Below are 60948 nucleotides of genomic sequence, written 5' to 3'. Positions count from 1 at the left end.
GAGATGGCTGGGGCCAAGCAGCCAGGTTTTGGGCTTTCTGGGGCCCCCTCCTGAATCAAGGCAGTCGTTCCCATGTGTACCAAATCAATCATTATCCAACCTGATGCCAAGGGTGTGAGCACCAAGCCCATCATGGCACCCAAGCCTGGTGTCATAAAGGGGGCCCCACAGCTGCCCAGTCAGCCCTTGTGCCTAGTGAGATGGTATCACAGCTTATCCCTTGGGGATCCCTACACTTCCACCTCCCATCCTTGCTATCCCTGAGTGTCATATTCCCTTTTCTGGAGGGTGGTATTTGTATTCCCTTCTCGTTCCACCCACCAGTGGCTGCTGTCTTCCCTCTGCTGCTCACTTCTGTGTTGGGGACCAAGGTGGAGAATGCAGTGCAGGTGATACTTCACTAAGGTTTTGCTACCAGTAAGGGAGAGACCCAAAAGCTCCTGCCTGAAGCCCATGGGGCTGCTGATGGGGCCCAACTGGAGAGCAGCCAGGGGTCTGTGGGCTTGGCTGAGTCTACGGAGCACTCAGCCCCTACCACACTATGGAACAAGCTGCACTGGTTCTTGTAGGGGTTCTAGGCATCTGGTTTTCAACAGGAGCACCCACTCAAAAAGGGCCCCGGCGGCTCTGGTCAGCACTGCACCCCAAACCACTTCCTGCACTCCAAACCCCTGGAGCCCCCTCCTGCACCCCAGACCCTTCAGCCCCATCCCAGAGCCCTCACCCCCTGCTATACTCCAACCCCCTGCCAGAGCCCCCTCCTGCACCATGAACCTGTCATTTGTGGCCCCACCCCAGAGCCTAGAGGAAGCCCTGAGCCGCCACCACCTCCTCCCCCCACAGGACTGTGTGTGACCCGCCACTGATTTTTGTGTGTGTGTTAATGGCCCTTGATAGAAAAAAGGTTCCCCACCCCTGGTTTAAGGACTAGTAAGTAAGAAATACTATTTTTTCCCACACTATTTAGCTAAAAGTTCCTGACACTGCTAGGGAAAGCTAGTCCAGCAGTTCTGAAAACTCAATATTTTTAGTCTAATCAGACCAGTTTTCAATATCTTAAGACTACACCCAATTAATCAGAAGACTTTAGTTACTAGAATGGTTAGAGATGCCACAGCATATGCTGTAAACTAGCAATTGAAAGATTTTTTTAAAACTATACAGTTAGTTAATAGATTAAAAAATATGCATTAGGACACAGCTGTGTAGATCCTTCTTCCACCAGGTAAAGATTAGCATTATCAAACTTAAGTATTATGAAGACATAAAAATTTAGAGTATTTACACAAAACTAGAGCACTTTGCAATGCATAATGTAAAACTGATTCTGTAGAATGCAGTATATAATTGGAGCCTAGTACAAGAGCACAGTTATCACTTCTATTACAGTAGAGGGTGCAGAGAGTCTTCTAAAGAACCTATATGGTCCCCCATTACCACAGTATCTGAGCATCTCACAACTTTAATGAAATTATCCTTACAACACCCCTGGGAGGTAAGGAAGTACTATTATCCCCATTTTATAGATGAAGAACTGAGGCATACCTCCTAAAGGGTTGCCATGGCCTGGGGTCAGTCTGAGTCAAGTTCTCAGTCCCTATAAAAATCTTCCAAATAGCCAGTGTCTCACAGCCTCTGACAACCAAACTTCTACAACTTGCTTTCTCATGCCAGAGGTATTCTAAACAAAAAGTGGGGGTATGAAAGGCAAGTATCTGGTGCTTTAAAACCAGGCTGTTCAGGGTAGGTGAGACCTGTTAGCAGTGGCGGGCAACTCACCAAGGAGAAGGAAAACTCGGAATAAATTTTCTCAAGACGAGAAAAAATTGTTCAGAGTACTGAGCAGCAGAAGTACTCTTACGGTGCTCTGGAGAGACAAGGGGAAACCACATATACATCCACCAGATGGTTAGGAAATGCACCTTAAGAACTGGGTCTGGGCTGTAAGTTTTACTATGCAAGTGGTAGTGGAAGGAGAAATGGTGCAGGAGTGTGGTTCACAACAAATGGTAACACTGTTCAGGAAATCATCAAGGTGTAAGACCATTTAACGACTATCTGAATAGAAGCAAAGGAGTGCGGGTTGTTTGGGGTGCTGGTATATGTCCCACAACAACATTGTCCTGAGGAAGAGATTAGGCAGGGCCTACAGAAACTGGAAGATATGGCCAGACCATAGGAATTATTGCTATACGGGCTCAAGTTGATCAGGCTATGACCAGATACTGGGACAATATGCACTGGGATTGCAGAATGCAGATGATGCTGCACTACTTGATGGGTATTTAGGTAAGCAGTGGGCAAATGTCAACACTTGGTTCAAGAGAAGACAAAGTCATCTTTGCACATACTGAAGCAGCAGAATAAGCATGCAAATAGATTTCTTGCTAACCTAAATGAGCCAGAGGAGGAGGTTAAGGATTGTAAACTTATCCTGAGCAAAATGGTCACACCCCAACACAAGCCACTTGTAACAGTTGCAACTGACAAATGGTCCTGGCATGAGCTGTGTACAAGCGAGACATACATCAGGATATGGAGATTGTATGGGGTGACTGCAGATAAGGTTAGGGAAACAGCTGGAAGGTTTGAGACAAAAGGTACACAAATTGGAACAGTGGAAGAGGAGTAGTGTATCTTTAAGAACATTTTGATCTGAGAAGCTGAGACGGTATGTAGACACACTAAGCTGGGTAGACCACAGTCTCATGAAGAATGGTAGTTTAACAAGAAGGTGCAGAAAGAAATAAAAGCCAGAAAAGTGATGTAAAATAACTCTTTGAAAGAAGACATTGCCACCTATAGAGCCTCCAAGCGAGCAGCAAAGCAAGCAGTCAAAGGCAAGAAACCTAACTTTAGGCAAGCTCTATGAGATGAACAACCGCTCTCAACTTTCCAAAAAGAAAGTATATTCAATTGTGTGAATAAGAAACAAAAGGAAGAAAAAGAGGGAACATACCATTCGTAAAGGATATAGGGGGCAGACTACTTGTGATGGAAGACATGTAAGTGACGGTGAGAATACTGCAAGGATATACTTAACCAGAACCCTTTATATGCTACACTACCATCATGTGAACCAATTATTACGGATGTTGATCTGTCAAAGGCAGATGTCAAGGCTGCAATGCTGAAGATGGTATCTGGAAAAGCAGCAGGACTGGACAAAGTCACAATAGAAATCATTGAAGTCTTGAGAGAAGTTGGTGTATGCTGGCTTATATGAGTCCTGCATGAAGTCTGAAAAGAAAAGAAAATTCCAAGAGAGTGGAGAAAGTCCATACTGGTACTGATATACAAACAAAAATGTGACATACAGGACCATTCAGAGTACTAAGTTGCTATCCCACTGCTTGAAACTGTCCAAGAGAATCATATACTGTCGCATTTGCTGAATAGTGGAGCCCATTTTAGGAAAGAGCAGTTAGGATTTAGAAAAGAAAAAGGGACAATAGGTGGTGTGGTCATTGCTAGACTGTTGCTGGAAGGAAACACTGAGCATGGCTGGGCTCGCATCGACTTGGAGAAAGTATCCAACAAAGCATCTGGGTGATTGCTGGTGCCTCTGCTACAATTCTATAGGGTACTGGAGGATCTTGTCCAGATGGTGATGGGTTTGGCTCAACTAGGTCTACTTCTAGGGGTTACAGAGTTTGGTGGAGTAGCCTTTTAGTTCTTTATAACTGACAGATGGTGATACTTGAATAGTTTTTAATACTATTAAGTCTAAAATGTACAATTATCATGTTTATGATGGTAGTGCCTGGGGGCCAAACAAGAATAGACTCCATTGTGCTAGGCACTGTAGTACATAGAATTTAGTTTATGGGAGCTGGGATTTAAAGTATGGATATGCATATACCTTTTTCCACCCAAGAAGTTACCTATTATTACAAGTTGTAAATTATGTTAAAACATCCTTCCTATTTTATCAACATCTTATTATGAAACCAACTGAGCATCTGGTACCTTTCTGCAAGATATGAGCTACCCGAGATAAGAGTAATAATTTTCATTTAGTTTTCAGTTCAGGATTTGAAAGCATTTTACAAATAAAGTCTCAGACACCCCTGTGACATAAGTAGGCAAACATATTCATTTTACAGAGTAAAATAAGTATTACCTTCAGAGGAAACTTTGTTAAGAAACCAATTTAATACCAATAGATGTGCCAATTCTAGGTTAAGCTAAACATCAAGTAGTTACAACTTTTGCCTGCTACAGTTTGTTTCTTAAGTGTAAAATAACTTTACAAGAAGCAGCAGATAGGTAAGAATGCCACATTTCTATAGAAATGTTCAGAGATGATCAAATGTGGGAATTGCTGGGAAAACTCCTGCATCAGTTCCCCGGTAGTTTTATACTGTTATTATTTCTTACATTTCCTAGCCAAGACTTCTTTAAAAACATGGACACTTCTGTGTCTTTGGGGACCCAATATAAACTCAATGGTTGCCTCTCTGAGGGACACCTTTAGCATAAGAAGAAAATAGAAATCGGACCATCTACATTCCTAAATAGTGCTGGCTGTCGTATTGGGGGGAAGAGTATTTCTTTCACCTAAGTAGTAGAATTAACATGGATTTTTGTTTTTAAAATGGTATCTAGAAGTATTTGCCCTCAAGCTTTGTTTTTTAAATTGAAATTCATATGTAAAGGTGATTCTTACTTTGAGCCTTTAGTTTACTTACTGTTTAAACATTTTCTTTTACAAAAACACAGCTCCAATTGCCATGAGGAACTAGCTGTTCACCTAAAAGCAGCAGCTTTTCATGCTGCAATTAATTTACAAAAGTAGTAGTAATTCCTCCCCCCGCAGACAAAACTTCAGTAACATTCCAGCCACAAAAGCTGATGAGGTTTCTTTCTCTCCCACCCTCTCAGGTGGTAGTGATATTCCTCTCATTTTTATCCAAGGACTCCTTCTCTCCCTCCACTTCTCCCTCAATGGCCCTTTGTTAGGTGTCTTCCCTCTAGTAATAGCTGAATTCGGTTTCCTTCTACAGTTTGCCAAGCAATTACTTGAAGAAGCTCCTCTGCAGGAGGAATGTGTAGTACTCACCTTCCCAGGCCCAGGACCTAAGCCCATGACATGGCAATACATTGCTACTTGTCTGCCAGGCCAACACCATGTTACCCATGTTTACTGGCAATAAGATCGGTCTCAGAAAGTGATATGAAAGGTATTTTTAAATAAATGAGGAGGAATTAATGTCTTAACTGTTACAACTATTCCTCTTCCACTTTTTGGGGGGCAGCCTCCATGCCTTTCTTGAAGCCATAAGTCATTTCCTTTCCTATCCCAAGGATCTATCTGGGGTGGGGATAGTGGCTATAGTCAATACTACTAGCTGGGTTGGCAAGTGAGGTTTCCAGAGCACAATCAGCTCAGTTCCTTTTTTTGTGCATTAACTAGTTACCATCAAAGACCGTCTTAATGCAGCCAGTACAGCACAGGTTTCTCCTTTAAAGCAATTACTAATGCCTAGCTATCAGTGAATTAGCTGATAAGGATTAATAGACTCCTTTCCCCCCCCCCCCCCGACCAATCTGTGTGCTCCTCCTTGCCACATTAATGGAATTGTCAATTTGAAGGTTGCCAGAAGCTCCCACAGGGCAATTCCAATAGCAACATTTTAATAATTAAAGTGTGAGTATCATCTCTGAAATAAATTAGCTACTATTGTTTGTGTATTTATCCACGCTATATTGAACGCTTAGTGTGTCCTGGTTTGAACTGGAGCAGGCTCATGGCACAGGAATTTTGGTGCAAGGGTGAGGGAGAGAGCAGAAGTTTATTTTGTGGCTTTTTTTGGCCTATTGAGTTTAATTCTAGGTGGAGCTGGAGCTGGAGCTGGAGCTGGTAGGGCTGCCTATTAAGACTGCCTGACACTTTCCGTTATAAAACCCCATTTTCAGTTGCTTATAACTTTGCCAAACTGTTTAGTCTGAAATGTTACATGCTGGGTCTTTGCTTTTGGCTGAGTTTTTATTTTTGGAAAATTTCAATCAAAATGGGTCAGCAGTTTCTGAGAACTAGGCTAGGGGAAAGCGTTTTGTCCATATTAAAGATCTTTGACAACTTTTTCTTTAAAAAAAATTACTGTCCCCATGCTTTGGAGCAGGAACTTGAAATTTAACAGGGGATGGCCTTGGGGTCTGGGATGTGGCTTTTGCCATCCCCATTATAAACCTCAAGAGTTTGACTAAGCAATCTGCTTTAGATGCTTATTAGAGGCTTTAGCAGACAAAAATCTGTGAAGATTCTATCCTCACTGAGTATGCATGAGCCTCTCGTTACTCATACTGCTGGCCAGAGTGTGCATGTGCTGTCTCCACAAAGCAGATGGAGCAGGCTCTATCTTCTCACAGCTTTGTGACCAGACTGTGCATATACTATCTCTGAGCAACTGAGAATGCTCTAGTTCTGGGCTACAATAGCAAAACTAGACTTTCCCTGTAGTGGCTGGGCAGGGCACTGGAACTGAAAGCAAGGAGCCTCTTTCCCCTGTGTTCTCAATAACCCCAATGCTGGCAGCTAGGGAGAAGGCTGTTTGTTTTGAATGCAAAGGGGACAAAAGCCAGACCAGGGGAGGAAAAGGAGTAGATTGGGTCAAGAAGTTTGAGGAGACTGGGAGACAGAGGTGGATGGGAGAACACTTTCACTGCACAGAATGGACAATGCTCAGGGAATGCATCAGGGTTGTATAATGAAAGAGGCTGTTGTCTCTAGAATTCCTGGCTCGTTTGTTGAAGAAGTGGGAGAGTGTGTACTATTTGAAGTACTAAGGACAGGTGGGTCTAGGCCTGCCCAAAACTAAAGGCCTTTCACTCCATTAAGAGTGAGGAACCACAGACCCAGGCAACAAATTATGTCTAGAGACAACAAATGGGGGGGGGGGGAGAGGAAAGGGAGTGGGGTCAAAGGTTGAAAATCAGAGATCCAGAGTGGGATTCTGAGCAGAGAACTCCCAACAGCACCCACTGCTCCTCAAAGGTGTCTAGGGAGTCAGTGGACACTGCTCAGAGGAACTCTGCCTGGAGGTATGATTGTACAAGGGATCAGAAATAGATCCCACAGTCACAGAGCATCACTCTGTTCAGCTTCCTCCTCCTGGTGTGATGGATGGCCCATCTTGGCCAGTACCAGGAGAAGGTTGATGAAGAGGTCCTTTGACTTTGTGGGGCCATGGATGGCAGGTGTAGAGAAAAGTGCAATCAGAACCACAGTATGAAGTTTTGGAGGAGCCAGAAGAGGGGCTGCAATCTGATGTACCCTACATAGATGCGTGCCAGGTCTCCCACTCACTGCAGAAGGGACATGTGTCCGGGGAGGTGGTGAACCATGCCAGGTACATCCCTGTGCTCACAGCTGTGTGGAGGAGCCACCCACTAATATCCCCAGAGGGTCGTAGGACCAGAGTGGAGTACAGGCTGGCCTACTGGGGTGTCTCGCCCTCCTTGGGAGGCAACAGGTTCCGCCACTCAATCTCAGGGAAGGACATGAGGGCAAGGAAGTGGATGGGGTGATGCATGAGCACATCAGATGTTCCCTGGGTACAGTTCAGAAACAGACTGTCTGGATATTGTGCAGCTGGCTCAGATGACCTGTTGGGGACAGGCGGGGAGGCCTGTAGGGCAAGGGCCCCATGGCGAGTTCCAGAGGGTCAGGGGTGAGTGAGGAGCACTTTCCCACAGGACTCGCTTGAAGAAAGCTAGAGAAGCAGGAGGCAAAGCTGCCCTCACCTCCTGGAGCACACAATAGGGGATGTTCAGGGTGAGCAGCCCCATGCACTGGTAGAGTACTGTGGGGTTCACCCACTCCCTCTGATTGTAGTCCAGAAGATCTCCAAGGCTTGTCATATCAACCCCGCCCGCTGCCCTGCCCCTTCTCTGAGGCTCTTCCCCCCACTCCGTCCAGTGCTGGATGAAATGAAGCCGCGGGCTGAATCCAGGCCATAGGTTCCCCACACCTGCTTTAAACAGTTTGTAAAGCCAACAGTTTCAGCTTATTTATTGGTATCATTCCAATTAAATGCAAGTGCAAAGGGTGGGTGGTTTCAGTTAAATACTTAATGGACACTTGGCTCTTCTGTTCCTCCTCAGCAGTCTGATCAAAAAGGCAAAGGCTGAATACTTGAATGTTGACCTACCTTGAGGTGTTGAGATACACTGGTGGAGCAGTTGGGGGCGGGGTGGAGGTGGGGGGGAGAAGATGATATGAGTACTACCACTGCCCATGCTCTACCTGTAAATTGGATTCATAGACTGTAAAGCCAGAAGGGACCACTGTGATGATCTCATCTGACCTCCTGTGTAACACAGCCATAGAACATCCCAAAATAATTCCTGTTTGGGCTAGAGCATATCTCTTAGAAAAACATCCAATTTTTATAAATCGCCAGTGATGGACAGTCCTGGGTAAATTGTCCCAATGGTTAATTACTCTGTTAAAAAATTATGCCTTATTTTGTCTAGCTTCAACTCCCAGACATTGGATCTTGTTATACATTGATCTGCTAGATTCAAGAGCCCATTATCAAATATTTGTTTCCAATGTAGGTACTTATAGACTGTGATTAAGTCACCCCATAACCTACTCTTTAAGATAAAAAGATTGAGCTTCTTGATTCTATTATAAATCATGTTTTCCAATGAGGATGAGGAATTGTCTTAAGGGAATCAATAATTAGGACAATTAAAATAAACAAAACAAGGTGTTTTCTACTGTTAATGTCTTTTTATAAGCAGACTATTAGGAAGGAGATTGATGAATTCTGAACGGGTATGAGAAAATATAATATCTGGTAACTTTCATGAAATGGTTTGTAATGAATAGAGTTTCTCTATAAATATATAGACTGGTAAGTCTTTCTCTTAGCCCTCACTTATGGAACGAGAGGACAGAAATGATCTGCTGTGTGTTCCAGTGAAATGTCTGAAACCTAGTTATAGAATAAATATGAAATTAAAGAATTGAGAATTATCTTCAATTTGGATAAGGAAATATGTGTGTTGTAAAGAAAGGCCCTGACTAGCAAGAAAAAGGAAGGCCTTGAAAGTAATGAGTCATAAGCCAGAAGGAATGAAGTAGAGAAAATGTCTGGTTCAAAAAATAACTAATGAAATAATGGGAAATTTCTAAGAAGGGCTCTGGCCAATAGGGGTGACTGCAGATGGTTTTAAATAAGACTTAAGCTTTGTCTACACTGCACTTTCGTCAGTAAAACTTTTATCATTCAGGGGTGTGAAAAAAACACTTCCCTGAACAACAAAAGTTTTACAGACAAAAAGCGCAGATGTGGACCGTGCTTTGTCGGCTCTCCCTCTCTCCCGCCGACAAACAGCGGCTACATTGTGCACCTGTTAGCGGCACGGCTGTGTCACTAAAAGGTGTGTAATGTTGACATAGCCAGAGTATCTTAGAAAGAACCAACATGGCCCTTTCCACCTCACTTATCAGTGTTGCCTCAAAGAAGAAGTGGATATTCACCCACGAAAGCTCATCCTCCTATACGTCTGTTAGTCTACAAGGTGCCACAGGACTCTTTGCTGCTTTTACAGATCCAGACTAACACGGCTACCCCTTTGATTCTTGCCTCAAAAATTAGCGCCTATGTGAACCCAGGTGCAATGGAAAAACTGTTGGTCAGCAGGAAGGAGGGGGAAAGATAGGGAGGAATGGCCTTGAGGAGAAAGGAGGTTTTAATCCGGACAAGATTGATAACTGGAATTAAGGGTGAACTGTCTCAAAAAATTTTTTTCACTTGTGTCGATAATTTGCAGTGACATCACTTGTTTGTTAAAGGGCATAAAAAAGTAAACTCTTAAAGGGTTCATTGTGGATACCTGCCTGACCAAGTTGGAGCTGACCAATATGTGTCTAAGCATCCCTGGGTTTAGCCCATTTCTAAGTATCTTGATCAAATGCTTATAACTGTTTTGTTACTGTTTGGATGTAGTAAATTGCTTATTATTTAGGCATGTTTAGCGCAATTGTATAAATACCATTTGGCCTCTGGATTTAATAAAGGAATTTATGGTTAAATTAGTGTTATAGTAAGACATCATAATTCCAATACTAGTTCACGATTTTTCCACTTATTTGTCCTAGCTATGGGCAGAAAACTGTCAGCCAGAATTACCAATTAATTTCTGTTCAGCAGTGGAGTATTTTTCTTGAAGCAGCATTAATTTCCCATAAGGTAATCGAGGGCAAAGACTGCAAACTCCCATTTGTGGGTGATGAGTAAGAGGCTTTCCCTAGCATAGGCTGGTAAGTGATAATTTTCTGAAATTTTTATTGTTAATAGACTGTATTATTCCATGCCTTTAGTGCCGGAAACAACCTTCCACCTGTGTATTACAAGGGTAACGCCCTGCTGTCCTCTGCACAAATCCAGCACCTCTGCTCATGCTCCCCTCAGGGCCAGGAAGCAGCAGGTGATTGAAATTAACGAGCCTCCGGTGCCTGAAGCCGCCACTGCTGTCAGTCGCGCTCCGCAGGCCCCGGACGCCCTGGCGAGCGGGCAGCTTTGATGCGCTCGCCCCTCACTGTTATGGGCGAAATGCCGGGCACACGCTTGTGCTCCCGCGGGCGAGCGGGGCGGCGAGGATAACACACCCCCGGGCAGGGGCTGGGCGAGCAGCAGGCACCAGGGGGCGCGCAGGCTGCTCCGAGGGGCGGAGTCCCGCTGCAGAGCCCGGCGCTGGGCGGCGCCAGCCCCCGCATTGGCCGCGCGCACCCGGGAGGGTCTGTGTGCAGCCCCCGAGCGCGACGCGAGCGATGGAGGGGGAGGGGCAGGCCCCTCCGCCTCGGGGTGAGCGCGCAAGGACTGGGCGCTGGTGCCGCCCTCCTCGCTTTAACTCAAACGCGAATGCACAGCACAGGGCCGCCGCTACGCGCGTGCGCAATGTAGGAGCGAGCCTTCCCCGGCAAATCCGGTCTCGTTTAACTTCCGGTTCAAAGGACCCAAGCGCTTCCGGAAAGCGGCCGGGCGGGCTGGAGACTCCGGCGTGAAGTGGCGCCCGGGCCATGGAGAGGTGAGCGCGGCAGCCGAGCGGGGCCCGGGGCAAGGGAGGGCCTGGCCCGTAGAGAGCCAAGGCCCCAACCGCGGCCCCCAGTCTCCTGCCCTCCCCCCGCTGTCACGGTGGCTCCGCGCCCTGGCGCTCGCTTCTCCCGCCTCCCCTGGGGCGTTACAGCCCCTGAGAGCCGGCGAGCGCGGCCCTTCCCCCTCGCCTGCTGGCCCAGGGCCGCCTTCGGAGCCCTCTGCGTCTGGGGAGCAGTGGGGGGTCTGCCCATGGAAACGCTGCGGGAACCGGCTCTCGGAGCCTCTTCAGAGACCCGCCCCCACAGCGCAGACAGGCTCTCGGGAGTGGTGGCAGACACGGGGGGAGCAGTCAATCGAAGTGGGGGACAGATCAGTTATACAGACCCGGGTGGGGGAGGGGGGTCATGTGAACACATTATAAAGCCAGAAAGGGCTGTTGGGCTCTCTGGTCTGACCTTCTGCGTAACCTGGGCCGGGCCATGGGACTTCTCCAAAATAAATCTTGCTGCCTCCAGTCCAGTTGCTCAGGTTGAACTAAAGCATATCTTTTTGGGAGAATATCCAGTCTTGGTTTTTAAATCTTCCAGTGTAGATTCCACCATAACCATTGGTAAATTGTTCCAATGCTCAGTTACTGCACACATTTTTAACAATGGGGATATTTGTAGTTTGAATTTGTCTAGTTTCAACTTCAAGCCATTAGATCTTGTTATATGTTTTAATACAGCTAAATGCAACGTCATACATTTAGGACCAAGAATGCAGGTCTGTATTGTGCAGATCAGGGACTCTGAAAGGTGCTACTAGAATAATTGGAGGCCTGGAGAATCTGCCTTACAGTGAGATGCTAAAGAAGTTAAATCTAGTTTATCTAGGAGAAGGTAAAGAGGTGACTTGATCATGGTGTACAGATATCTATATAGGGAAGAATAATCTGATGATAGATGGGTCTTTAATCTGTCAGAAAAAGGTACAATGAGAGCCAGTGGTTGGAAATCTGATATTGTCTAGCTTCAACTAGAAATAAGATAACTAATCAATAGAACAACGTATCCATGGACATGCTGGATTCTCTATCTCTTGAAGTCTTTACATCAAAACTGGATATGTTTCTAAAATATATACATAGCTCAAATAGAAGTTACTGGAAGAGGTTCTTGGGCCTATGTTATACAAGACCTCAGACTAGATGGTAGTCTGTTCTGGCCTTAAAAATCTATTAATCTAAGTGAAGCTCCATGCTACCCAGTGCATGTAAATTGACTTCTGGGGCTCTGTAGCCTTGGCAGTTTTTCACTTAGATTAGGAACCCCATGGACATGAGATGTTTTGGAGCCTATGTAGAGTTAAGCACTGCACAAGATTTCTACTGAAAGTGGAAGCTAAATCATTCCCTCTCCCCAAAACACTGGTCAACTTCTTGGAAGTATGCTGAACCAAAATATCTAGGAAAACATACACGAAGTGAGATCACGTCACTATTTTTTTTTAATTTTAAACTTCCTAGTTCTTGAACACATCTGATTTGCTTAAACTGACCCAGAAAAAAACCGCCATACTGTAAGATCAGCAAGATTTGGAATTTCAGGCAAATTTGTTCAGTTTTGCTGAGGATAGCCAGTCTAATTTTGACTATGAAAGAGACTAGCATCTGCCTATAATAGTATTAGAGAGGATTCAGTGCAGTTTAGGGTAGGTCTACACTACCAATTTATAGCGACATGGCTGCTGCTCTCCCTTGGCTTAATAACTCCACCTCTGTGAGAGGTGGTAGTTACTTTGGTGTGAGAAGCTGCAAGAGGTGGTAGTTACATTGGTGTGAGAAGCTGTCCTGCTGACATAGTGCTGTGTACGCCGGCCAGTAGGTTAGTATAACTATGTTGCACAGTGGTGTGAATAATCCGCACAAATAATTTTATAGTGTAGACAAGGTCTTAGTTTCAATTTCTGACTTGTGGAGTTTAAGAAAAATTATATATTTATTTGAAGAGGAAACAGTCTAAAACAATTAAAGTTACGTAGTATTCCATCTGTAGCGTCTCTAAATATTATATAGAACATTTGCATAAGAAATAGATTTTAAAAATTCTTTGCATAAATGTGCCATGTTAAGGCTTTTTGCACAACTTTCTCAAAGTACTCTAATGGCTTAAACCAGGGGTGGCCAAACCGTGGCTCACAAGCCCTATGCTGCTTTTTTACAAAGTGTGGCTTGTGGAACCCCCCCTATTCTCTGCCTACCAGACTGTGGAAGGGAGCTTGAGGCTTTTGCCCTACAGTGGGGTGGTGGGACTTGGTGCTTGCCAGAGACGACTGGTGCCTGCTGAGAGTGGCAGATTAGCCATGGGGCCTGTGCCATGGGGCCCTGGAAAAATGGATGCCCCTGTGCCCCGACCCACTCCGCCCACCTGCGCGGTGCTCCTGCCGGGGAATGGGGTCAGGGCCCAGGGGAGCTTGCCCTGTTCTGTCCACCTCCCTGGTGCTCCTGTTGGGACACAAGGGTTTCCCCTGTTCCCCAGCAGGAGTGCTGGGTGGGGCAAGCCCCCGCGCCCTGAACCCATTTCCCTGGCAGGAGCGCTGGGGGGAGAGGCAGGGGGACTGCAGGTGGAAGGGGTGGGGAAGGGCCCCCACTTGCTCTGGCCCAGGGCCCCACAAAAGCTTAATCTGCCTCTGAAGTGGAGGGGCACAATTTAAAGGTTCAGCCCCCGCAACAGCTCCAGTCATGTCCCACCCCCCGCATGCCCACCTCTTATCCTCATTGGCCCCTCCCTGCAGCTCCCAGGTGTTAGCTCTGCATAGAGAGGGAGTAGCAAATTGCTGGGAGCTGCAGGGTGGGGCTGATGCTTTAGCTCCACAGAGAGGCAGCAGCAAAAGCAGTGTCTCTCCCTGTAGCTTCCAGCTGTTTGCTGCTGCCTCTCTCCATGGCCACAGCTCACAGCTTGCCAGCTCCAGCAGCTGCTGTTCAGGGAGGGGGCACAGCGGCGGCACCACATGACTGAGCAGGGCCCGCAAACTCTTGCAAAAATCTGGGGGAGCATGTGACCCCCATGTGCTCCCCCCACATCTCCTCTGGCTTCTGCCCAGCAGGGAAGGGGGGGTCTTAAGGTTCAGCCCTGTGGGGTGCGCCTTCGGGGGCTCGGGGCTTCAGCAGGAGCAGGGCTGAAGCCAAGAGCTCCAGCAGGTACCTCCCAGAGCTCAATCCCCGAGACATCCATCCCCACATGGCAGAAGCCCCAAGTTCCACCACCCTACCGCGGGCCCCAGCAGGCGCCTTCCGTGGGGCTGAAGCCCTGACCCCCAGCAGGTGTGCGTTGGCTTTCAGACTTGTGAAGATTGTCATATGCGGCTCGGAAGGTCAGTAAGTTTGACCACCCTGGCTTAAACACTGCAGCCTCAACAGCATTATGAGAATCAAGTGTTCCACAAGAATTTTTTAAATAAAGGCTATTGCTGGATAGATATCAGTATTTGGAATTCCAGTTTTAAGTTTTTCTTTTTTTTTATATTAGTTTTTTTTTTTATTGGATTTTTGAGTTAGTGCTATAAAGTTACTGGCTACACTTCTCATCCTTTTGGGAAATGTAATCTGAATGTGTTTACTTATAGCAACTATATTCCTATTTTGTAGGAATGAATTGGGAGAGATGTCATCCCCACAAGATGTAGACGTGACCAGGCCTGCTCGGAAACAGAGCTCTAAAAAAAGAGTTTCTAGTATCCTTTTTCTGTCAAGGTTTTTTTCTGCCTGTTTTAAAGGGTATAAAAATTGTGATTGCTGAATGCAGCAGTTAACTTTTCATAGTAAATGAAGACTTTCCAAAAATTGAATTCTTGTCAGGTGAAGAGTACTGTAAAACGTAATCCTTTAATTTCATACACATTTGAAGTCACAAGTTACATTGAAGTATACATTAATCTAATTTCTGAGAACTTTATATCTACTGTTTTAAAAGTAACTTCTGTCTATAACTGAAAGAGTTTAGGGAAAACTTTTTTACGCTTTCAGTTAATTTGCTTGTGCGCTCAACAACAATTTGTGTTTCACTGTTTCCCCTATGTAGTCCTTCAGTTTTTCCTATGTTCGCATGAGGTTTTCATAGAGGAAAAGGGGGGATATTTTTAAAAATATAAAAATGTGATTTTACAAGCACAAAGATTGGTTGGGTGGCTTGGGGTGTGTGAAGCTCCTGGAACATCTTGACTCCATATTTTGTTTTATTTTTAATTTGACTTGATTCTCAGTTAAGTCTCCCTTTAATAACTCTTAGTGAAACTAGAAAATCCAGGTTAGTTTGATTTGGAAAATGAATATTATTGTGTATTTAGCAGCATACTACACCACCTTGCCTGTTTAGCAGAACTTTTCCAAGTGATTCTTTAGGACTAAACTGAGAGACAGTTGTATATTTATCAGAGGACAGTTTTGCAATAATTTGTGTTTTGTCTTGTAGAGTTCCCCTAGCTCCTCTGTTATGTTTGTTTCAAACTTCAAAATATGTTCTAGGATCTAGGTTATTTTCATAATATACTTAGATCAGGGATTGAATAATTAATTTATCCAGGACATGGGAAGCTTATGTAAGAGTGTATATGGGCATAAGTTATCAATTTCTGCAGAATTTAATGGTTTGCTTTCAAAAATAGTTTTTATGTTTGAGAGAACAATTTTCTGTGTGTGAATTAGTGCAGTAATATCTTCCTGAAACTGAGAGCAAAGGAGTCCAGCATGTCTGCTGTTGCTGGTAGCTTTCCTAAGCAACTACAGAATAAAACTAACAAGATGCTGGTCCTTTTCAGAATTCTGAAGAACAGCAGGGAAACTAGTAGGGAAATTGACAGGAATCATGTGAGTTTCATGCTGCTTGGCAAACCTAGAAGCAATCACACATGGGAGTTATGTATTGAGTAGGAGGAACCACGAAACAAATTGAGGAAAAGGTAGGGGAGAAGAGAATTCTTCTCCCCCAGCCTCTCCAAAGCAACTAGCAGGCTTATGTAGCTAGAGAGCAGATGTAGAAAGCTTTTTTTTTTCTTCTTCTTTTCTTTCTGTGAGGGGTGGAACTTCAGATTAAGCAGATATAATAAATACCCTCCTCGATCCCAGCACCTGTGCATCTGGAATACTTCCCAGAGGGTTTCTCCTAGACCCCTCACTGTGAGTCTCCCTCCATCCGCGCACTCATCTTCAGTATCTACCTAAGGTTAGTAGGTTTAACCTTAGTCCTCTAGCTATTAAGTCTGTGGCAAATATTTCAAGCTCATCTAACAGGGACTGTCTCTTAGCCTTGTTAAATTTAGTGGACTAGATATACATTCCTTATGGTATCTTAAGGATTTCTAAAGGTGCTATTAGCAGAGACGGCTTATTTATATTATAAATCACTCACAATAGTTTTGTAATGGACCTGAGATGGAGTTTACGGCATTCTTTCTTAACGTGTCCACCAGTTCTTGCATCACTGGATGACAGTCTTGGTAATGGAATATCAAGAGGCCAGATAGTTCCCCGAACTCCAGGGTCATTGCTTCGCCAGTCCTGTAAGTTGTTTGTTTAGTTTTTTTGTCCCCCTCCCCCTTTCCTTCTCCACTTCCATGTATCGTAAATTGTAGTTTGTGATTACACAAACACTAAATGTTTTGTTTTCTATATTTTTTTTCTCACTATTCTATTTTACCTCAAAGACTTTATTCTGTAATTGTCGTAAAGTTCGTTAATGCCGAGACAATGTTTCTTTCTGTGTAGCAGCAGGCATGCTGACAAAGCCCAAATAATAATAGTAAAGATAATGTTACCCAAACTTTGAGAGAGAAACAGTTCAGCTCTTTCCTTAATGAACTGAATGTAGGACTTCATAAGTACATTTACAATCTCAGTTACTGATTTTTTTTTTTATTTTTTTTGGGGGGGGGGGCAACAGAGCTTCATAGCCTTAAACTTCCTTTTTAGAAAAATATTGTTTTGCTTTTCAGTTACTCCACAAACACGAGGTTCCACAAAGCAGCTAGATATGTCTACCATCCTGGGAACAGGCGGGAAATCCCCTCAATTTACGCATACTCCTGGATTCTTTGGCCATCTGTCTATGGTATGAAGATTATAGGGCATGTTGTTCTCCCTTCTTCGCTCATATGAACCTTATGACAAGGTAGAAGTGCTTACTGTGTTCACATACATTTTGAAATAAGCAGGGTGGTTTGCTTTTAACCAAAGCTATTTAAATCACCAAATGGAAAACCTCAATTTAAATCCTCAATTTTAATCAACTTTTCCATTTGTATTTCAGTTATTTTCTAAAGATAGGTGCCTTCTCAAAATGGTTAATATAACCATTAAAACTTGTTGCTTTATAACTAAATAGAGCCTTTACATTGGAGTTGGTACATCTTTCTGCTACCTAGGAGCACAATACCTATATACTGTATACATGTATTAAGCAATTTTATTGCTTAATATTTTCAGATTCCTATTAATTGTACATTTTGAATATTTTCTTATTTATTAATCTTTTTGCTCATGATTTGTATCAAGCTGCATTAGGATAACTAGAATTTAATTAAACACACAACAACATATAAAGTTTATTTTTTTAAACAAAACAACCCTAAATGTTTTGTATACATAAACGTCTCTTATCAAAACATGTTTCATATTTACAACTAAACTATTAAAGGAACAGAGGGATCGACTGTAGTCAGTGAATTAAACTGACTATATAAGGTCAGCATGGGAAAACTTTCAGTATGCCCAACTGAAAGTGACTGAAGCATAAGTTCCCATTTACCAAAGTCTCTTAAAAATGAGACAACAGTCTTCTAAATTATTTAGGCTGTCCTTCAAACTTAAAACTAGTAGGTCTCATCCCTCCCTCTGCATTTGGCTATAAGGCAAAAAGGCCAAGATAGAAGAGAAGCAGGAGGAATAATGTGGGAATGGAATTTGAAAAACAGGTTGGAGAATAGCAAGGACCTATGTTCACATTTCAGGAGGTGCTTAACATACTGCCATGAAGATGATGATGTCTGATTCCCTGTCCTCATTGGTTCAGGGTCAGGGAAAAGACCTAATGACAAATCACTGGGACCTAGCATGTAGTGTTGGTGATGGTAGCCATGGTGATGATTATTAGGATGCTTGTCATTGTGGTGATAGGTCCAGTCTCTGTCACTCTCAGCCAGCTTGCTGCTGTGCTCATCTGGGTAAGTTACCACAGGTTCCCCCAGAAATAACCAAAAGGAATGATCGCCGTATCTCATCAAACTTAAGTATTTTCCTTCATCCATGTTTGTATTGGGGCTGTCAAGCGATTAAAAAAATTAATCGCAGTTAATTGCGCTGTTAAACAATAATAGAATACCATTCATTTAAATATTTTTGGATGTTTTCTACATTTTCAAATATATTGATTTCAATTACAACACAGAATAAAAAATGTACAGTGCTCACTTTATTTTTATTACAAATATTTGCACTGTAAAAAACAAAAGAAATAGTATTTTTCAATTCACCTAATACAAGTACTGTAGTGCAATCTCTTTATCATGAAAGTTGAACTCACAAATGTAGCATTATGTACAAAAAAATAACTGTTTTGTTTTTGAATGCAATGTAAAACTTTAGAGCCTACTTCTTGTTGGCAATCGCTCAAACAAACAAGTTTGTTTACATTTGCAGGAGATAATGCTGCCCGCTTCTTTTTTACAGTGTCACCTGAAAGTCAGAACAGGCGTTCGCATGGCACTGTTGTAGCCAGTGTTGCAAAATATTATTAAAATACTTGTAATAAAAATAATATAAAGTGAACAATCTAGACTTTGTATTCTGTGTTGTAACTGAAATCAGTATATTTGAAAATGTAGAATATTCCTAAAACATACCTTTAATCTTATAACCTCACCTGAAGCCTTGAAAACTCCTAATGAACTGTTTTAATTCAAACTGTTTTATGTCACTTTTTGGCTCTGTTCTGTGACTTTTTTTTTTCCCCCAGCAGCTCTCTTAACTTGCTTATAGGTTAAAATTATTCTGTTGCTTTTCACCCACTTTGGACAAGTTAATACTTCAGTCCAAGTTAGGGTTTGACATAATACGGCTTAGGGAGAGAGGAGGATATATATTTTAAGAGTGAAATTTTGCATCCTTCCCATTAGATTAGAAAAACATTTACATCCAGACTTGTACCTTTTTAAAAGGCAAATCTAACATTTCTAAAAGCTGAGTCATTTTTAATTTCTAGAGCTTCTTTGCTTGTATCCATAAGAAATAATCATAGAATGAAGAAGCTTGAAATCTCCTGACAGTCTAAAATTGCTTTTATTTTTCTCTGTGTTGTGTTTTAGTTGGATGACAGCAATTGGACAGCTGCACTCACACCTCCGCATACAGGAATGTACACTAACCTAGACTTGTCCAATGTGACAGAGGATGTCACCATGAGTGCTGTTCTGTTGCGTGAGGATGATCCCGGAGAAGCTGGTGAGATGACTTTGAGCTTTCACAACAAAATAACGAAACTATTATTATCTTGTGCAATTCTTAGATGTATGTTCCACTTCCTTATTGTAATGTTTTTCCAGAATATTCTTGCCTGACTCTTCCCCCTCCCCCCCAACCCCCCCCCCCCTCCCAATTCCTTCTACTTGCTGGCTGGAGACGATACTTTGTGAACTTTCTTGTGACTGAAGTTGCCTTCAGGAAACTTGTTAATCATTATTGAGAGAAAAGAGTTCTTTACGATATGGAGTCACAAGTAATCTGTCAGTTCTAGAGATTTAAGGTGTAAAACAGCTGCATCTTATGGAGCTAGGCACTTTTGGTATATCTTTAAAGCTTTCTCATACAACCAGGTCTATAGCAAAAGATGTGGTATAATTGCTGTGTCCTTATGTAATTCACTTTCTTAGTTGCGGTGGTAAATTTGCATGACATTCTGCAGGGTGTACATAGTTCATGTAAGTGTCTGCATTTTATTTTCATCATGACTGCACCAAAGAAGAGCTGCAAATGAGATTGTATTGAAAAATAGAGCTTTATATAGTGCTTGAAAATGTTGAATATAAATTTCTCTGTCATCAAGAGAATTTCTTTGTGTTTTCAGTTTTTCACAAAGTATGGCATGCTATCATGACTCTTCTTTAATGTGTTCTAGCTACTATGAGTATGTACTCAGATTTTCTGCATTCGTTTTTGAAGCACACTTCAACTACCGTTTTTGAACTTGTAGAAGAGTATGAGAATACTTGTAATAACCAGGTAAATTGTTGTAAAAATTTCAAGTTGTATTTCCTTTCATAAGAGGTTGTGTTGCTGAAACTAGGGATGTTTCTCCTTTCCGACCAGAACTGCTAGTCAAATTTTGGGGCCCGTTGGATGTTACAGTTGGAAGGAGTTGGGCATTTTATTTATTTACAAGTAATGTACAAAGTCCTGCTCCTCTGAACATGAGAACCAAAAACAAAAGGAGCAGTTTCTTAGCTTACAGCCCCAGGCCTTTTTAGCCAACACAGACCCAAAAGCACTCTGTAGTTTTTCCCAGGGTTATAGAGTAGTCATAGACTCCTAGGACTGGAAGGGTACTCAAGAGGTCTTCTAATCCACTCAAGTATTATCTAGACCATACTTGACAGGTGCTTGTCTAACCTGCTTTTAAAAACCTCCGATGATGGAAATTCCACAACCTCTCTAGGCAATTTATTTCGGTGCCTAACCACCCTGACAGGAAGTTTTTCATAATATCCAGCCTAAATTTCCCTTGCTGCAATTTAAGCCCATTGCTTCTTGTCCTATCCCCGGGGTTAACGAGAACAATTTTTCTCTCTGCTCCTTGTTAACAACCTTTTATGTACTTGAAAACTGTTAACATGTCCCCCTTGAGTCTTCTCTAGACTAAACAAACCCAGTTATTTCAATCTTTCATCATAAGTCATGTTTTCTGGACCTTTAATCATTTTTGTTGCTCTTCTCTGGACTTTCTCCAATTTGTCCACATCTTCCCTGAAATGTGGTGCCCAGAACTGGACACAGTACTCCAGTTGAGGCCTAATCCACAAAATAATTAGTTCTTGTGTCTTGCTTACAACATTCCTGCTGATACATCCCAGAATGTTTGCTTTTTTTTGCAAGTGTTACGCTGTTGACACATTTAGCTTGTGATACACTGTGACCCCCAGATCCTTTTCTGCAGTACTCCTTCCTAGGCGGTCATTTCCTATTTTGCATGTGTACAACTGATTATTCCTTCATAAGTGGAGTACTTTGCATTTGTCCTTATTGAATTTCATCCTGTTTACTTCAGACCATTTCTCCAGTTTGTCCAGATCATTTTGAATTTTAATCTTATTCTCCAGAGTATTTGTAACCCTTCCCAGCTTGGTATCATCCTCAAACTTTAAGTGTATTTTATAAGTGTACGCTCTTGGCCATTATCTAAATAATTGATGAAAATATTGAACACTACCGGACACAGCACCGATCCCTGTGGGATTCCATTCAATATGCCCTTCCAGCTTGACTGTGAATCGCTCATAACTACTCTGGGAATGGTTTTCCAACCAGTTATGTATCCGCCTTATAGTAGCTCCATCTAGGTTGCGTTTCCCTGTGTCACAGTGCTCATGACTAGTGCTTGGCTTCCTTGCTTTTTTTTGCCATTGCGCCTCTGTTCTTGTCTGTTCTTGCTTTGTGTTCTCTCATACACCCCCATACACCTGTTCACAACACCCAGTGGGATGCCCCCGCTATCAACCTGGTGCTAGTTTCTGGGCTAATTCTATTAGGCCTTATTTTAGGTATGCACCCATAAGTGTTTCTTAAAGCTATCTTAAGTGAAGGGTGCATTAACACATCAGTTTGAATGAGGTTTTAACTCCACCTGTAACCAGGTTTCACCCAACTCCACCCCCTCTCCTCCTCACTTGCTGATGGGGTCATCACCCACAGTTTTGGGAACCACTGATACAGCTGTTAAAATGATTTCTACCTCTAGAAGCAGGACAATTCAGTCACTGCAAAACAATTGCCTACAAGCCATTTGTCTGACTTGGGCCATATCTTGAAAGAGAATTTGTAAGACACCTTTCCTGGCATTGATTACACCAGAGGGATAGCTCAGTGGTTTGAGCATTGGCCTGCTAAACCCAGGGTTGTGAGTTCAGTCCTTGAGGGGGGCCATTTAGGGAACTGGGGTAAAAATCTGTCTGGGGATTAGTCCTGCTTTGAGCAGGCAGTTGGACTAGATGGCCTCCTGAGGTCCCTTCCAACCCTGATATTCTATGATTCATTACCGTTACTAACCCTAATGAAATCCAAGCTCATCCACTGTTTCTGCCACCCAGACTCCTTGCTCGAGTTCCAAAGTCCAATTTTTGGATGGATGCCCTTGCCCCCATCACTGTCTCCATTAAGACTGGTTAGGTGGTTCAGTGTTGGATCCCCGATTCCCTAGCCTTTTAAAAAACATCTGGTTTTTAATAACTTTGTTTGAGCCAGCATCAGTCACCGCTGTGCTTGATTTACAGATCCTATTACGCACGCTAGCCAGACTCCAGTTATTGTTTGTGTAACTGCCCATATCTGACCAAAAACTATGGGGCTGATCCTTGCTCCTCCATGAAACTTTATCCCCATCAGCTTGGTGTACTATTTCCTGAACAACGAGAGGCTTTCACTAGACACTTCCAACAGTCTGTCTTGCCCTGTGTTAAATTTATAGCAAACCTTTTTTTGTGTGTGTCCAGTTTTAAAACATTACCAGCATTTAACTGAACTGTTTCCTTTAATTTTTGTGTCATTGCCAGTTTCCCTTCTCTTACAAACCAAATTTATCACTGTTTCTAGTCATTCACTAAGATCATGAACCAGATTAGAATCCCCTCTTTCACAAAGCTATGATTACAGGACACATGGCAATCCGCTTCTATCTTCCTCGCTAGTGGTTGTTTCCGCTTATCATGCACTGCTGCAAGGAAAGATTCAAGTTCTGTGGCAAATTTCACTTGATCTGCAAGTCCAAGTCCAGCTGAGCATCTATCAACTGGTCCATCACCAACTTGTCCTGGGAGGCCTCATTGGTATCTTGGTATGCCAAGAACACAAGTCTCTGCTGGTCCTCTTCTAGGTCAGGTGGGGTTTCTTCTTTCCCTGTCCTACCTCTTATCTGTGCCCTGGCCAGATCAGCTTGATGGCTAACTCCAAACTGCATGTCCAGGGCTTGTACCAGTTCTGGATAACTGTTTTCTGGGATTAAGTTCTGCACAATCAGAGCTTGAGCACTCAAGTTGGCTGCTAGTAATTCTCCTTTCTTTCCCTCTTCCCAACTATTACTTTGATATATAATGTTGAAGTGAACCACATAAGCCTCACATGGAGTCATTCTCTCAAAGGTAGTGAGTTTTTGCACCACTGGAGCTGGGACAGCTGGACATCTCCTCTCTGGGCCTCTGATTTACAAATGTGGTAGGAAAGTGTTGTGAATGTCAGTTTTACCCAAGTCCTTTGGCTGGCTCAATTCCTCATCCGGACAGCTGCCTTCCACGGTCATCTGTGACGCTTTGTTTTCCTTCTGGAGCTGAATTTTCCAAGTGGGCTAAAGCTTACCTGGTTTCCATGATCTGTGGCAGTCAGGTTGCTGGTCACCTCTATGATCTGTCTTGCCATTCCAGCCTGAGAGCTTTGCAGCTGGGCTTCACAACCTGTCTGGACACTTTGAAGTTCTTTCTCCAACAGAGATTTGATTTTCACCTGCAAGTCAACCTTCAGCCCTTTCTGAGAATTCTCCAGATGCTGCTTTATTTCCTTTTGTGAAGCCTCCAGATCTTGTTTTAAATTCCTTTATCCGTCTTTATTCAAGCATCGCCCTCATTTGCTCCATTTTGGTTCAACAGGAAGACCAGCTCACAATTTCTTTTTGGAAACTGGTAGAGCCCTGCGTAGATATGAAGTTCGTATCTACGGATCTAAATCGGTATCCGTGAAGCTGCAGGGCTCTACCATGAACTGCAGCGGCGAAAGCAGCAGCTTTTCAGGATGCTGCTCCCAGGAGCCTGCACCGGCAGCTCCTCTGGCGTTGCTGTACTGCCCCAGCTCCACCCACTGGGGCAGGCACCAGGCTCACCAGCATCTGTCCCTGGTCGTGCTAGTGTGTGCGAGCGGCTTGTAGGTCCCCGGACACGAGTCCCTTCCACGCAGCAGCCTGCGTCTCCTGTCCGGGGGTGTACGAGATGCTTGCACCCACTAGCATGACCAGGGACAGCTGCCAGTGGGCAGAACTGGGGGCAGTACAGCCATGCTGGAGTTGCTAACAGAATGGGGCACTAGCTCCTGGGGGCAGTGGCCCAACATGCTGCTGCTTTCACCACTGCATTCCCAGTAGAGCCCTGCAACATGAGACCCAAAAGTTCTCTTTAGCTTTTCCCAGGGTCACACTGTGCTCACAGGTTAGCACTTGGCTTCCTTGCTTTTTTTTGCCTCTGTTTTTAGGCAGATTCTATTAGGTCTTGTTTTACGTGTGGCCCCATAAGTGTTTCATGCAGCTCGTAACAAGGACTTAATATGTTTCCCTTCAGTTAATGAGTCATGCTTAGAACTGACAATTTGCAATTGTTCAGGCAGTTTGGGGTAGGCTTAGGCCATGTGTACACTACATCTTATACCGACCTAAGATACGTTTCTCAGGGGTGTAAATAAACCACCCCGAGTGATATAAGTTACACTGACCTAATGACCGCGCTGTGTCGGTGGGAGAGCTTCTCCTGCCGATTATAGCTACCGCTGCTCCCGGCGGGAGAGCTCTCTCCTGTCGGCTTAGAGCATCTGTACGAGTAGTGCTACAGCAGTGCAGCTGCAAAGCTCTGTAGTGTAGCCATAGCCTTAGTGTTTCTGCTCCCAACTAATGAAATGAAGGGTGCTTGCTTGTTTTAAGATCTATCTTAGCTAACAGAGAGTACTCAGGGTAATGCAAAAATTATTTTAATGGCTTGAAACACAATAGAAAATGGATAACATACTGTTTATCATTATCGACATCAGGTGAATATACTGGGGAAAATAGTTTACCGAGCGACTCCTGGACAGCAGAAGTTTTCAAAGACTGCCAGTGTTCTGTGGCTTCTCAAGCAAGAGATGGTAACCTGGAGACTACTGTCCTCACTTTACAGGTAATTTTTTTGAAAAGTATGTTGGTTTTACTTTTGCAATGAGTTAGTCACTTGGATGTACAGACTACCAGATTTATATTCTGCATGGAAAAATAGTTAAGCAGCTTTGCTTAGTGTAAACATGTTGCATAAATGTTCATAAGAGTCACAATTAACTTGTCATTGCATAGGTATTAAACATGAATGCTAGATCGATCAGTGAGTGGCTTCTTCACTTCATTTGTATTTGTACGGAAGACTTACAGTGGGAGACACATAACCTTAACTTTTTTCGTATTAACCATTAATAAAATTTTGTACTTTTGTCTCTAGAGATAGAATACAGTCTGCCCTGGAAGATGAAACAATGTTTGAAATTGCGGTAAGCTTCATGCTATAGAGAGCCCTTTTATTTTTTTAAGGGACAACTTTTAAATCTAAATACATTTGTCTTCTTTGTTTGCAACCCAAATATTGCACCACTCAGAACTTGAAAGTAAAACTGAATGTAAACAAAAATCAAACTGATTCGATTTTCATTGTCTAAGATGAGATAAATAAAAAAAAAAATCCTCCAGGTTTTAGCAAGAGCCTCTTTCTCCTACTTTTGGTGAGGGTTTAATGGGAGTTAGATCTGTCTGGCAAAGGGGGAATATTGTGTTGTGCTGGCTGACCAGTTTTTCATTTTGTAACTTACAGCAAGGGCACTTAGAACCCTGAGTTAGTGCCTATTTTTATTTTTGTAGAAATCTAAAATAAATACTTGAATAACCTGACTGGGATCCAAAGTATACCAGTATCTGCTACCATTATCTAACTTGTAACATGTCACCTATGGACTGATTCTGCAATCTCATGTTTAGACGTAATTTTATTTTATGGTATATGAAAGTATATCTGTTCTATCTTGATATAATGCATTATTTTTTTCTAAGCTACCAACATAAAACTTGTAGAAGGTCAGTGGATATGATACTAATTTGTCTTCCCTGAATTCTCTTGTTTTTGCCATTTATATTCTGACACTGTTTATTTTTTTATTAAAAAATAAAAGCTCTTTCTTAAATAGGTTCTAAATGCTAGTGAAAAGACGGCTGTAGGCATCTTGTTTCAGAAAGACTCGTTGGTTCGACAAAGCCAGGTATGATTTAAAGATTGAGAAAGATATGGGAGTAGATAAGCTAACAAGCTTTAGATATTCATTATACTCCATTATAAACTATAACAAAGCTATATATAACAAAGCTATGTAGAGTATTAAACTGCTTCTAGCACTATATGTTTCTCTAAAATGGGTTTCCTTGGTTATATAACCTCATTAGGGATTGTATGCACAGTTCTTTTTGTGAAGGCAAAAGTTTCTTAGTTTCTGCATTGATGGAGGCCAGATACATTCTTGAAGTTAATATGAAAAGGGTAGAGGATTAGGAGTCTTTAGGCCAGACGAGGCTAGCTCTATCTTTTACTAGCCAACATATGGAGCAGAATAAGCTGCTAATCAGTATTGTAACAGGAATGGCTAGCAAAAGTTGGGATTGAACACGCAATCAGTCATGCTTGGTTACTTAGGAGATATGGGTGCCGTGATCTGGAGATGTATATACATTTTAGGATACAAAGATAATGAATAGGCTAGGATTGGGCTGGGAGGCTGGTATTATATTTGTAACAGGAGTGTTTTAAAAAACAGCTTAATTTTATATTCCAGCTGGTGGTAGATTGGTTAGAGAGCATTGCCAAGGATGAAATTGGAGATTTCTCTGACAACATTGAGTTCTATGCAAAATCTGTATATTGGTGAGTTATTGAATCATCATTAAGGGTCATGCAGAAGTTTTCTCTTGTATTATGTACACTGATTGCGTGCTTCCTACAAGTATTAAAGCAAACTGGTTGATAAAGCTGTTTTACAACTTGCTGTTAGTTTTTAAAATACCTCTAAGAATTAAAAAAGAAAATGAAAGGAGTTGCCAGCTTTTTAAAAGCTAAGGATGTTTTTTTGGTCAGCTGTTGACACGGCGACTTCCCCAAAAAAGAGAATTCAGTGCATTTCTTTAGGGAAAACAAAAGTGGTGTAATGTGAGTGGTTTTAATTTAACCTAGAGGCAAATCATTAACTTCACATTTATTTATTTTTGTGAGCAATATATGTAACAGACAAGAATTGATTTGTCTACAGTGGCTAGGTTACTGACACCACTGTGCTTGCTAATTTATGCAAACACACCTGCCTTTGTTGCTGCCTTGTTTTACCCCTTTTTGTCTATTTATTCAATTGTCAAAATCCTAGATTGTAATTTTTCTCTGCCAAGGGACTATCAGTATAGTTTATCCAATGCCTAGTGCAATAGTACCTTAATCACTGTTTGTGGTCATTAGGTACTACCACAATAGAAATAATTAATAGGTAGCTGCCTGATAGTAATCTTATTATTTAAGATGGATGAAATAGTTCACATTTGTGTGTTAATACAATGATCTGTCCCTTCACTTGCACCTTTTTATTTCTTTGCTCAAGTCCTTGTCACTGTGTCTATAACATCTTGGCAACAGTAGTTCTTGTCATATTCATTCTCAGCAATGGGTTCAGGTCAGAAAATACCAAATCCCACCATGGATTTTAAATCAGACTTGAAAGGCCAATGATAAGTTCTGGAATCCTGAAGTGAACTGCGTGTGCTAGACTTTAGAATTTTAATATACAATCTAGTTTACCACACTGAAATGATTCCATTATTTGGATGAATGAAACAAATCTAGGTGAATTTGATCATATATCAGTTGGTGGGCTACTTTCATGTTTTTAGCTGAATTATATTTACACAACAGTATTATAGCTGACAGGCCTCCGAGTAAACTGTAGAAATTGGTACACTGAGAACCCATCTTGTGAAGAATCAAAGTATCCATTACTTTGTTTTGATGTGCCATTTTGAAAAAAACATTTGATATCTTAAATGTCTCTTTAAAGAGAACACTTCTCATTGCTTTTAGGGAGAACACTCTACATATTTTGAAGCAGCGACAGTTCAGCACATACATTGGAAGTACTCGTCCCCTGGTAACTGAACTAGTAAGTATAATTTAAAATGTTTGGCTTCATAGTAGGTGTAAATTGGATTTTTGGGGTAATTAGTATTTTTTTTTCCTACCCAGCACAACTTCCCCAAAAGTTCAGGAGTTCTGTCTTAAAAATGGAAAAACTCCTGCAGTAGATTTCTTTTTTATGATAGCAGCCTTGACCATTTGGGAAAATTATGTACACTGTCTTTATTGTTCTGGGCATCCGACTTTAGTCCATCATGGATTTCGTTTTTCTTTCCACCTTCCCCTTTTTTCCAGTAGAAATACTTCTTAGCTATTCATTGAGGTGAGTGGCTTTATTGGTACTTTTTTTTAAGTGCCCCAAAATGTTAGGTGCTTCAAAACAAACAGTATCTCTACCCAGAAGAGCAAATAAGCTTGATTTAACTTGACACTACATGTGAAAATCATAAATCAACAAGGATAAAGGAGGGTGGAGTGGATTAAAGACAAGTGGCAATAAATAACATGATTACTCAAACCATCATGTTGTGCAAGTGCCTTTCTGATTCCCTTTTTAAAATTATTTTTTTAATTTAGTTACCTTTGCCCCTTCACTTAAAACCTCACTTCCAAAAACCTTACAAGAATAATTTTTGTGACAAAGGAGGTTAGCTTGATGAACAGATTTGGGGAGGGCAGGCCAAATGTAAGGGACAGATGCTTATGGAGCAAGGTAATAAAAGGGGTATCAAGGTTGACATTGGCAGAGTGGAGAAAAACAGTGGGGAATATGAAAGAAGGCCATGTCCAATTTAGATTTGGGCTGTGTGATGTAGGGACCTAAAAGTAAGAACAAAATGTTTGTTTGAATTGAATGTGCAGCACTATTTGTAAGCTCTCTAGGACACACTTTTTGTATCGCACTTAGCACAATGAAACCCTGATTCTGTTTGGAGCCTTTGGGTGCTATCATCCTCTTCTGGTTTCCTCCCATTATTATTTCTTGTGTATTGAAAACCAAGGGAGGACTGTCCAGGAAGAAGGAGTAATCAACTGTATCAAATGCAGAGGCAAAGTCAAGAAAGATGAGCATAGGCTTTGAGAATTGGTGAGGTGGAGGTGGTTAGTGGCGTTAAGAGCGGTTTCAGTGCTTTGAAGAAAGCAGAAAATAGGCTGGAGTGGATCCACGAGAAAGTGAGAAGAGAGGAAGTCACTGTAACAGTTGTAAATGGTCTTCTTAAAGAACTCAAAGGTAAAGGTAGGAAAGGAAAAGGTCTGCTATCTGGAGAGGCAGATTACAAGGGGGAAATGTTTGTGGTGAAAGGAGCAAGAGGACAGGGCTTTTGGGAAGGCGAAAGGATTGAAATTGATGAACAGTAATCTCTCGGGCTCAGTGACTGGGGAGGCAAAGAGGAGAGATCAGGAATGTAATGCCAGTTTTTATGCAGACTAGTCAGACTGTTGTCAACATGGGAAAGTGAGTACAGATGGATTTACCATCATTCATAACCTTTGAGACATGCATACAGAGGGAAATATCTGCAGTGTAGGGGATGGAGGATTCATTGTCCTTCCTTTTCTTTTTTTCTTGTAGGACCCAGATGCCCCCATAAGACAGAAAATGCCACTCGATGATTTGGATCGAGAAGATGATGCCAGGTTACTCAAGTACCTATTCACTCTTATCAGAGCTGGGATGACGGATGAGGTAAGCCACAGAAACCTGTAGTGTCCTTGCCTTTCCTTCGGACTTGTTCAAACATTATAAAAACTGATTTAGTTCAACCACTACAAACTTCTGTGTAGACATGCTTATATCAGTTTAGCTTTCATCCGATTACAGGTGCTGATGTCACATGTTAGCTAAACTGCTATAAATCAGGTCTTAACTGATATGAGTGTCCACACTGAATTTAAAATCATACCTTTAGTTAAACCAGTGCAACTTTGGGTTGAGAGCAGGCATTATGATAGATAAATTGGACTTAAGGCTGTCAGGCCAGCACATTAGTAGCACTGCTTGGTACTAAAGTGGCTTAGTACTGACTGCTCAGTGCTGTATGATACAGTTAGAACATCTGAAAGAGCTTGTAAACTGCGCCTTTCAAAACTATTAAATTATCCTGTGCACCACCTTTTTCGCATATGAGTGCTGTACAAATTTGAAAAATAGCATAATTGATTCTTCTTGGGTTTCCGTCTAGTACTGAATTGCAAGGGTGCTTTTTTCTCTTTGCTGATATAATCATTTAATGATGGTTTTACATGGCTGTGGTAAAATTAAGAATGGCTTCCTTTCTTAATGATGACTCCAATTTGAAGCTATGAAAATAGCACCCGGATTTCATGTTTACTAGGAGAAAGATGACTCTACTTCATTTCCTTTTTTTCCTCCTTTTTCTGTTGTCCCTGGCAAGCCATAAATACTTCAGTAGTCAAATCTCTCTGAAGAACTCCTGGATAGGCATGAATAGGATAGTAGGAGTTGTGCTTTTGACCAGCACAAAAGAGGTTACTCTTCTCTTCCATTAATCCTTTGGCTGAATGTAGCTCTGCCTTTTTTTTTTAAAATACCTTACGTAATTTGTGGTGTAAATCTACTATTGCCAACAAATTTGAGGGGAATTACAACCCTGTCACTGTGAAGTCAGCCTGCCGTGGTATGTGCTGTGTTCTCAATTCAGCAGCACCCTTGCAGTTCCTATCCTGCGTCTCTCTTGGGTAGAGGCTCCCCATTGTGCCAGTGGTTTTCATGATTAATAATTAAATATTTGTATTATGGTAGCATCTGAAGGTCTCCGTGGTGGGCTAGGGGCTGCCGGGATGCTAGGCACTGTACCCATGCATAATGAGGGGAAGAAGTTCCTGCTCCAAAGATCTTAACAATCTTAGGAACATAGGAATATAGTCACTTGTTAGAGATGAAAGTATTATCCCACTATCCCTAGCTATCAGTGTTTTCAGTTTTCTTCCCTCTTAATCATCATTCCCAAAAGTGACAAGTTATTGCAGACACTGCAGCTTGAAAAGACTAAAGAAAGCATGACCATTTAACACAGTCTGCCTCACTATTCTGTCAGTCATGGAATTGATACATAAGTTAGATAAGTAAGTAATTGGGTGTGAGATGAGTAACCTTCAACAGTGTGTGCTTACTTACAATCCACACAAGCCTATTATTTTTCCTCCCCTATCACTTTTACTCTTGCTATATATTCATATAGCTAGAGTAGATGCGTACCAAAATTGGCTTTGGAGGAAGCAGACTTCTTGAGTAAGACTATTCATGGCAGTATATAGCCTGATTTATATTATCAGCACAAAGGATGGAATTTTCCAAAGCACCTGAGAGTTGGGTACCTAATTCCCTCAATAACGTCGAAAAATTTCACCCAAAAAGATGGATTTTAGGCCTTTGCACCAACGGGCATATTTTCAGAAACTATAGAAGACTTCATCTAAAACAACTAGAGCTGTCAAGCGATTAATTGTGCAATTAAAAAGATGATAGAATACCATTTATTTAAATATTTTTGAATATTTTCTACATTTTCAAATCTATTGATTTCAATTACAACAATACAAAGTGTACAGCACTCACTTTATTTTTGATTACAAGTATTGCACTGTAAAAATGATAAACAAAAATAGTATTTTTTAATTCTCCTAATACAAGTAGTGTAGTGAAATCTCTTTATCATGAAAGTTGAATTTACAAATGTAGAATTATGTACAAAAAAACTGCATTAAAAATAAAAAATGTAAAATTTTAGCTCCTTCAAGTCCACTCAGTCCTACTTCTTGTTCAGCCAATCGCTCAGACAAACAAGTTTGTCTACATTTGCAGGAGATAATGCTGCCCGCTTCTTGTTTACAATGTCACCTGAAAGTCAGAACAGGTATTCTCATGGCACTGTTGTAGCCGGCGTCGCAAAATATTTATGTGCCAAATGCGCTAAAGATTAATATATCCCTTAATGCTTCAACCACCATTCCAGGAGACATGCATCCATGGTGATGACTGGTTCTGCTCGATAACAATCCAAAGCAATCCAGTCTAAAGCATGTTCATTTTCATTATCTAAGTCAGATGCCACCAGCAGACAGTTGATTTTCTTTTTGGCATTCGGGTTCTGTAGTTTCTGCATTGGATTGTTGCTTTTCTAGGACTTTTGAAAGCATGCTCCATACCTCGTCCCTCTCAGATTTTGGGAGGCACTTCAGATTCTTCTTCGAGTGCTTGCTCATATCCATTCCATTAGGTGTGTGCGCGCCGCGTGCACGATCGTCGGAAGATTTTTACCCTAGCAACACCGGCGGGTCGGCTGTGGAGCCCCCTAGAGTGGCGCCTTCATGGCGCTGAATATATACCCCAGCCGACCCGGCGCCCCCTCAGTTCCTTCTTACCGCCCCTGACGGTCGTTGGAACTGTGGAGCGCTGCTTAGCTGTTCTCCACTTTCCCTAGCTTTTCTTGTTGTATCATAGTTGTAGTTATAGTTATAGTCTTAGAGTTTGTTGTAAGTTAGTTAAGTAGTTGTAAAGTTGTTCTAAATAGTCCAGGGGGTTAAGGGGGTCGTCTCCCCCCTTTCTCCCCCGGCCGCGGGGCCGGGCTCATGCCCAACGCTCCCGGCTTCAAGCTGTGCGCCTCCTGCGCTAAACCTATGCCCACGAGCGACCCGCACGAATCTTGTCTGAAGTGCCTGGGAGAGTCACACCAGACAGACAAGTGTAAAATCTGTAAGGCCTTTCGTCCGAGAACGAAGAAGGAGCGGGACTTTCGGCTCAGGCAACTTCTGATGGAGGCGGCTCTTAGCCCGGACGCTCCTTCCACGAGCAAGGCCCCGGCACCTAGCACCTCGGTGCGCAGTGCCCCGGCGGCACCGGCTGCGACGACCACGCGAGTGGCGTCAGACAAGCCTCCCCGGCACCGGACCTCGTCGGCACCGCAGACACAGCAAGTGCCTCGGCGCCGGTCCTTATCCCCAGGGCATAAAAAAGCCCATAAGACGGGGACATCAGTGCCGAAGACGCCAGCTCCCCCAGTGTCGGGGGTAGAGCCGCGTCCACCGGTGGAGCAACGGAAACAGTTGCCTCCGGCACCGTCGACTCCGGCGCCGAGGCCGTTGAGTCCGGTGCAAATAGCGCCAGAGACCTTCGCGGCGGCGAGAGACTTAATAGCTCTCACGGAGCCGGCACCGCCTCAGCCACCGGCACCGACTGCACCGTTGACTCGCCCGGTCCAGTCGAGGGGGAAACCTGCTTTGATGCGCCCACCATCACAGGGGCTGGAACCTCGGCACCGGTCCAGGTCCCGAAGCAGGTCCCCACGCCGCTCGCAGTCCCGGCGCCGAATATCGTCTCGGCACCGGTCGTACTCGCGGCCAAGATCTACTTCGCGGCACCGCTCCACGTCTCGGCACCGCTATGATCGTCGGCACCGATCAACGTCGAGACGTAGTTCTCGGCACCGCTACGGTCGGCGCTCGACGTCGAGGGGTCGCTCCCGGCACCGGGCATACTCCAGGTCCTCGTCGAGGTCCAGATCCGACTCCCGGCACCGACGAGGTCATCGGCACCGGTCGCGGTCCCGGCACCGATCGCCGGCACCGCGCGGAGATAGATCATCTCCGGACCGGCACCGTGCGGCACCGCAGCCCACCGGGATGGTTTCATCTCTCTCGGCACCGCCATGGCCGTCTAGATCGGTGTCTCGCTCCTCGGAGGACTTGTCGAGATCGGCATACCCCCCTCAAGGGCGCGCCGATGAACAAAATTTCGGCCACTGGCAGGAGATGGCAGAGGACCAATCTCATGGACCATCTCACTGGTCGTTTTGGACCCCGTGGGCATACCACCAAGAACAAGGGGCTCCAATACCATCGACCTCTCGCTCGGGTCACTCGGTTAGAAGGGCCCCAGAATCCACCATCTCTCGGCCTCCGCCAGGAGGCATGGAGGCTTCGGTGTCCACGCCACCCGACACCAGGGACCCAAGTGCAGGTGATGCCCCGGCCCAAGAGCAAGGGGATCAGGACCCCCCCTTGGATCCGGTACCACCGGAGGCATCCTCTTCCTCCTCTCCGGACGAGGCAGTGGCGGGCACTTCATGTACGGGTCCCCCTCCGATAGATCTTCGGGCTCACCAGGATCTCCTGCGTAGGATGGCCCGTAATATGGACCTGCAGGCGGAGGAGATAGTGGAGGTGCACGACCCGATCGTGAACATCCTTGGAGCAGATGCCCCATCGAGGGTGGCGTTACCTCTGATCCGCACGATCCAATCGAATGCGGATACGATATGGCAAACTCCTGCCTCCATTCCACCCACAGCGAGAGGGGTGGAAAGAAAATACTTTGTCCCCTCTAAGGACTATGGGTACTTGTACACCCACCCCCAACCGTGCTCACTGGTGGTGGAATCAGTGAATGCACGAGAGCGCCACGGCCAGCAGGCTGCAGCGCCTAAATCAAAAGAGGCTAAGCGGCTCGACCTGTTTGGCCGTAAGGTCTACTCAGCCGGAGGGCTACAACTGAGAGCGGCGAACCAACAGGCGTTACTGAGCCGCTACAATTTCAACTCCTGGAACTCTATGGGGAAGTTTAAGGAGTTGATTCCCCAAGAGTCCAGGGAAGAGTTTGGAGCCATGGTAGAGGAGGGCAAGAAGGTGGCTCGGACCTCCTTGCAGGCCTCCTTGGACATTGCAGACTCAGCGGCGAGGACCCTGGCTTCGGGCATCGCTATGCGCAGGATCTCCTGGCTTCAGGTTTCGGGTTTGCCTCCGGAGCTGCAGCAAACCCTACAAGATCTGCCTTTTGAGGGGCATGGATTGTTCTCGGATAAGACGGACTCCCGCCTGCAGAGCCTCAAGGACTCGAGAACAATCATGCGCTCCCTGGGGATGCATGTTGTGGGCCCCCAGCGCAGGCCATTTAGGCCGCAACCTCAGCGCTTCTACCCCCCCCCCGCCTCGTCAGAGACAAGACTCGGCCCGGAGGCGAGGGCGAGGTGGTAGAAGAAGGTGGACCGGCCCTCAACCCGGCCAGAACCAGGGGCCACCTCGACCACCTTCAGGCCCCAGGCAGAACTTTTGAAGGTGCGGTCGAGGACGGCGCCCCAGTCATCCCCCAGGATCCAGCCCCCTCCTTTCGGGATCGCCTCTCCCACTTCCACCGTGCTTGGTCCCTTATAACTTCGGACCGTTGGGTCCTCCGCACGGTGGAGAGGGGATACGCTATCCAGTTTTCTTCTATCCCCCCCTCCTCCCCCCCTTCCCCGTCCCTCTTCAGGGACCCTTCTCACGAGCAACTTCTTATACAGGAAGTTTCTACGCTCCTCGCTATGGGGGCCATAGAGGAGGTTCCAGTGGAATTAAGGGGCAGGGGATTCTACTCCCGTTATTTCCTCATCCCCAAGTCCAAAGGAGGTCTGCGACCCATCTTGGACTTGCGCGGACTCAACAAATTCGTAGTAAAGTTGAAGTTCCGCATGGTCTCTCTGGGGGCCATTATCCCTTCCCTCGATCCTGGAGACTGGTTTGCCGCCCTCGACATGAAAGACGCATACTTTCACATCGCAATTTACCCGCCTCACAGACGCTTCCTGCGATTCCTAGTAAGCAAAGTGCACTATCAATTTGCAGTCCTTCCCTTCGGCCTATCCTCGGCCCCAAGAGTGTTCACGAAATGTATGGCTGTTGTGGCAGCGTACCTTCGTCGGCAAGGGATACAGGTGTTCCCGTACCTAGACGACTGGCTGGTACGCGGTCGTACCAAGGAACAAGTTCGCGCTCACGTCCACATAATAGTGCGCACATTCAACAAGTTGGGTATCCTACTCAACAAGGACAAATCCACTCTAGAACCTACCCAGAGAATAGAATTCATCGGTGCGGTTCTAGACTCCAGACGCGCACAAGCCGTCCTGCCAGACAATCGCTTTTGCACCATCACGAGCCTCATCCAGGGACTCAAGGCCTTCCCAACTACCACGGTGAGGTCGTGCCTTACCCTCCTGGGTCACATGGCTTCATGCACGTACGTAACCAGGCATGCCAGACTTCGGCTTCGCCCACTCCAGACCTGGGTGTCATCAATATACCGCCCACATCGGGACAGCCTGAATATGGTGGTCACAATCCCGAACTCGGTCCTGACCTCCCTCACATGGTGGCTAGATCACAATGTGGTTTGCGAGGGGATGCCGTTTCACGCCCCACAACCCTCTCTGCACCTGGTCACAGACGCTTCATCTCTGGGTTGGGGCGCCCATCTCAACGAGCACCATACCCAGGGCCTGTGGACTGCACCTCAGCTAGCCCTACACATCAATGTTCGGGAACTGATGGCGGTGCGCCTGGCGTGCCAGGCATTTCTCAATCTCCTACGTGGCCGCTGTGTGTTAGTTCTCACCGACAACACCACGGCCATGTTTTACATCAACAAGCAAGGAGGAGCACGTTCGTCAATTCTATGCCAAGAGGCCATTCGCCTGTGGGACTTCTGCATCGCCCACTCAATCCATCTCACGGCATCGTTCCTCCCTGGAGTCCAGAACACTCTGGCGGACCGGCTCAGCAGGTCCTTTCAAACGCACGAGTGGTCTATCCGTCCGGACATTATACATTCCGTCTTCCAGAAGTGGGGGTTTCCCCACATAGACCTGTTTGCATCTCGAGACAACAGGAAGTGCCACGTGTTCTGCTCCCTGCAAGGTCGAGCTCCGGGCTCCCTCTCGGATGCGTTTCTCCTTCCCTGGAAAGACCACCTGTTTTATGCCTTCCCTCCGTTTCCTCTGGTCCACAAGGTACTGCTCAAATTGCGCAGAGACCAGGCACAGGTAATTCTGATCGCTCCAGCGTGGCCGAGACAACATTGGTACACCACGCTGTTGGAACTCTCGGTTCGGACACCGATCCCGCTTCCGTTGTATCCGGATCTCATCACGCAGAACCACGGCCGGCTGCGTCACCCCGACCTGCAATCACTCCACCTCACGGCGTGGCTGCTCCATGGTTCACCCAGGCAGAGCAACAGTGTTCTCACTCTGTCCAACAGATTCTGCTGAGCAGTAGGAAGCCCTCAACACGGACCACATACTTGGCCAAGTGGAAGCGGTTCTCCTGTTGGTGCGAACAGCGAGCCACGTCCCCGTTGCACGCACCTATCCCTCTCATTTTGGAATATCTCCTCTCCCTAAAACAGCAAGGGTTGGCGATATCTTCAATTAGAGTTCACCTGGCCGCTATATCGGCCTTCCATCCAGGGGAACTCGCGTCCTCGGTATTCTCTAACCCGATGGTCGTTAGATTCCTCAAGGGCTTAGACCGGATGTACCCACAACAACGTCACCCCGTTCCGACGTGGGACCTCAACCTGGTTCTCTCCAAGCTCACAGGTCCTCCATTCGAGCCACTGGCCACCTGTTCACTTCTGTACCTGTCCTGGAAGACAGCCTTCCTCGTAGCCATCACCTCAGCAAGGCGCGTTTCTGAACTCAGGGCGCTTACATCCGAGCCCCCTTACACAGTTTTCCACAAGGATAAAGTGCAGCTTCGTCCACATCCTGCCTTTCTCCCTAAGGTGGTTTCTCCATTTCATATCAACCAGGATATATTTCTCCCGGTTTTTCACCCTAAACCACATGCTACTCGCCAGGATCAACGTTTGCATTCCCTGGACGTGCGAAGGGCCCTGGCCTTCTATATTGACCGCACAAAGCACTTTAGAAAGACGACGCAACTCTTCGTTGCAGTGGCCGACCGAATGAAAGGCTCACCGGTCTCCTCACAACGCCTATCCTCCTGGATTACGTCTTGCATCCGGACTTGCTACGACCTGGCAGGTGTCTCAGTACCACACCTCACCGCTCACTCCACGAGAGCCCAAGCTTCCTCGACGGCTTTCCTGGCGCAAGTTCCGATCCAGGACATTTGTAGAGCTGCGGTTTGGTCGTCAGTCCACACGTTTACAGCTCACTATGCACTAGTGCAGCAGTCCAGGGACGATGCTGCCTTCGGATCAGCAGTTTTGCACACAGCAATGTCTCACTCCGACCCCACCGCCTAAGTTGGGCTTGGGAGTCACCTAATGGAATGGATATGAGCAAGCACTCGAAGAAGAAAAGACGGTTACTCACCGTTGTAACTGTTGTTCTTCGAGATGTGTTGCTCATATCCATTCCAAACCCGCCCTCCGTCCCCACTGTCGGAGTAGCCGGCAAGAAGGAACTGAGGGGGCGCCGGGTCGGCTGGGGTATATATTCAGCGCCATGAAGGCGCCACTCTAGGGGGCTCCACAGCCGACCCGCCGGTGTTGCTAGGGTAAAAATCTTCCGACGATCGTGCACGCGGCGCGCACACACCTAATGGAATGGATATGAGCAACACATCTCGAAGAACAACAGTTACAACGGTGAGTAACCGTCTTTTCTTAAACCTTTGGTCAAGTGCTGTAGCTCTCTTTAGAAATCTCACATTGGTATCTTCTTTGTGTTTTGTCAAATCTGCAGTGAAAGTGTTCTTAAAATGAACAACATATATGCTGGGTCATCATCCAGTACTGCTATAACACGAAAACAACAAGGAGACCAGTGGCACCTTAAAGACTAACAGATTTATTTCTTTAGATGCATCTGAAGAAGTGGGTTTTTTACCCATGAAAGCTTATACCCAAATAAATCTGTTAGTCTTTAAGGTGCCACTGGACTCCTTGTTGTTTTTGTGGATACAGACTAACACGGCTACCCCCTGATGCTATAACATGAAATATATAGCAGAATGCAGGTTAAACCGAGCAGGGGACATACAATTATCCTGCAAGGAGCTTAGTCACAAATTTAATTAACACTTTTTTTAACGAGCGTCATCAGCATGGAAATATGTCCTGTGGAATGGTGGCCAAAGCATGAAAGGGCATACGAATGTTTTCATATCTAGCACATAAATACCTTGCAATGGTGGTGGTGATGTAAATAAGAAGCGGGCAGCTTTATCTCCTATAAATGTAAACAAACTTGTTTGTCTTAGCAATTGCTGAACAAGAAGTAGGACTGAGTGGACTTGTAGGCTCTGAAGTTTTACATTGTTTTGTTTTTGAGTGCAGTTATGTAATAAAAAAAACCCTACATTTGTAAATTGCACTTTCACAACAGTACTCGTATGTTGTGAATTGAAAAATACTCTTTTGTTTATCATTTTTACAGTGCAAATATTTGTAATAAAAAATAATATACACTTGGTTTACAATTACAACACAGAATACAATATATATGAAAATGTAGAACAACATCCAAAATATTTAATAAATTTTCAATTGGTATTCTATTGTTTAACAGTGCGATTAAAACTGAGATTAATCGTGATTAATTTTTGAGTTAATTGCGTGAGTTAACTGCCATTAATCAACAGCCCTAAAAACTAGTTAGAAGTGAAGAATATACGACAATGGGTTAAGCCAGCAAAGCTCTTGATGAAAAAGATAGGTAGTTGTACTATGGTACTTCTCTTGCGCTGTTGAAAATACCTACTGAAAAGTCTTATATACATCACTGGAAAATAAAACCAATGAAAAAATAAAACCTGGAATTTTTATTTTAAGATCCTTTTAGTTTGAGTTTAGACTTGCCAAAATATAAGCACATTAGTTTGTGCAAAGAAACACTTTTGATGATTAACCATGTTCCAATATCTATGCATCGCTAGAGGAGAATACATGTGCTTTTGCTGCCTTGAAAACTGTTGCTCAGAATGTCCTTTGTTGTTTTACAGGCACAACGCCTGTGCAAACGATGTGGTCAGGCCTGGAGAGCTGCAACTCTTGAAGGGTGGAAACTGTACCATGATCCGAATGTAAATGGAGGTACCTAGATCAAAATTTATCTGAAGTAGACCCAGAAAGAAGGCATAGGATTTTCTTGTTGTCTGGATCTGTCTAAAGGAAGCACAGCTCTTAGCTGTCATTTTAAGGCCCTTTTATGTTTTGAAAACACTTTCCCAGGTGTATGGTGGGGAGGAACCTTCTTTGTCTTTATAGCTGACACCGTATGAATATTTTAACATTGAAATTTCTTTAAAAATGATTAAATTTGAAAGTGTTTCAACCGAATCCTGCTAACGCACCAAAAATTACTTCATTGAGATACTCTTACTCATCTACATTTTTTTAAAGCTTCAAACCTTAATGACTGGGAAACAAATATTTAAGGTTTCCAGACAGCCCCTCGCCTTTGTCTTTTAATCTTTCATCACACACTTTTGTGCTATCTAACTTATCCCAGCTATCCAAGCACTGTGCCCCCCTGAGCTCACCAAAGCAGGACTCCATTCCTGCAGCTGTTAACAAGTCAATGAAAAGTTTTGGTGGTAAGAATTTTCCCTTTCTGGTGTAATGGGGATGGTGTACAATGGAGGAAAGGGGATGCTTTGAGCCACATGGAAAGCTTTAAGTTCTCTACCTCCTCTTCTTCAGTACCTTGCAGGATCGAGCCCTGTCTGGATCCAGTCCAGTTAAAAAATAATAATAATAATAATAAGCATATGCTTTAGGTGCTTTGCTGAATTAGAGCCAGAGTGCCCAATATCTCACAGGATTGAGTCCTCTGTATCTGGATCTCCTATATCTCCTTATTTCTCCATGTCACACCAGTGTACCCTGTATATAGCCTCTTTTTCCCACCCCAGAGTCTTCCTCTCGTATATACCCTTTCCAAGATGAGTGAGCACAGATCCATGTGCCAGTTGGCGCCCTGCCTTGCCATATTTCCTTTTAGTGAGGTATCCCTCAATCCATGTCCCTACCTCTGGCTCAGCCCAGCGGTGGGAGTAAAAAGGTCTGTTTGTTTATTAAGTTTTTGTTTAAGAACAAAACTGCAGCTAAACTTTTGAAGTACACCTCTACCCCGATACAATGCGACCTGATATAACACTAATTTGGATATAACGCGGTAAAGGGGGGCAGGGCTGCAGACTCTGGCGGAGCAAAGCAAGTTCGATATAACGCAGTTTCACCTATAACGCGGTAAGATTTTTTTTGGCTTCCGAGGACAGTGTTATATCGTGGTAGAGGTGTACGGTAATTTTAAAACATGCTCACCACACTGCAGAAAAACAACTTCCTATTCTGTCTGTGGCACATAGTAGTCTAGTCCCCTGTGGGATGGTCCAATTTCAGTTGTGTTTAGTGTGCGGCTACTGAGTGGTGTTGGTGGCCTGTGATGTATACTGGAAGTCAGACTAATGATCTGGTAGTCCCTTCTGGCCTTGAACTCTGATTCTATGAAACTTCAAATACCCACTGCTTTTTAAATTATTCTTTACATATAGGAACAGAGCTGGAACCAGTGGAAGGGAATCCATATAGATGCATTTGGAAAATCAGTTGTTGGCGAATGGCAGAAGATGTAAGATAAATATTACGTGCTTGATATTGTTAATGGGTAAACTTTTTTTCCTGAAATCAAGTGATGCTGACACTCACTTCCACACAGCTGAATCTACCCTTTGTGCTTACATCTCAGGGGGATTTGTTTTCAGTGTTTCTGAAAGGATTCCTCAAGTGTGTAGTATATTTGTGTATCCTAATTAATCTGTGAAACTGGCATCACGACTGAGACAAATGGCTTAGGAAATATCTAAAAAGGATTAGTCTTTTTTTTTTAGGAATAAGAGCAAAACTGTAGATATTAGCTAAGATATCATTACAGGGACTGCAGATCTTCATTCTTCTTGGCATAAGATGATGTACTGGGGTCAGGAAAAATCTCCCCTTTCTCCCAACTCAATATAGTATTGCCTAATAAGGTATCTTGGGGGTTGGAGGTATATTTAGCCCTTCGTTGAAACAGCAATCATTAACTATTCTTGGAAGCTGCTGAATTGACCCTGTTATAATGGATTGGTATCTAGTAAAATTTCAAGTGATTATGAGGTTGAACAAGAACTCTAATAGAGATGATTTTTTTTTTTTTAAATGTATGTATTAGGAGCAGTTTAATAGATATGAGAGAGCAATCTACGCAGCACTCAGTGGGAACCTCAAACAGGTATGTGATCTTTCATGTAAGATAAGTACTACTTCTCTTGGTAAAATTGTATTTCTTTCTCTTAGCTGAGAGCAGAATTTTAGATAGCTAGCACAGTCACTTGTGTAATGTTTGTAAAACCTAGTAAACAAGAAGATCGTAAACATGATAGACACCTTTACATCATTATCATATCTAAATTAAGCTAGCACAATCGAACGTTATAGGTTTTTTTGTTTTTGTTTTGCTGGCTATCAATAGAGCCAATTCAGATTTTCCTGTTTTGGTCAATCCAGATTTCTAGTATTCTTTGATAGCTACACTAAACTAGCTTTCATATGACAGAAGTGTGAGATGGAAAAGGACCTAATGTGCTATTTAGTCCACCTCCCTGCTGATGCAAGAGTATTTCCCATTTATCTTCATTGTTTTGTGTGGTCTAGTTTTAAATCCTAACCAATAAGCCCCTCCCCACTTGATGAGATTATTCTACAATCTAATCTCACTGTCAGGCTTTTCCTATATTCAGCCAAATTGTGCCTTTTTCAGTTGTTTCCCATTACTCCTTTTAACACCTTAAATTATCCTCTTTTTTTCTTCTTCTTGGTTTTAGACCTTTCACATATTTTTGGTATGTTTTCCCTGCCCCCATCTTTTATCACTAAAATATACATATTAATTTTTCTTTCATTTCCTCAAAATGTAATCCTTCCAATTCCTTAAGGAGGGCACTAAGTATGTTGGCAGAAGCACCTGGACCTGGGAAAAGACAACTTTAAGTTCTACATTTAACTGTAGCAACTCAAAGACCTGAGCATCATTGTTGACCCATCAGCAAAAATCTCTGCTCAATGTGTAGCTGTAATAAAAATAAACAAGATGTTAGGATCCTCAAGGAAAGGAATGGACAGTAGTACTGATAATATTACTATTTATTCACATAATGGAATTATGTGACCGTATCTGGGATATCATTTTCAGTTCTGGTCACTCTGTATCAAAAAGATATAGTAGAAAACTTTGGCTGATTTTGCATGTGGGATTAGACTGGGCACATTTATCATCTGGGAGGGGAATGAGTGCTTGTTTTGAGGATTTTTGCATGTAGTGTAGCTGTTGAGATTGCAAAGACACTTTGGAAGGGTGATTGAACTCCAGTTCAGCAACTAGAAAGGAAGAGGTGGATCTGTGGACTTCTCAGTGGGATTGTGGGCAGGCTCAGCAGCTGAGGAAGGGTGGGTATCTTGTCAAGGGCTTGCTAGTAATATTGGTGCACCCATGATTCCTCTGTTACTTATATTTTTCTCATCAGCAATTTAAATAGAAATCCATGACTTAAATAGAAGCATGTCCATGATTGCTGCATATCCCATGCACTCTTCCCTTTGATTTCCACTGTCCACCCTTCCCAGAGGAAGCAAATGGGAAACTGCCTTGGAGGTGGCTGAGTCCCTTTCTATATAGGCATGAGATCCACCCAGGGAGTGCGCCCTGTGACAGTCATGAGCGCAGTCAAGCCCCAAGTCCAGGCCCCAGAACTAGTTTTGATTGTCACTTCTGAATAATCTTTAGGTTGTTCTTTGCATCTGTTCCTACCTTTTGCTCTGAAACATTGTAAGCTTTTGGTGGTTGAATATCAGGGATTCATACTCTACTGAAGGGAGAGGAGTTAAAGTTAAGGGCCAATATTGGCACAAGAACAAATGGATATAAATTGACCATCAATAAGTTTAGCCTTGAAACTAGATGAAGGTTTCTAACCATCAAAGAAGTTAAGTTCTGGAACAGCCCTCCACGGGAAATAGTGCAGGCAAAAACCCAAAGTTTTAAGACTGAGCTCGCTAAGTTTATGGAGAGGATGGTATTGCTATTGCAGGCAATCTCCTATGGCCTACCTGTGACTACTATTGGCAAATCTTTCCAGTGGCCGGAGATAGGCCACTGGATGGAGGAGGGCGGAACCCTCTGAGTTACTACAGAGATTTTTTTCCCAGGTGTCCAGCGGCGGGGGGGAGTGTCTTCCCCACATACTCCGGGTCTAGCCGATCGCCATATTTGGTGTCAGGAAGGAATTTCCCCCAGCTCAGATTTGTGGAGACCCTGGGGAGGGGTTTCGCCTTCCTCTGCAGCATGGGGTATGAATCACTTGCTGGTCTAAACTAGCATAAGTGGTGGCTTCTCTATAACTTGAAGTCTTTAAATTAATATATGAGGACTTCAGTAACTCTGTTAGAGATTATGGGCCTGTTGCAGGAGTGGGTGGGTGAGGTTCTGTGGCCGGCAATGTGCAGGAGGTCAAACTAGCTCATGATGGTCCCTTCTGGCCTTAAAGTCTGAGTCTAAATAGAGGACATTCAGAAAGTGGAAAAGAAGAATGAATGGAGGCATGGACTGGCAATTGTTTACGTTGGAGAGGAGATGAAGAAAAGGGGATGTGATAAAAGTATACAAAATCATGATGGCATAGAGAAGGTAGATTGGGCCCTGGTCTTCACTCTTTGTATAACAGAATGGGGATGTTCAATAAAATTGAAAAGCATCAAATTTAAAACTGATAAAAGGCGAAACTTTTTAACACACTGTAGTATTTGCTTGTGGAACTCATTGCCACAACATGTTGCAGATGCCAAGAGCTTAGCATGATTCAGAAAATGATTGGGCATAAAGGCTGGAATTTTCAAATGAGCTTGATTTGGGTACCTTGCTCCTTTAGGTCCTTTTGAAAATCTGTGTAATATAGGTAGGAAAAACTTGGAGGTACAATACTAAGGATTAAAAATATAAAAGAAGCTAAGTGTTTTGGAAGATACAGAAACCCTCACGATTCTGGGCATAATAAAACCAACTTCTAACTAATGGGTTTGGGCTACAGCAGGATTTCTTGTGCCTTTCTTTGACCCATCAGAGGCCACTGTTCGAGACAGGATACTGGACTATATGGGCCATAGATGGGATCCCATATGGCCACTACATCTTTGATATTTCTCTAGATCTGTTAATTCAGACTTTTTTCTTTTTAATATGAAGCTTCTTCCAGTTTGTGATACCTGGGAAGATACAGTCTGGGCATATTTCCGGGTCATGGTGGATTCGCTGGTAGAGCAGGAAATCCGTACATCCGTAATGACCACAGAGGAACTGGAAGAGCTCCCTAGAGAGTATTTAGAAACAAAGTAAGTCTTTAGTACTATTGTGCACTTTAACTTCAATAAAGGTCATATGTGATCTGCAGTCATTCAAATTAACTGTTTCTGTACCTTCATTTTTCTCTTATTTTGAAGTTGGACTTTAGAAAAGGTTTTTGAAGAACTCCAGGCTACAGACAAAAAGGTAAATACTTAATACAGAACTTCCAGTCAATGTTTTTGTGTATTTATATTGTCCCAGGGAACTGCTTTTAATCCAGTATTTAACAGAATGATCTCAAATATGCACTGGGACTGAAGAAATCAATGGCAAGCTCTTTTTGTAAAAAAGAAAGTCATTTGGTTTTAATCTCCTTCTAAAAGGTTCTATTATAGATTTCCAAACATTTTCTTGCCTCCACAGGGGATATTTTTTTGAATGCAAATGAATTAAGTTGCAAAATTCTTCCCCTCACCCCCACAGCCAGCCCATTTGACAATGAAAGGAATACAGGCAACTTAAAAACCTGACAAATTCAAAAAATGAGGTACACTTGACCCCAACTTCCTCTGCCAAACTGGCTGACTATACTGAAGAAACAGTGAAGCTGACTTTCAAGTGCTCTCAAATGTACAAAGTAGGAAAAATGAAAAAAGAGAATTTTTCCCTAATCTTGTTTCTTGTACCAATACTAGATAAAAATGTTCGTGTGAGATTTGGTTCAGTGTCCCTTTAAGAGGTTTCAGCTTTTGCATACTATGCATAGTAGGAATCTGAACAGTGTAAGATTTTATCACTTAAGTATGTCACACATCCATAGTACCTTTAACATCCAGGGTTTTAATTACATTTTTTGCACAAGATTAGACTGAAGAAGACCTATTTATTTATCCCCTGTTAAATATTCACTTGATAACATGCAGAGAAATATGATTTAACAAGCAAACCCATATATATACATTCACACACCCCTACCTAGTTATCCCCATAATGTCAAATTGTTTAAGACCTTTACAGTTGCATCTCTAGTATGTTCCATGCATTAGTTCCTCAAGGCACACAGGCTTTTCTTTGTGTATGTATGTCTGGGTTTCACTTCTTGTCTGTTGCTCTAGTAGTTTTGTGCAATCCTTTTTCTCTTACCTTTCGAATTGTATACATCTCCATCATGCTCTTTTATTCTCACTAAGAGCACAAACATAGATTTTTTTTTTATTTTTTTTTTCCCTAACAGCATTAATTTCTTAGACATCCTTTTCTTCCCCTCCCCCAATTCTACCATTCTTTTCTTATGTGGCACCCATAGTATCTGACATTACTCCACGTGTATACTCTCCTGCACTTTGCACAGTACCCTGTTCTCAGCATAGTTATTTGATTCAGGTTAGCCCTCATCAGAGAGGGACCCTATTCTATTATGGGTAACACTGTATGGTGTATATGGTTTTCACAGGAAACGTGAACTGTTTTTCAGAGAGTTTTAGAGGAGAACCAAGAACACTATCATGTGATTCAGAAGTTCATTATTTTGGGAGATGTGGATGGTAAGCTTTGTTTTTTGACTTTTTTTCAAAGGTCAATTTCTTTTATTATTTATAGTTACTTTTATGGGAACTTACAAGTGAAAATGTTTCCTAACTTCTAACCGTGCAAACTCAGTCTGAAAGTCAAGCTGATTTCAAATCTGGCTTGCATGATGCCAACAATAAAGATTCTACAATCGGAACTTTAGCTCTGCCTCCTTGACTAGTATTGACCTCAACAGTCCAAGCAGAAGCAAAAAGTAGTAAAATATAACTTAGTCAGAAAAGCATGCAGATTCTTCTGAATACATATGGGAAGAAGACTGGTGGAATAAAAATGTCGTTATTGTTCAGATTAGAACAGCACGTTGAAGGCTATGCTTTAATAAGACAGGGGAGGGATAGCTCAGTGGTTTGAGCATCGGCCTGCTAAACCCAGGGTTGTGAGTTCAATCCTTGAGGGGGCCAATTAGGGATCTGGAGCAAAATCAGTATTTGGTTCTGCTAGTGAAGGCAGGGGGCTGGACTCAATGACCTTCTGGGGTCCCTTCCAGTTCTATGAGATAGGTATATCTCCATATATATATATATATATATATATATATAGTCCTGTTGGAACGTTCTAGCTCTCACACTTTGTTTTTATTTGCTGTATTTTACAAATACATTGTTTTGAAATATTTCTCAGCTGTCTTCTCCCCCACTGTAAAGCTAATGTAGACATGTACTTTGTGGCTACAGGCTTGATGGATGAATTTAACAAATGGCTTTCCAAAGACAGAAGTGTGCTCCCAGGGCACCTCCTTCGGTTCATGACTCATCTTATTCTGTTTTTCCGCACTGTGGGACTGCAGACAAAGGTAAATTCCATTTGTTTTATTTAATTATATTCTGCCTCTTGCCATGAAACCTAGGCTCACTGAATTAAAATCTATAATGTGTGTATACACACACACACACACACACACACACGATGTACACAAATTGCTAATAAACTGCCCTGAATGGACGAGTTGTTGATCCTAGAATCCAAAGTAACACTCAAAACAAAAAAAGTAAAGCGGTACAAAAAGACAACCAAATCCTAAATACAATTAATATATCTTACAGTGCTTGCCAAAATTTTTTCCAAGGTGAACAAATGCCAATCAGAGGAGCTATTTACTGATCAAGACCGTACTGCCAAGCTCACTGTTTTAGGCATTGGCATTAAGAGCATCTCAGCTACTCTGAGTATGAGGCAAGAAGAGGTCTCTCCAAGAACCTGGTATCAGACCATTCAGGGTTTTAAAGACCATGACTAACAGCTGGAATTGTACCTGGTGCTATGGGCTTGTAAGCACCTCTACTTAAATAGTAAGCTGCTTCATTCTGCACCAGCTGAAGCTTTCAGGTATTTATCAAGCATAGCCCTAAGCATAGCACGTTGTCAACTAGAGGCTAGGTGACAAAAAATGTGGACTGACTAAGAAAGGAGTAGTTGTAACCTCACAGAATCATGGAAATGTAGGGCTGAGAGGGATTCAAAAGTCCAGTCCAGCCCCGTTTTGAGGCAGGGTCAAATAAACCTAAACCATTCCTGACAGGTGTTGGTCCATCCTGTTCTTAAAAACCTCCAATGATGGGGATTCCACAATGTCCCTTGGAAGCCTATTCCACAATTGAACTACCCTTATAGTTAAAAAGTTTTTCCTAATATGTAACCTAAATCTCTCTTGCTGCAGATTAAGCCCATGATTTCTTGTCCTAACTTCAGTGAACATTAGACATCAATCGTTCTCTGACAGTTATATGCAGTCTCAGATAATAAAAGGCACTGTGAACTGCTGCCTGCAAATGTAGAAACTCCAGACTGCAAACCATTTTGGCAAGACAGCCGTGTATCCTTATTAACGGATGTAGATGCCATTCCATCCTGTTTTTTTAGATGTTTTCTCATAACTACAATCATCCCTTTAATCTTGTCAGGATTTCAGTCAAAGCCAGTTTCCATTCAGCTAAGTCTTTCTCAGCCAGACACTGGGAAAGTAGTGAAAGCAGATCTAAAGCTGCATTGAACTAGGTATCAACCTACTACAGTTACTGCAGGGGCAACTTCACACAAGTACGCTAGAAGGAAAAATGAGTAGTTGAATACTACACTCTGAGGGGAAAGAGTGAACTTGATTAAGGGCCACTCCATCAACCCTCACTGAATCCCACAAGGAAGATGCAGTTTTGCAAACTCTTGTGATGTGTTTTTTGTTTTGTTTTGTAAAGCTGCAGCTCCTGGAGGCACGTTTTTAGCACGAGATTCTCACTTCATGGTTTTAGAGAAAAGTTTGCAAATGTGACTTGAGTGTGTATCCTAAAAGGTCAAAATCCTGAAGGCAAATATAAAAACTCAAATTTGTTTTTTTGTGTTTAAATCTTATGACTTTTGTGGGGCATGACTCATAACTAGGGCCCTACCAAATTCATGGTCCATTTTGGTCAATTTCACAGTCAGGATTTTTTTTTTTAAAGTGTAAACTTCTTGATTCTAGCTATGTGAAATTTCAGATTTAAAATGTTGTAATTGTAGGGGTCCTGACTCAAAAAGGAGTTGAGGGAGTCGCAAGGTTATTGTAGGGCAGGGTTGTGGTACTGCTACCCTTACTTCTGCGCTGCTGCTGGCGGCGGCGCTGCCCGGGAGCCCAGCTCTGAAGGCAGAGCCACCGCCAGCAGCAGAGCAGAAGGATGACATGGTATAGTGTTGCCACCCTTACTTCTGCGCCGCTGCTGCTGCTAGCAGGGTGCTGCCTTCAGAGCGGAGCACTCGGCCAACAGCCGCCACTCTCCAGCTGCCCAGCTCTGAAGGCAGCACAGAAGTAAGGGTGGCAATACTGTGACACACACCCCCCAATAACCTTGTGGACACCCCTCACTGTAACTTCCTTATGGGTCAGGGCCCCCAATTTGAGAAATGCGGGTATCCCCCATGATATCTCTCTAGTATAGGTAAAAGCACACACAAGACCAGATTTCATGGTCTGTGATGCGTTTTTCGTGGCCATGAATTTGGTAGGCCCCTTCTGAACCTTTTTGGGTTGGGGATACTGGAGATGTCAAAACCTCAATCAGCAGTATCCAAAGCTACTGATATTGAATAAAATCCACATGTACAGCTTTAGCTTTAGTCTTTTAAGGTGCCATCAGACTCCTCGTTTTTGTGGATACAGACTAACACGGCTACCCCTCTGAGCTTTAGTCTAGTCAGTCAGCAGGATGAGATCAGCCACCCTCAATAGCAATACAGTCAGTCCAAGGTCAGAAACCAGACTGATGGTGATGTAGGAAATGTGTATGTTACCTGCCCAGTAGTGCCCCCTGCTGGCTAACTGTGGCTCTGCAGCGCCCTGCCTCAATTTCTTTCTCTGTGCCCCCTAAGAACTCCAACGGTATAAGATGCAGTCCTGTGCTATGGAAATGATTGAGTCAGAGACTCTGTACATCAAGATCTAGACAGGATATAGCACAGGACTGTAAAAATTCTCTGGGTAGCAGGCACTGATACTTGAAGCACTCTTCAGCCACCAACTATATCTAAGATATGAAGAAGCAGGAGATAATGAGCAGAACATGGTGATGCAAAAATATGATGCAGGGGTAAAATCTGCCTGTCCCTTCAATTAGTGGTTGTGTGAACAACAGATGATGATGATTATAATTTTCCACAGGACAGGAACTATGTGTGGTCTAATGGCTGAGCACTAAAATCCCCAGAGCATTTTCAAAACCTCATTGGGATCAGGGGACCGCCAGCCTCCAAGAGCAGACCATAGAAATGGGTCCACCACCAGAGCTTGCTGCTGCAGTGAGTAAATTACTGAAGCAGTGATATTCTGCTAGCTCTGTGTCTGCATCTAACCGTGGCAATCTTATGAGTGCAATGGGGAAAATGGCAAAAAGAGATGTATAGTTGCTTTCACTGTTGTTTTACTTAAAATTTAAATCTTTTTTTCCAATTAAGGAGGAAGTCTCTGTTGAAATCTTAAAGACCTACATTCAGGTAAGCTTTCAAAAGTATAGGGGCTTTTTCTGCTCTGCTCAGCTGTGGTTGGGGGCAGGGGAATAACAGGCAGCTTTAAAGTTACTGTAGCATATTTTAATGCAACAAATGGAAACACTTGAGGGAGAGCTATGAAAAATATTAATTTAATGCATCCTACTAGATGCACAGGAACTCACTTGCACATACTAGAGCTTGTGTTAGCAATGCCTAGGGACATGTCTACGCTTACCTGGTATTGAAGCTGTGGTGATCGATGCACCCGCTAAATCGACCGCAGATCGTTCTCCCGTCAACTCCGGTATTCCACCGGAATAAGAAGCGTAAGGTAAATCAACAGGAGAGTGTCTCCCGTCGACCCAGTGCGGTGTAGTCACCGCAGTAAGTCGACCTAAGCTACGTCAACTCCAGCTACCTTATCCAGATAGCTGGAGTTGTGTAACTTAGGTCGACTTACCCCCTGTAGTGTAGACAAGGCCTAAGTGAGAACCAGTTTGATAGACCCCTGCCTGTAAATGAAGATTCAATTGAATCTTTTTGTCTAATCTTGCTTTTTAGAAATGTGTGTTCTGCATTCTGATACTCATCATGATGGTGGGCGGTGTATATATGTTAAAAAATAGAAACGGAATATAGAAGGGTTCCGTACAGAAGCATATTCATTACTGTTGGTTTTAATCTGCAGCGGTTGGTAAGTGAGAAGCACACAGATCTAATAGCATTTTATGTCAGCCACTTACCTCAGGAGCTAGCTGTTGCTCAATATGCTGTATTTTTGGAAGATGTCACTGAAACTGAGCAACGTCACCACTGCCTTGAACTAGCAAAGGAAGCAGGTAAGAAATGCTGATGATAGCCTTATAAGCTTTTTCTGCCTTTGATGTTACCTTTCAGAAACATTAGTTCCATTATTACTAATCCCAGCTACACAAATGTTGTTGGTCAGTTTTTACTATTTTCAGTTACACTAAATTTATAACATTTTTGTGAACAGTTACATTTTTAGGACTGGCCTGTGTTTCAGGAGGATCAGTCTCTTTATAACTGTTCCCTGGAATTGGATTTTTCTTTCTAAATTAACCTGTTACATTTTTTTAACATGCAGTCACTTCCGAACGAGATAACTTGGCATTTGTTTCCTAACTGCCTGACTGATCCATGTATCCTTATTTTTGCAATGAGTTGGCCGAGGCTTTCGTGATTCCTACCTAGGCCTGAATTAAAGAGCATGCAACGAAGGCTGTTGTCAGACCCATGTACTGACTCAAGGATTTGGCAGAGCTATGAAGCTCACTGTCCCTCTCCCTTCCTGCTTACATTGCTGCTTTCTAATACTCCATTGTGGTTGTAAAATTAAAGTACAACCTTTCCCTTTCTCTCCTCCCCACTGAACAAAACTCCAGGTAAATGCCCAGCTTTGCTGCTTGCCTGGGAGAGGCCCTACTGTCACGTTCAAACTGGAATCTCTTGCATAGAAGTATCTTTACTGTGGTGCTGTCTAATCTGTTGGTCAATGTAGCTTCTATGCATGTCCTCTGGTTCATAAATACCCTTTCATCTAGGAAATATTCTGCCTCCTTTTTGTGGTGTTTTGTTCTGAAACAGTACACTTTTTATTTAGAAAACAAGACAATATGGCAATATAAGTATACTTTCTTTATATTCATAATTGGAAGGGTGTCTATTTTTTCTTTAGCATTTTTATTCATTTTCCAGAGACAATGTAGCTAAGATAACATCTCTTGCCAAACGAGTTACTGATACAAAATCTACAAAGGCACTGCTGTGAGGTTCCCTTAGTCTCTAGACTATTAAATCAGTTGTGTTGCCTTCTTTAGTCCAGGGTTCTGGGAATAGGTGGGTCTCAAAATATGTGCCTATATATCAGTCCTACTACACAGACAGAAAAGCATACCTTAACTTTAATTGTTTTACTGTCCCTTCCCACTGTTTGATTTTTTTTTTCTTTAAAAACTCAAATCTCATTCTCCTTAATGCTGATTTTCAGTTTTGCATTTCAAAATCATATGGGTCAGCCTTGCAGTGAGCACAGTCATATAAGAATGACTAGCACTAAAACAAAATGATTGATACACTTCCTATAAAGATTGATTAAATATTGGTATATAATTTTATCTTAAACTTAGGTCTGGATGTTGCAACCATAACAAAAACTGTTGTTGAAAACATTCGCAAGAAAGATACTGGCGAGTTCACTCACCATGACCTTGCACTAGATACAGGCACAACAGAGGTAAATGTCTATGTACAGATTTCAGCCAGCAGTACAAAAATTCCAGAGTGAAATATGCTTTACCGACAGTGTCCATATTTCTGTTTTCAAGCAAATGCAGAAAGCATGTGCAAGAGAGTGACACTTACTCTAGCGGGAGATAGGCAAAGAGGTGAAACAAGTGAATTCATATTGTGGGTTTGGTTTTTGCATCTCTTGATCTTTCATGGCTGCAGTATGTGTTGATTATATCCACTCTTCAGAGAGTAAACAGTGAATGGAGTTGAAGTCAGTAACGCACCTCTGGCAAGGATGTGAAAGTGGTGAAGAGCTTCTTATAAATTTGGAAAACTAAATTTTCACCCTGATGTAAGAGCATGTGCATTTGTTCTGTCTGTCTTCTCCATCTCAAGAACAAGTTTTTGATCTGACCTCACTTTAGCACATTACTGACCGGCATACCTAAATTAAGGTGGAAAATGAAAACTTGCCTCCTGCCTTAGGGTCGTTGTCAACACCACTCAACAGCAGCTAAGCAGTACTTTGGTGATCATGATACTGTAATTAGCCATGAACTCACTTTTCCAAAGTATGGTATGTGAGCAAACGGCCGAGTGGAGCTAGAGGAACCATTTGGCAAATATGTAATATTTCAGTCTATCCAACAAACTATTCATTTTTAAAGAAACAGAGGCAAGATCTTGAGATGCAAATCAGCAGCTTGTCCAGTGGATAGTAATTAACTGAAACTTTGACCGGAATAGATTTTGGGTGGAATTAGGCTACCAGAGAATGTTTGTTTTTCCCAAATCTTTTGGTAGTAAAACTGTGATTAAACCAGTCTACCATAAGCATCCCATAATGCTGTCTGGAGACTTCTTGGTAGGACACTATTTAATGCCCAGAGCCAAGTGTATTTAACTTTTTGCTTTACCCTTGAAAAAGATCTTAAGTCTAATAAATATGCTTTTACAGGAAGATCGCTTGAAGATTGATGTGATTGACTGGCTGGTATTTGATCCTGCACAGCGGGCTGAAGCACTTAAGCAAAGCAATGCTATAATGAGGAAGTTCTTGGGTACTATCATTTTACAGATTTTATTTGTGTAGTAGATTTTAACATAGTCTCATTGACAATTAGTCTCTGCAATCTAAGAACATTAGATTTGGACTAAAATCATATAGCTCATTAAAGAACATGACTAGGACAATGAAGAGGGTCAAGTATCCTCCATCTTGAAATTATAGCAAAATTGTATCATAAGTTTGTCACCAGCATTAACCAATTTTGTAATAACATTATAAAAGTACTGAAATTCTAAATCACATTGTCACAGCATCCAAGAAACATGAAGCAGCAAAAGATGTATTTGTGAAGATTCCACAAGATTCCATAGCAGAAATATACAATCAATGGGAGGAACAAGGAATGGATAGTCCGCTTCCAGCTGAAGATGACAACGCTATAAGAGAGCATTTATGTATCAGAGCATACCTGGTGAGAATCAAATGCACTAAACGTTGGGTACTTGAAATCACTTACGGGTAACTATAATTTTTGCCTCTTATATTAGGATTGGAAATGGTTCTAGAGAAGCATGTACATATTTGAGCAAATGTACACTGTAGTTGAAATGTTACAAAGTGGTGGTGGTTTTTCTGCACTGTTGACAAATGTTGAATCTTGAGTATCTTTGGAGAAGTAAGATGTGCTAAATTCTTCTATTGTAAAAAATTTAACAAGGAGATCAATGTAACCGAGCAATTCACAGATCAGTCAAAGTCTCAGTAGCAATCTTTAGCAAATGTTTTTTTCCCATGCAATTTAGGAAGCCCATGAAACGTTCAATGAGTGGTTTAAACACATGAACTCAGCTCCACAGAAGCCTATTTTACTGCCACAAGCAAGCTTCACTGAGAGAGTGGCCCATGAACATAAAGAGAAGAAGTATGAGGTATACAGAATGTGTAGATGTTAGTCTCAAAGTTTGTTGACAAAATATGTTGAAATGTAAAAATTATCACACAAATACTCTACATTCCAATAGTCCCTGTTTCAGAGGGACAGTCCACTTTTAATATAGTAGAAATGTACTAATTCACATTGATTGGGAGATCCATTTTGTGAATTACTGAATTTTGAATAATGAAAATGAATTTTAAAAAAATCATAGTAAGGCTACTGCCTTATAAAGCGCTCCTACATTTTACAACTGTATTTAATCTTTATTTATAGTACTTCATAATATACTAGTAAATATTCTATTGTATTACTAAGACTGAATATTTTTACAAAATTATACGAGACCTCACTACTACATTCTGCTAAAAAATCTTCACTGGACAGTGAGGGAGAATGCTGTTTTGTGTGATGATCTATTGTATTTTACTACCCTCTTATCTCCTCTTATAAAAGATGTTGCAGGTTTTTCTCACCTAAAGACCCTCTTTATAGACTTCACATGTTGGCAAGTACAAAATATACTGTAGGTAGTTTAATTGAAACATGCAATCTTGTTCTGGAGAATATGGTAAAATAAGTTGTCAAAATATTATCATCTTCCTCTTATGTCTGCTTCGAAGCAGACACAATCTGTTTAACTTTCTTTATGTAGGTAATTAAGCATGCATGACAATGTCTATTAGCAGCTGGCATTTCAGCCAGCAGCTAAAATTTAATATTTTTTATTTAGAATTAGGTCTGTCAATGTCTATACATTAGATTAAAATATCGGTTCTATTAAAATAGGCCTTGGATATTCTGTTTACTCTGTTTTTCTCCTTCAGATGGATTATGGTATTTGGAAAGGTCTCTTGGATGCTGTAACAGCTGATGTGAAAGAGAAAATGTACAATGTCTTGCTATTTGTTGATGGAGGATGGATGGTTGATGTCAGAGAGGTAAAATGCACTCTTGTACCTCAGAACAGGCCTCCAAAAAGCTGTTTCTACCCAATAATAGGAGACATTAGTACTTCCCAGTTTCACTTGCTCTTGCTGCTCAGTTACAATTCACTCTGGTGACTTGACTATCACCATGAATGGATTTTTTCCCCCCATGGTTGGGAATATGAGAATTGCCCTATCAAGTCCAGAGTCCTGTCTCTGACAGTGTTTAGTACCAGATTCATCAGAGGAGGTATAAGAAACCATGTAGTGGACATTTAAAGAATAGCGTGCTCACAGGAGTAGTTTCTTCTAAACTCCTTCAACTAGTGGCTGGCTTCTGCTCTGCTTGAGATCAGAATGTGAATTTTCAGGATAAATCTACCTGAAAGAAGTTTACACAATACATTAAATATGGTTGGAAAACATGGACTGCTTTAACTGGACACAGGCAAAATGTGGAGTTAGCAACCAGTCTGACTACACTTAGGGAAAAATACCCTATTATGAAACTTAATTTCCTTTTGTTATTTTTTAGTTTAAGGAAAATCATTTTCTTTGCAATACAATAACCATTTGTAGATTGATTACAAGTCTTCCAAACTTGTAAATATGTGTGTTAGCTGTTTCCACTATATTTTGCTGCATGACTTTTTACCCCTGACAGTTAGAATTGGGCAGAAGTACTGTTGCTTTGTGAGGACAATATAATAAAACCTAGTAAAGAAATGTACTTGTAACTAATGCATGCTTTTCTATGGTAAGGATGCTGAAGATGACCCTGAACGAACACATCAGATGATCTTGCTGCGAAAACTGTGCCTGCCTATGATTTGCTTTCTACTTCATACGGTTTTACACAGCACCAGACAGTACCAGGAATGCCTGAGACTCGCTGATGTGGTTGCTTCAGAGCGACACAAGCTCTATGTGGTGAGACAGAGCTCAAAACCACTTATTTATTTGCATTTTAAATCTAATGTAAAGAAATCCATAATTGTTTAGTAAAGTTAAAACTACTGATTGTTTGTAAATGAAGTCATGAAGCTACAGTTAGAAAAACAAACACTAGGTCATACTGTTTAATCTTGTTACTTGCAGCAGTAAAGGATTTCCTGACAGTAAACCCTTTATGCAAGTTTTTTGCTATGCTTTCTTTCTAAGTTGATAAGGGCCATGAGAATTACACAGAAAATATTCAGATAACCAATATCTCATTCTTCTGCATAGTGCCATTGGTGTGGTTTTGGTATTTTATTTTTTTTAAATTGCATTAAGAGAGATTTATTGCCTTGCCATTACATTTCATTGCTGGTAGAGATCTTATTGAGCCAGTACTCACTGATACAGTGTGCCAGGGCTTTTGTAAATTTAATACTTTTATGTTTCTAGTCCTTATGGCTGTGAAAAAATCTTTTTCCCGTGTGAATCAGAAAGGGACTATCTTGCAGAGTTTGCAGGTAAACCATCAACTGTAAGAGCTCTGACCTGCCCAGCTCAAGTGGCATTGACTCTGAAGCCTAATGACAACAAACATATATGTTAATATTACCTATTTCCCTGTTGATCTTTTTAGTGGAAACATCAAGCTGTTCTGAGTTAGTGAGTGGGTTTTGAGGTTGATTGGATGACTTTGCGTACTCTGTCACTCTCTTCCAATCCTGACACCTGATCATGGAGTTCTTTATTCTAACCTATTTGTCAGACCAAGTGTTGAGACTGCCTAGACATAAGTTGAGCAGCATACTTAAACCACTGTTTACTTGCAAATCTGTCTCATCTGTAAAGAAGCTATGACCGCATGTGTATATCTTTTATTTTCAGGTGTTTTCTAAGGAAGAACTCAGAAAGCTGCTACAGAAGCTGAGGGAGTCTTCTCTAATGCTTTTGGACCAGGGTCTTGATCCTCTGGGATATGAAATTCAATCGTAGTTCTACCATTCTAGTATTGACAGGAACTTTTGAATGGCACTATGAATGGGAAGTCTGGACATCCTGTTCTGTTTGAAAAATACATGAACTTTTGGGGTAATAATGTCTTTTGTAAAATTAAACTCAGATTTGAATATCTGTAATTGAAAAATGCTGACTAAATACTTGATGCAAGTTCATATACAGTCTTTTCTTTAATGTTTTTCCAATAAAATTGCTTCATAAGCAGAAACCCTAATGTTTGTTGATTCTAACGTAAAAGCGTACATTAAGGCCTCAGTGCTGCAAGTGACTCCAGATATGTGAACAGCCCCCTGCACTTGCTTAATCAGGCAATTCCACAGGAGCCACTTGTGGACTGGAACAGTCAGCCACCAGCAGAAGAAGAATGGATCATGGCTTCTGAACCTCAGTTGAGGAAGAAGGCTGTGCTGGTTAGAAACTACGTGAAGGCAGCTATAAACATAATACATATTAAAACAAATGGAATAATGGGGAAGTTGATGGTAGGGAACTTTAATATAGCAGAAGTTAGGAATTCTAGAAAACTGATAGAGAAGCAAAGGGACACAGGGAGAAATCTATGACCAGCATAGTTAAGGACAATAAAAAGGAGTTTCTTAAATATATTGGGAACAAAAAGAATTCTGACAATGGTGTATTGGTCCATTACTAGACAGAAATGGTAGAATTATCAGTAATGATGCAGAAAAGTCAGAAGTGTTCAATAAATATTTCTGTTCTGTATTTGAGGAACAAAGATCTCATCATATAGTCATAACTCTTTCCATTCCACTAGTCGCTTGGTAGAATGTTAAACACAAGCTGTGAAGTTCGACATTTTTAAATCCGGCCCAGATAACTTGCCTCCAAGAGTTTTAAAAGAGCTGGTTCAGGAGCTTGCAGGACTGTTCATGTTGATTTTCAATAAGTCTTGGAGCACTGGGGAAGCTCCGAAGACTGGAAGAAAGCTAATGATGTGCCATTTTTTAAAAAGGAAATGGAATGACTCAGGTAACTATAGGCATGTCAGCCTGACATCAATTCTGGGCAAGATAATGGAGTGGCTGATACAGGGCTCAATTAATAAAGGATTAAAGAAGGGTAATGTAATTAATGCATATTAAGATGGGTTTATTGAAAATAGATCCTGCCAACTAACTTGATATCTTTGAAGAGATTACAAGTTTGGTTGATAAAGGTAATATCACTGATGTTATATACTTAGACTTCTGTAAGGCATTTGACTTGGTGATACATGAGATTTTCATTTAAAAAAAAAAAAGAGAACAATATGGATTAAAAACTGATTGTAATTTAATTGTAAATGGGAAATTGCCATCAAGCAGATGTATTTACAGTTGGATCTCTCAGGGATTGGTACTTGGTCCGATGCTATTTAATGTTTTCAATCAATGACCTGGAAGAAAACAAAACCATCAATGAAAGTTTGCAAATGACACATACAGTGAGGGAGTGGTAAATAATGAAGTCAGTGGTTCAGAGCGATCTGTATCACTTGATAAACTGGGTGCAAGCAAACAATATGCATTTTAACACGGCTAAATGAATACATCTAGGAACAAAGAATGCAGGTCATTCTTACAGGATGGGGGACTCTATGCTGAGAAGCAATAACTGAAAAAACATTTGGGTGTCAAGGTGGATAATCAGCTGAATGTGAGCTGTGTGAGATACTGTGACTAAAACGGCTAATACAATCCTTGGATGCATAAATGGCAATCTTGAGTGAGTAGAGAGGTTATGTTACCTGTTTGGCAATGGTGCAATCACTGTTGGAATACTGCATCCGTTCTAGTGCCTGCAATTCAAGAGGAAAGTTAATAAATAGGAGAGGGTTCAGAAAAGAGCTATGACAATGATTAAAGGATTAGAACATATACGTTATAGGGACAGACTCAAGGAGCTCAATCTATTTTGCTTAACAAAGAGAAGGGTAAGGAGTAACATCTATAAGTATCTCGATGGGGAGCAAATATTTAATAATGGGCTCTTCAATCTAACAGTACGGTATAACCTAACCCAATGGCTGAAAGTTGAAGCTAGACATTTAGAGTGGAAATAAGGCAATTTTTTAACAGCAAGGGTAATTAACCAATGGAACAATTTAGCAAGGATGGTGGTGGATTCTCCACTGACAGTTTTTTACATCAGATTGGATGTCTTTCTAAAATATATGCTATGGATATGGAATTATTTTGGGAAAGTCCTAGGGCCTGTATTATACAGGATGTCAGATTACATGATCTCAATGGTTCATTTTGGCCTTGGAATCTAAGAAGTGCAGTGAAGAAGGGAATGAGGCTGCAGGGAAATGTGTGTAGGGAAGTGGGGAAAGAAGACAACAGTTGGGAGGAAGGGACATTAAATTAACACAAAAAGGGAGTTACTAACCCTTTTCAAAAAAAAAAAGACTAATTGCTTTAAAGGCAGTTAAAATATCTGCATGTGTTCTTGATATTACTCTGTTTACATAAAATGAAAATCAGTGTAGTTGCTTCAGGGATGGTGTGATCTCAAAGGGGGAGACGTGGTCCACGTTTTGAAAAAGTTTGAAAATTCTTGTGCCAGACTCATTATTTTCCTTTAGAAACCCCACTTTAATTATGTTTATAGCCATCATTTTAATTACACATTTAACTAAAACCTGGAGCTGTATTTTTTTTTTTCCCCTAGCTGGAGAAGAGCAAAGAGGCTACTGTTAACTATTGTGCACACACAGGTTTTGATTTAGTAACCCAAGCATCGTAGTTCCTGGTCTAGCAGCAGCTCAGAGTTTGAAAGGGAAGCCTCTTGTCAGTGTCCCTGCCACAGACCCCTTCTGTTTGTATCAAGAAGTTGTTCTAATGGGCTGGGCAAGCTAGAACTCCCTTTGAAATTCATTGGTGCTCTGAACAGTGGATATAGAGGAACCAGATACTCTCTCATTCCAAGGGCAGCGAATCCTGTAGAGCCAGCTGAAACAGAAAGA

At 42.5% G+C, this 60948-nt stretch overlaps 1 protein-coding gene across 3 annotated transcripts; it reads left to right on the top strand.

The window, feature by feature from the left end:
- The first annotated feature begins 10739 nt into the window (after positions 1 to 10739).
- Positions 10740 to 58188, top strand: NUP107 (nucleoporin 107). Of its 3 annotated transcripts, none has more exons than XM_005280022.5 (28): positions 10740 to 11043; positions 14680 to 14765; positions 16500 to 16589; positions 17022 to 17137; positions 19389 to 19524; positions 20198 to 20301; positions 25075 to 25202; positions 25515 to 25563; positions 26251 to 26322; positions 26890 to 26978; positions 28176 to 28254; positions 29803 to 29916; positions 39975 to 40065; positions 41529 to 41605; positions 42188 to 42247; positions 45254 to 45399; positions 45508 to 45556; positions 46827 to 46896; positions 47617 to 47735; positions 50867 to 50905; positions 51591 to 51741; positions 53053 to 53159; positions 54114 to 54216; positions 54476 to 54636; positions 54968 to 55093; positions 55926 to 56039; positions 56790 to 56957; positions 57849 to 58188. In XM_005280022.5, exons 1-28 carry the CDS (start codon positions 11036 to 11038, stop codon positions 57954 to 57956), a joined length of 2760 nt encoding a protein of 919 aa, XP_005280079.2. In that variant the 5' UTR covers positions 10740 to 11035; the 3' UTR covers positions 57957 to 58188. The 3 variants fall into 3 exon arrangements, with proteins under 3 accessions (XP_005280079.2, XP_005280080.2, XP_023964851.2); XM_005280023.3 differs by having other exon boundaries at positions 10771 to 11043; positions 17022 to 17197; XM_024109083.3 differs by lacking the exons at positions 10740 to 11043; positions 14680 to 14765 and adding an exon at positions 16105 to 16252.
- The last annotated feature ends 2760 nt before the right edge of the window (positions 58189 to 60948 follow it).

The sequence above is a fragment of the Chrysemys picta genome, chromosome 1 (assembly GCF_011386835.1).
Source record: "Chrysemys picta bellii isolate R12L10 chromosome 1, ASM1138683v2, whole genome shotgun sequence".
In the NCBI taxonomy this organism is placed as follows: domain Eukaryota; kingdom Metazoa; phylum Chordata; order Testudines; family Emydidae; genus Chrysemys; species Chrysemys picta.
This window is presented reverse-complemented; position numbering and strand designations above follow the sequence as displayed.

Coding starts and splice junctions, on each gene's coding strand:
- NUP107 (XM_005280022.5), top strand. Junction 25,564..26,250: donor AAACAATGTTTGAAATTGCG/GTAAGCTTCATG, acceptor TTTCTTAAATAG/GTTCTAAATGCTAGTGAAAA. Junction 54,217..54,475: donor TATAATGAGGAAGTTCTTGG/GTACTATCATTT, acceptor ACATTGTCACAG/CATCCAAGAAACATGAAGCA.